Raw genomic sequence first — 72,089 nt, forward strand, 5'->3', positions numbered from 1 at the left:
GAGTGTGTGTGAGTGTGTGTATGTGTATGTGTGTGTATGTGTGAGTGTGTATGTGTGTGTATGTGTGTGTATGTGTGTATGTGCGAGTGTGTGTGGATGTGTGAGTGCGTGTGGATGTGTGAGTGCGTGTGTATGTGTGAGTGTGGATGTGTGAGTGTGTGTATGTGTGAGTGTGTGTATCTGTGTGTGGATGTGTGAGTGTGTGTGTATGTGTGTATGTGTGAGTGTGTGTGGATGTGTGAGTGTCTGTGTATGTGTGAGTGTGTGTATGTGTGAGTGTGTGTGTACGTGTGTGTATGTGTGAGTGCGTGTGTATGTGTGAGTGTCTGTGTATGTGTGAGTGTGTGTAAGTGTGAGTGTGTGAGTGTGTGTGTATGTGTAAGTGTGTATGTGTGAGTATGTGTGTGAGTGTGTGTATGTGTGAGTGTGTATGTGTGTGTATGTGTGTGTATGTGTGAGTGTGTGTATGTGTGAGTGTGTGTATTGTTGAGTGTGTGTGTATGTGTGTGTAGGTGATAGTGTGTGTGTATGTGTGAGTGTGTGTATGTGTGAGTGTGTGTGTATGTATGAGTGTGTGTGGATGTGTGAATGTGTGTGTGCATGTGTGAGTGTGTGTGTATGTGTGAGTGTGTGTATGTGTGAGTGTGTGTGTATGTGTGTGGATGTGTGAGTGTGTGTGTATGTGTGTATGTGTGAGTGTGTGTGTATGTGTGAGTGTGTGTATGTGTGAGTGTGTGTGAGTGTGTATGTGTGAGTGTGTGTGAGTGTGTGTGGATGTGTGAGTGTGTGTATGTGTGAGTGTGTGTATGTGTGAGTGTGTGTGAGTGTGTGTGAGTGTGTGTGGATGTGTGAGTGTGTGTATGTGTGAGTGTGTATATGTGTGAGTGTGTTTGTGAGTGTGTGTGAGTGTGTGTATGTGTAAGTGTGTGTATGTGTATGTGTGTGTATGTGTGAGTGTGTGTATGTGTGAGTGTATGTGAGTGTGTATGTGTGAGTGTGTGTGAGTGTGTGTGAGTGTGTGAGTGTGTGTGGATGTGTGAGTGTGTGTATGTGTGAGTGTGTATATGTGTGAGTGTGTTTGTGAGTGTATGTGAGTGTGTGTATGTGTAAGTGTGTGTATGTGTATGTGTGTGTATGTGTGAGTGTGTGTATGTGTGAGTGTATGTGAGTGTGTATGTGTGAGTGTGTGTGAGTGTGTGTGAGTGTGTGAGTGTGTGTGGATGTGTGAGTGTGTGTATGTGTGAGTGTGTGTGTGAGTGTGTGTGAGTGTGTGTATGTGTCAGTGTGTGTATGTGTATGTGTGTGTATGTGTGAGTGTGTATGTGTGTGTATGTGTGTATGTGTGAGTATGTGTGTATGTGTGAGTGTGTGTGGATGTGTGAGTGCGTGTGGATGTGTGAGTGTGGATGTGTGAGTGTGTGTATGTGTGAGTGTGTGTATCTGTGTGTGGATGTGTGAGTGTGTGTGTATGTGTGTATGTGTGAGTGTGTGTGGATGTGTGAGTGTCTGTGTATGTGTGAGTGTGTGTGTATGTGTGAGTGGGTGTATGTGTGAGTGTGTGTGTATGTGTGTGTATGTGTGAGTGTGTGTGTATGTGTGAGTGTGTGTAAGTGTGAGTGTGTGAGTGTGTGTGTATGTGTAAGTGTGTATGTGTGAGTATGTGTGTGAGTGTGTGTATGTGTGAGTGTGTATGTGTGTGTATGTGTGTGTATGTGTGAGTGTGTGTATTGTTGAGTGTGTGTGTATGTGTGTGTAGGTGATAGTGTGTGTATGTGTGAGTGTGTGTATGTGTGAGTGTGTGTGTATGTATGAGTGTGTGTGGATGTGTGAATGTGTGTGTGCATGTGTGAGTGTGTGTGTATGTGTGAGTGTGTGTATGTGTGAGTGTGTGTATGTGTGAGTGTGTATGTGTGAGTGTGTGTATGTGTGAGTGTGTATGTGTGAGTGTGTGTATGTGTGTGTGAGTGTGTGTGGATGTGCGAGTGTGTGTATGTATGAGTGTGTGTATGTGTGAGTGTGTGTATGTGTGAGTGTATGTGTATGTGTGTGTATGTGTGAGTGTGTGTATGCGTGAGTGTGTTTGAGTGTAAGTGTGTATGTGTGTGTGAGTGTGTGTGTATGTGTGAGTGTGTGTATGTGTGTGTATGTGTGAGTGTATGTTTATGTGTGTGTATGTGTGAGTGTATGTTTATGTGTGTGTATGTGTGAGTGTGTGTATGCGTGAGTGTGTGTATGTGTGAGTGTGTGTATTGTCAGTGTGTGTGTATGTGTGAGTGTGTTTATGGATGTCTGAGCGTGTGTGTTTGTGTGTGTATGTGTGATTGTGTGTGTATGTGTGAGTGTGTGTGAGTGTGCGTATGTGTGAGTGTGTGTGGATGTGTGTGTGAGTTTGTGTGGATGTGTGAGTGTGTGTATGTGTGAGTGTGTGTGTATGTGTGTGGATGTGTGCATGTGTGAGTGTGTGTGTATGTGTGAGTGTGTGTGTATGTGTGAGTGTGTGTATGTGTGAGTGTGTATGTGTGAGTGTGTGTATGGATGTCTGAGCGTGAGTGTGTGTGGATGTGTGTGTGAGTGTGTGTGGATGTGTGAGTGCGTGTGGATGTGTGAGTGTGGATGTGTGAGTGTGTGTATGTGTGAGTGTGTGTGTATGTGTGTGGATGTGTGAGTGTGTGTGGATGTGTGTATGTGTGAGTGTGTGTGTATGTGTGAGTGTGTGTATGTGTGAGTGTGTGTGAGTGTGTATGTGTGAGTGTGTGTGAGTGTGTGTGGGTGTGTGTGAGTGTGTGTGGATGTGTGAGTGTGTGTATGTGTGAGTGTGTATATGTGTGAGTGTGTGTGAGTGTGTGTGAGTGTGTGTGAGTGTGTGTGGATGTGTGAGTGTGTGTATGTGTGAGTGTGTATATGTGTGAGTGTGTGTGAGTGTGTGTGAGTGTGTGTGGATGTGTGAGTGTGTGTATGTGTGAGTGTGTATATGTGTGAGTGTGTGTGAGTGTGTGTGAGTGTATGTGGATGTGTGAGTGTGTGTATGTGTGAGTGTGTATATGTGTGAGTGTGTATGTGTGAGTGTGTGTGAGTGTGTGTGAGTGTGTGAGTGTGTGTGGATGTGTGAGTGTGTGTATGTGTGAGTGTGTGTGTGAGTGTGTGTGAGTGTGTGTATGTGTAAGTGTGTGTATGTGTATGTGTGTGTATGTGTGAGTGTGTATGTGTGTGTATGTGTGTATGTGTGAGTATGTGTGTATGTGTGAGTGTGTGTGGATGTGTGAGTGCGTGTGGATGTGTGAGTGTGGATGTGTGAGTGTGTGTATGTGTGAGTGTGTGTATCTGTGTGTGGATGTGTGAGTGTGTGTGTATGTGTGTATGTGTGAGTGTGTGTGGATGTGTGAGTGTCTGTGTATGTGTGAGTGTGTGTGTATGTGTGAGTGTGTGTATGTGTGAGTGTGTGTGTATGTGTGTGTATGTGTGAGTGTGTGTGTATGTGTGAGTGTGTGTAAGTGTGAGTGTGTGAGTGTGTGTGTATGTGTAAGTGTGTATGTGTGAGTATGTGTGTGAGTGTGTGTATGTGTGAGTGTGTATTTGTGTGTATGTGTGTGTATGTGTGAGTGTGTGTATTGTTGAGTGTGTGTGTATGTGTGTGTAGGTGATAGTGTGTGTGTATGTGTGAGTGTGTGTATGTGTGAGTGTGTGTGTATGTATGAGTGTGTGTGGATGTGTGAATGTGTGTGTGCATGTGTGAGTGTGTGTGTATGTGTGAGTGTGTGTGTATGTGTGAGTGTGTGTATGTGTGAGTGTGTATGTGTGAGTGTGTGTGTATGTATGAGTGTGTGTGGATGTGTGAATGTGTGTGTGCATGTGTGAGTGTGTGTATGTGTGAGTGTGTGTGTATGTGTGAGTGTGTGTATGTGTGAGTGTGTATGTGTGAGTGTGTGTATGTGTGTGTGAGTGTGTGTGGATGTGCGAGTGTGTGTATGTGTGAGTGTGTGTAAGTGTGCGTGTGTGTGAGTGTGTGTGGATGTGTGTGAGTGTGTGTGGATGTGTGAGTGTGTGTGAGTGTGTATGTGTGTGTGAGTGTGTGTGTATGTGTGTGGATGTGTGTGTGTATGTGTGTGTGAGTGTGTGTGGATATGCGAGTGTGTGGATGTGTGAGTGTGTGTGAGTGTGTGTGAGTGTGTATGTGTATGTGAGTGTGTGTGGATGTGTGTGTGAGTGTGTGTGGATGTGTGTGTGAGTGTGTGTGAGTGTGTATGTGTATGTGAGTGTGTGTGGATGTGTGTGTGTGTGGATGTGTGAGTGTGTGTGGGAGTGTGTGTGTATGTGTGTGTGAGTGTGTGTGGATATGTGAGTGTGTGGATGTGTGTGTGTGCGAGTGTGTGTGGATGTGTGTGAGTGTGTGTGGATGTGCGAGTGTGTGTATGTGTGTGTGAGTGTGTGTGGATATGCAAGTGTGTGGATGTGTGAGTGTGTGTGCGAGTGTGTGTGTATATGTGTGTGTGTATGTGTGTGTGAGTGTGTGTGGATATGCGAGTGTGTGTGGATGTGTGTGTGTGTGAGTGTGTGTGGATATGTGAGTGTGTGGATGTGTGAGTGTGTGTGTGCGAGTGTGTGTGTATGTGCGAGTGTGTGTGGATGTGTGTGTGTGTGTGTGTTGAAAGGCACACAAGACAAGGGGCTCCTAACTCTGTACTCTGATCCCTTCATACATACTGACCCTCTCTCTGTTCTCTTGGCTTCAGGAGCTGGAGACTCACAATTTAATGTGTCAGTGACTGAGAATGCAACCCTGAGCTCGAGTTTAGAGCCATCCACAGGCCTGGGTGTGTTGCAGGGCCGGGTAGACTTCTCGCAGACAGCATGCGGGGAGGGTTGTTTTGTTTGCTGTGTGTAAAAAGATGTCTTCTTGGGGTTTTCCTTGACTGTTCTTCGTTTCCCCGGAGTAGCCCCCCCTCAGCGGTTCCCCCCCCCCCCCCCCGCTGCTCCGAAAGTCCCACTCTCCTATCTAATTGTCTTTCTTCTCTGTCATTTTCCAAATTAGACAAGGAGTAAGCACATTTTAAAGTCTAATGTGTTTTCATGTCTAGTTAGTTGAAAGAGCGTACACTGGGGGAGGGACAGTCCTGGGCAAAGATAGTCTTTGCCATGGGCCAGGGACACTGGGGGGGGGTGGCTGAGTTCAGGGGCCATAGGGGTCACGGAGACCATCCTGAGCTGGAGGCAGGAGACTTAAATATTCATCAGCAAATCCTCGGTGTGTGAAAAGTCAGGTCTAATCTTGTAAAATCTCCCCTACAGGTCCTAATGGAAACTGACACCAATGGTTCCTCTCAAGCTCATATCTCCTCATTCTCAAACCAGCTGAAGTGCGAAAAAACACCCACAGAACGTTTAATATCTCTAATATGTGGCTGCCTTTTAGCCTCGGGAGAAGAACAGGTATTCATTTTCATAGATGACTTTTTAACCATTTTTTTCAGAGTGGGGGTGGTGGTGGCGAAAGAAAACAGAGGCAGAACAGATGCCTCCAGCCCTTTGATCAGCTTCTCTGCAGACAACCGGGCTGCCCACTAACACCTCTTTAACTACGGCCTGCCAGGGAGAGAATGAGTAGCTTTAGCTCTGCAATTACAGTGCCTGCTGAAGGCCTGTCATCGCAGCCGGGGGACCTGATCCCAGCAGCTCAGCTGCCCCAGAATTACAACTGCTGGGCACGCAGTTAAATACCCCCTGGGCTGGGCAGCTTCATAGGCTCAGAACTTCAAGCCAGTCCTCTCCCATCCTCCAGTCAGGATAAATATGAAAACTGAAAGCGTGTATGCAGGCCTGGCCAGGCAGGCAGTGGGATGGGAGCAAGAGACAGTGGCCTTATCTCCTGCCGGGGAGTCGGGGAATGCAGCTGTGGCAAAAGTCTGATTTCCGTAAAGAGAGGGGACATGTCATCTGACTATGCTCATGTGGGGCAGCTGGTTGGAAAGCATTGCGTATCTGTTGCTTTGGGTCAAATGGGGAAAGGGACAATGCTTATTTGACATTGTCTTAGGCACTTTACGTGGCCCACCTGGACCCCAGTCCCCACAGCGGACACATCATCCGCGCATCCATCCCTTCCAGGCCTCCATCCTTGGCTCTGCCCCATCTTCCTTTGTTTGAGTGGTAGACACTTGGATTAGCCACATGCAAACCCTGTCTCGGGGTGTTTGAAAAGGCTGTTTCCTCAGCGTAGAACCCTCCCTCGGCTGTTTCTCAGGTTGTTCTCTCCTTTTAGGGATCCCCTCAGAAGCCCTAGGGGACTCTGCTGTGGCCTTAGAATGCCATGGGGCCTATCCAGGTCCCTCCCACACAGGGGTCTCATCCATTCACCACAAGATCCTTATTGCTTTGAGGTTTTGTCCATGCCACCCACCCAGGGCTGGACACGGAGGCTGATACAGGCAGACGTCAGAAGGAAAGTTTTGGTTGGATAAATGAGGCAAAAAGAATGGAAACTCACAGACTTCCAGTGGGTGAGGGTGTCAGAGGTAAGGCTGGGGCCTGGGTCCACCTGACTGCAAAGGCAATCTTTCTGGAAGAGAACGCAAAATGTGTGAGACATGGTAGTGCCTTTCTCAACTAGAGACTGTATCTGAGACTGTGCCTGGACCAGGGCAGGAGAAAGAATAGCATTAGATGCAGAATTCTCCAGGGGCAGCCATAAAACTTGGCCATCGAGCTTCCAGAATCAGAGTGAATGCTGGACTCACCGTGAACATACTATCAGGTTCAAAAGCAAACACGGCATCAGCTCTGCTAACCCCTTGCTTCTGGGTCAAATATGATGCCCATTGGCTTTAAACCATGGGGACTTTAAGCATCCATACTCTCCCCCTCTCTCTGGGCCTGTTTCTCAACTGCAACCTGGGCCTGAATTAGAGGCTTGTCAGACTCCTCTTGGGTCTGTTGTTGGAGCAGAGACTCAGGTCCTGACTGGTCTGTGAGTGGCTTCTGGTACATGGTAGTGTGGGCCGCAGGGTGGTGCCTGCCTCTGCATGCATGCTGCCGGGGCAGGTGTGTGGATGAGCTCTCTGCTCTGCTCAAAGGCCGTCTTCCTGTGTCCTGGCAGCATCTGGCTTGAGTTCCACAGGCGACTCCCGAAGAATGTGCAGAGAGGAGTTGGTGACAGAGATCAACTGCAGACACGACACGACATTGGTATTCTTTGGCTCCATGAGGCCTGGATGGCTGAGGGGACCTCTCATGACTTTCCATGGCTTCAGTGATGACAGCTCCTAGTAAAATCACAGATGGCTCCAGCGGTCCCCTTGGGGTATGGGCTTTCCATTCATGTGGCTTTTGCATTTATTTCCCCTCTGCTCATCAGCAGAGATCCTTTTATTTTAAGAACAATGAGAGGGGACAGCTGGAGAACTGCTGCACTTATTTGCTGAAATTCTTTTGACATTTGCTCATTGCTTCGTAATTACCTCTCTGTCTCTGTCCTCTCCCACAAATTAGGGCGAGTCCCAGCCCTTCACGGGCTCATTCCTTTGGTGATTCACTTCAATAAGCGGTTCCTTGTGCCCGAGGAGATGAGGAGGGACTAACATTAGATCAGTGAATCCTGTCAGGTACTCATCCACTGATGCGAGCAGGCTCCGTGTGCACCTCACACCTCCTGTGCACCACGCATGAGCCCGAGTGCGCACCACACACCCGGTGGGCATCAGGCATTGGCCCAGGCTCTGGATGAACCTCGGAGCAACCTAGTCCTGAGTGCCGATGCCAGGCTGGGGAGCAACAAGCTTAAACAAGAAGCAAGCGGCAGTCTACAAGATCCCCACTGGCCAGGGAGGAAGGCGCACAGAGGAGGTTTCTCCCAAGGAAGCCTGGCTGGGCCTGGGAGGGCGATGAGTGGAAACAGGTAGCGAGCATCTGGTACTAAATCAGCATTGTGGGTCTGAGAGACGGCCAGGTACAGAGGCTGGAGCAGAGTCTCAGCACTCTGAGATGAAGCGGGAAAGCTGTTGGGGTCAGATCGTGCAGGGTTTCATGGTTAGGGGTCAGACCTTGACATTATCATTCTGACTGCGGTCCTTATTTCTGTTGTTAGTACTGTTTTTCAAGTGAAGGGAATAAGACTCCGGGAGGTTTATCCATCCGGCATAATGGAACGCACACCATGTGTTCAAGCTGAGTCTGTATCTATGGCGGGGTGGGGGGTGGAGGGGGACTGAGCTCCTTTTTTGTAGAACTCATGTAAACCGCAAAGGCAGGGCCAAACTCCTTGGGTCCAGTCTTTAATCTTTGTTGCTACCGTGCATCCGGGACTCAGCCCAGGGTAAGGGAGGCCAGGGGTCCTCCTCACATGCTCAGAACCCAGTTGGAATCGCCTTTGGGGTTTGCTCCTGGGACCCTCACAAGGGTCCTGCCACCGCTGCATCTCATTCCCACCCTTAAATCCCCGAAGAAGGGAGCTGAACAATGAGGACTGGGACTGCAGCCCTGCCTGGGAATGTGGCAGAAAGTTCTTTGGTCACTGCTGGGGCAACTTCAGACCCATACTCTTGTCTCATTCATACCTTTGTGAATTAAAAAAGATGGTCAAAGAGATGACAGGAAGCCACCTCAACCCTTCATTCCTGCTCTGCTGCAGGCTGCGGCCAACCTAAGGGGAGACAGGGAAAGACGTTCCACTTAGTTCACAGTCTGCAGACAAGGAGCCTGTTGTACTCTTTGTTGTTACATTTGGCTCTGTTTAGTGTTTATTTGTTTGTTTTGGAGGCAGGAGGCTGAGTGAGACAAGATCTTACTTTGTAGTTCAGGCTACACTTGAACTATGTATATATATATATGCATATATATTGTTCATCAATAGCTGAAACTCCACGGAGTGTACCCCAAGAAGAATGTAAAGAGAGACCTGCATAGACAGTTCTTCAAAGAGGACACCTGAACAGCAAACAGGCATAGAAGGAAATGCTCAAAATGCTCACAAAAGTGCCAGCCATCACAAAATGCCGCCAAATTCACGGTGAGGTGCCACCTCGTTCCTCTCAGCTGGCTAGTGTATGTCCTCGGCACTTGTGTGTCACTGTGGCAGACTACCGCAGGGAACACTTTAGGGAGGAGAGGCTGATCCGGGCTGACACTCCAGACAGGCTTCCATCCATCACATCAGAGGAGCATGGGGAGTCCTGGTGGCAGGAGTGTGCAGCAGATGAGGAATCGGAGAGGACATGCAGAGACAGGAGCAGGTGTGACCTCTAAAAGCCCACGGTGGGTGAGCAACCTGACTTACACCAGCCAGGCTCCATCCCCATCGAGTGCCACAGCCTTCAAAACACTGGCCCATGCTGGCTACTGAGTTTTCAAAACTTGAACCTGTGAGGGACGTTGCAGAATTCAAACCACAGCTGCTATTTTTAAAACAAACCACAGGGAATAGCTAAGTGCGGGCGAGGGTATAAAGAAATCAGTGGGAATAGAGATAGCTCACCACCGTGGAAAAAACGATACGAACGTTCTTCAAACACTAAAAATAGAGCTTTAAAAGGATGTAGTTGTTGTGCTTCTGGTTGCGTGCCAAAGGGACTGAGCCAAGACTCTGAGTTATCTGTGTCCCCTGATCATTACAGCACTGTTCCTAACAGGCAAGATCTGGACACAGCCTAATTGTCCAGTGATGCAGAGATGAATGAGGGAGAGACGTTGGGTACATGCCACAGAACATTAATCTGCCTTAAAGAGTAAAGCATTCTCAGCACTTGTAGCAGCATGGGTAGCCATAAAAGACAGTATGGACAGTGAAATGAGAGACAGACTAACAACTACCCCCATGGGGGAATCTCTACAATAGTCAAGCTCTTAGAACCAGACGGAGCGGCAGTTCAGCTGAGGGGAGGAAAATGGTCAGTGGTTTCCCTTTAGTTGCTTGCTTTTGCTAATAGATCCCTGGGATGCTTTGAATGAGAAATGTCCTCCCTAGGCTCAGGCCTGGAGTGATGCTGCTCGGGGAGATTCAGGAGATGCAGCCTTGCTGAGGCATGTCACTGGTGGGGGCATGTGAGCATTTTCCAGCCACACTCCATTTCCAGTTTGTTCTCTGCCTCCTTTCACAGTTGGAGATGTGAGCTCTCAGCCTGCTGCCTGCTACCATGACCTCCACCATACTGGACTCGTCCCTCTGGAGCTCTAAGTCCAAGTTAACTATTTCTTCTCTAACTTGCCATGTTCTTGGTGTTTTATCATAGTCATAGAAAAGTAACTGAAACACACCCAGTTTCTGCCCTCTCACAGCACGAAGTCAATGAGCCTGATCTTCCTCTTGCCCTATAGGTGAGAGGTTAACTCAGGACTGGCCCGAGAGAAGTGGGCACTTCTCTGGACACAGTAATTGGCTCAGAGGTGAGCTCGTAGCTCAGCCTGAGGCCACCCGAACTCATCCCTGGGGACTCACTTAAAGGGTCAGGGAAAAAGAGGCAGGCGTTCCCCACCACACCTAAGACCTGACAGGAGGCGAGCCTGCAGCTGTTGAGTGCTGTCCTATTACATACAGAAAGACTTAGAAAATGGAGCCCGTATCAAAGGAGACAGAGCCGTGACATGGAGAGACAGTGTGGAGAAGTCATCAGAAGCCTGGGTGTTGCTAACAGGAAAATGTGAAAATCCAGAGCTTATAGTTGGGAAGTCCACTGGTCTCTCCCTGTGATGGCCATGGAAGCCAAGTGCTCAGCTCCACCTGGCCTGGAGCAGGCAATTGACAGACTGACTGTCACATTCTTCACCCCGCAGAGCCCACCCATCTGACCCCCCCGCCTTTGCTGGTGTCCTTGCTCTAGTCTCCCCGATGGCTTGGCCCTGGTGCTTCTCAGAATGCATTGAATCCCAGGTGCGCTCATACCCTCTTTCACTTTCTGCTTTGAAAGCTGATCTCTGAACATTCTGGAAGCCTGCCGTTATAGCTCCTTCTCTGCCGTCTCTTCACAAGCTTGAAACAGTCCCGAAATTCATAAGTTTATGGGGCTTGGGGAGGCCACTGGGAAATAGTCAGGATAGATGAGGTGTCTAGGGTGGTCTCCCATGATGGCCTTAGTGGCACAAGGCCCCACCAGCCAGGGCCACGCTTCCACCACTGTCAGCTGAACACACCTCTACTCTATTCTTTGTTAGGCACTCAGTCTCGGGAATTCTGCTAGGAAAACAGAAAGATGGACTAAGATACTTGTTTATCAGCAGAAAGGAACAAAAATAAAGCCCACTTCTTTTCATATCTTTCACTGCACTATGACAGTTCTCTCTGTATTGTGCAAACTGTGCTATAAGACCACTAACCACCTTTTATTTTTTATTTATTTAATTTTTTTTGTTTTATGAGACAGGGTTTCTCTGTACTGTTTTGGAGGCTGTTGGTCCAGGCTGGCCTGGAACTCACAGAGATCTGCCTGCCTCTGCCTCCCGAGTGCTGGGATTAAAGGCGTGCGCCACCACCACCCGGCTACCTTTCAAAACGAACATTAATTTCTTTCTCCCTTGTACTCAAGACCTGATTAGATAGCACTGTATAGCCGAAGATCTGACATTTGTAAATAGACCCCTACTCATTTTTTCCTTCATTTTTGGGAAGGTAAGGTATTTTACAGGGGGTGGAGTTTATTATTTTTCTCACAGGACTGTGTCTTCACACCTTTTGCAGTACTTGGACCCTACCTGCTCTTGTCTTCCCAAGCAGGTTTTCTACGGATCATCTTGATTCGCCGTGGTGTGTCCGTTCTTCCTGCTGCCTCTCACCGACAAACACGGATGTGTTCAGTGGTAGATTCTGACTTCTCCTACGTTCAGATCTTCCGCTGGCTTCCGTGGGAGCTGGGGTCGTGAAAGCGGCAGATTTGAAATAGCACACGGCTGTATAGGGTGGTTAGAGTACGGAGCGGGAACGATCCGGTTTCCCGGGGAACTGATGAAAATCAGATGTGTCCGGGGTATCCCCCGGCCTGGCCTGCTTCTACAAAAGAGTGGTCAGCTGCATGGAGCTGTGTCTACCACCGACACGGGCATTTTCCAAATGCACATTTGCATCTAATGATCACAACGATTGGCCTGAGTTGGCTTGGGCATTAGCAGAGTGAAAAAGAAAACAGGTCAGGTGTTTCAGGTTATTTAAATGTGAATAAAGGAAAAAAGCATAGAAAAATAAAGAGGAAAGGAGGGGAAAGAAAATGGGAGGGAGAGGGAGAGGAGAGAAGAAGAAGGGAGGGGGGGGAGACATCTGCAATGGTGGGACTCTGCATCACACCACATTCAGTTGTCCAAAGATCAGAGAGTGATGCTTCTTTACCTCTAGTCTGCAGGTTAACCTAGATCCTCTGTGTGACGCCACATCTCACATTCTGCAGTTTACCATCCACACGGGGATGGAACCAGGACTCCCCAAGAACATGTAACATTGACTACAGACACAGACAGAAAACAACTGTTCACTTCTGCGCTGACTCCAGGAAATGAAATGCATACCGCTGTAGCATCAGTTAGGCTGGATCGGGAGTGGGGGGCAAGCCCCACAGTGAGTGAAGGCTGATGCGTCCTCAGAGCTGTGTTATGGTGGGCTATGATATGACCACTCTCACAGCAAGGACACAGACTGTCCTGAACCAGCGGAGATCCCAGCATGGCCCACCGACAAGACACTAGCTGTCCTCTTCTCTCACGCATCTGGTTCCATGATACATTTAGAAAAATGCATAAGAAAAGTTGAGCCAGCCCTATTCCATGGGAAGTCATAGTCTGTTTCTAGAATTTTCTTTGCTTTAACACATGAATAACTTTCCCCTCCACTCAGGTTTGTCCGAAGATATTCTCCCAAATACCTAGGCTGCAACTCTTGAGAAACTCACCCTCACCTCTTGAGTGTATACTTTTGCCCTGCAGTATGACTCCCGCCCAATCGCCTACCGTGTCTGGTCTCTGTATTCTTTCTCATGGTGAAGTTATCCATAGACATGGGCAGAAGTCTCGGCCGTTCTCAAGCCTCACTCACTAGCAACAATGGTTTCAACAACTCACATCAAAGTGTAGTTGTCTTCTAACAGTATCAAGAAATGGGACGTCAGGGCTGGAGGGATGGTTCAGTGGTTAAGAGCACTTACTCGCCGCTCTTGCTGAGGACCCTGGTTCTGTTCCTAGCACCTACATGGCGGCTCACAACCATATGTAACTTCAGTTCCAGGGGATCTGATTCTCTCTTCTGACCTCTGTGGGCACCAGGTGTGTATAAGGCACACATCCATACATGTGGGAAAACCCTCACATAATAGACAGACAGACAGACAGATGAGTGGGGGCTTTAAGAAGCAACCAGGCTGTGAGTTCTGCTTCTCTGCACAGACTAAGGACATCTTGAGAATGTAGTAGTAATGATGGGAACTGGTTCTTCTTCCTCTGAGGACCAGTCCTCCATCCAGCTTTCACTGTTCTCTCCAACGGGACGACACAGCAAGAGGCCTTCTAGATGCCACCCACCCTCATCTTGGCCTTCTCTGCCTCTAGAATCATGAACTAACTAGTTTGTTTCCATTATAGATTATCAAGTTGATGGCATTCTGTTATTGGCACAGCATAGACTAAGGTGAGAGCCCACAGCTATAACTGTTTCAAGGTCACGCCCAGGTCCCGCCAGGTTAGAACCGTGGAGCATCTCCATGCCGGTAACCGTGGCACAGCTGCTGAGCTTCTACCCTGGGGCCCTGGGGATCCTTCTTCTGGGGTCTCATGCACTTGTGGTATCTTGGAGGAGTCTCACAGGAGCAATCACAGGAGTCTCCGCCACTAAGTCATTTTGTGTTCTAATTCCACACACAGCCTATGGGCACTGGTGGCTTAGGGACACCCCCATCAAGCCATCCCTTCACCTTCAACCCCTCCAGCTCCACAGCTCCAGAAGTCTCCAGAAAGAGTCTTTTATTGAGTCCCAAGGACAGATCCAGTGGGACCTGTCCCTACAGTCGCCAGCCTTGTGTGCAGAACCACATCCTCATTCTTTTTTAGTAAAAAAAAAACTGACTCCACTGTCTCCAAATTGAGTTCTAGGTGGCCTGTTCTTACTTGTCCCAAACAGGGTCAGGCTTGTCTGGCTTCCTGAGAGGGCCCATCTTAGTTGTGCACCATCAACTATGTTTAATAATTTTTATTTGTGGCGCCCATGCCACGAGCAGGTCCAAGGTATCGGGAAATGAAAGACAAGGCATCCAACCGTTTGCTAAGAGACTCATCTGCCACCTTTATTGCCAGAGAATGCGTGTGTATATGTCTTTATTGCAGGTGCTAAGAGATTGTTCTCTCTCTCTGTAAAGAGGGAGCAGGCTTATATACAGGCTTACAGCACAGTGGAAAAACCCCAGGTGTAAGAGCTGGTGTTCTCCTCATGCTAGATGTTGATTTCAGGCAGGCAAGGCCGGGGCTGTAAGCCAGGACTAGAGATCAGGATGCACCTGTGGCTATCAGCTGACAAGCAATGCACAGAAATCCGTGGGGCCTGGGACCCAACCCTTATTACTTTCTCAAAAAAGAATAAGGCTGTAAAGTGGGCAGGGAAAGCATTTATTTCTTTTGCAAACGGAGAGGCCAGAGTCGGAAGGCGCACACAAGGGACCAGATGGGGTTTCAGCTTCTTAGAAGCTTCTTCCTCCTGCTCCTCAGGGCTGGTTCCCCTGTCCTCTCTTAGCACCCTGTTCTCCAGCCCTGGCTTCTTCAGCTTCCACGACTCTCCTCATCTTCAGAACAGAAGCGGGACTGGCCCACCTTCCTGAGACAGCTCAGGGGCCAGATGGGAGAAGTCTACAAACAGCCACAAAACTCAGTTCCCAGCACACAGAGCCCACCTTCAGACTCTCAGCTACCAGGGGAGGGGCCAGTGGCCATGACCTCTGAATGGAAGTTGGCACTGTGAGCTGCCCTTCATTCTTCATTTGAGGAAATGTCCTTGAACCCCAACTCGGCTCTGATAATGAACAAGAATCGTAATATGTATCTAATCACATTGGATTCTTGTCAGAATTAAACAGCGAGTATGCCAGCCTGGACACTATGGCAAATGTAGTCAATTATTACTGTCACCACAAGCCTGTCACTAGGTGGCTTTACAGATCCCATAGCCATAGCATGGATTCCTCTAAGTTACACCCAGCATCCCCTGGATTCAGCAAGCATATTTGATCACCCTGGGCTTCGCCAGGGCTCGGGTGAACTCTCCCCTTTTTGCCGATGAGGGGATAGAAGGTCAGAGAGGTGACCCGGTAGACCCAGCATCACCGGGAAGGGAATGGACAGCAGTGTCCACGGTGTCCTATGGGTATCAGGAGGTAAAAGAAACCCCACTCCCCCAGGTTAGACCCACGCTCATCAGACCAGATTGCACTGTCAAAGAGACTCGATAAGTTGAGCTGTGACCCAAGGCTCAGGGATGTGCCACCAGCCTCCCAGGGTTTTCAGGTCTGGTGGGGGAAATCTGATCCTACTTGTATGTCTACAGCAGGGCCAAAGGGCTGGAAAAGAGGCCTCTGGACCACTTTGTAGACAGTGGTGCCCTCTACTGGTAGTTTAAAGATATGCAGCGTCAAGGTGCAGGTTAAACAAGGTAGCCTTCACCCTGTAACGCCTGGCACCAGAAGTATTTTGTATCTCCGTTTTAAAATTTTGCATTAGGGTAATATACATAATGAGATATCTTAGGCATGAAACCCAAGCCTACACTAAAAATTCATTGATATTTTGTATACCTTGCATGCAAGGACCAATGGATAATTTATTCAGTACTTTCAATGGCATCACACACAAAATAGTTTCCCGGTGTGCAGTTTTCTACTTCTGGTATCAGAATTTAGAACAATTTATTCTTCCAGTATTTCCAGAAGTGGAAATCAGCTGCGATTATTTTTACGTGCTGTTAGCTGGCCTTGGGCATACGATACAGCTCCCCAGCTTCAAGAGTTCACCAGTGGCCAGGAACCAGGCACACTCAGGAAACTCAGCACGATTGTGGCAGGTCCAACAAGTATCAGTAGTCCTCTCAGGGTCCTGGCCATCAGATGTTAGTCTATACTCCCAGCACCATTTCTAGTTCACCCAAAACTGTGTTCAGAGGTGAAAAAGGAGCCTCTCTCCGAGGATGCCTCGTTGTCTAGACACAGGTCAGGAAAGGATAAGGAAAGTGGATATCAGGCATTTTCATCTTCAAGAATGGTAGACCGACCATCAGGAAAAAATTAAGAAAAGGAGTTATTGATGAAGATCCAACAAACCACACCCATCCCATCCTGGACTCCGCTAAAGGCTCCCGACATCCGTGCTAATGGTTTTGATGCTCAGAATCACCTCACAGGTAAGTACCATTATCCCATTTTAGACATCCTGCACAAGTGCACAGAAAACCGTGTGACGGAACACGGAAATGAACCGAGGAAGCCGGCTCCCACATCTATGAACAGCAACCAAGCCCTTCGCTTCCCTGGGTGGAGCCTGCAGGTGGCTCCGCCCTGCCACTTCTGTGTCTTCCCAGTGCTGGCACAGACCTGGGACAGAGCGAGCCCTTCACTGGCAACCTGATAAACTCGTGAGGACAGACTTCTGTTTAAAGGCAGGCATCTTGCTGACACCAGCTCTTACACTGGCTCCGCCTACCCTGTGTGCCCGCTGAGTCTCTTTTACCCTTGAAAACGCCTTTCCCGGTGGGGCATATCATGGGCCTGGCAGCGCTCTGCAGAGTTCTCTCTTGGAGACCTGGATATTGCCCCCGCATGGTTAATTCTTGTCCCTTTCTGCAGTGAGAGGAGCTGACGCTACTGTTGGTATGGTTAAAGAGCAGACAGGCAGCCTGGAAAATTCCCGGTGTTATTCCATGAGTTCTCCCTAACCTTAGTCTTTACTGGCTTACTCATTGCTTTAACATTTGCATTTACTGCGTGTGTTAGGTAGTTTTCTGTGGCTGTGATAAAACACCATGACCAAGGCAACTTACAGAGGCAAGAGTTTTTTGGGACTTACAGTTCCCGAGGGATGGGAGTCCATTGTGACAGGAAGCAGGGCAGCAAGCAGAAGGCATGGTGACAGGGACGGGAGGCTGGGAGCTCACACCTTCACACATGAATCGGAGATACTGAACTGGAAGTGAGTGAGGCTATGAACCCTGAAAATATACCCCAGTGATGCGTCCTCCAGCAAAGCTGGAGCACTGCCCAGGTAATGCCGCCACTGGGGAGCAAGTCTTCAAAAGCCTAAGCCTATGGGGGCATTTCTCATTCCAATTGCCGAACTATACATTAGTGTTTTCCATTTACTTTTTAATTTTTACTATTGTTTTGTGAATTAAATTTATCCATATTTACCTAGTAATTAGACTAATAATTCAAGATATCTATATATATTTGGATATTAAAATTGATGAAATCATAAGTAGTTAAAGGGAATTTCAAGTCTGTTTTCTATTTTGTGAGAAAGCAGCTTTAGTTTTCAAATCCAAAAAGTTGATGGGAAAGTGGAATTTTAAAATATTTATTCAAATATCATTAATGCTTGGGTTAATATGAGACAGGATTTTTCTCATATCTACTTTTATTTAATCTGTAGTGCTGTAGCGGAGGAAGTATTGGAGGAAAGCTAGTTTTACACACTTAGGGAGGAAAAGGATCATACTTTTTTTTCCTTTTTGAGACAATGTTTCATGTAGCTCAGGCTGAGCTTGAACTTGCTCCGTAGCCAGTCAAGACCCTGACATCCTGACCCCTGCCACACACAGTGCTTACCTCTTGTGCTTTGGTGCTGCTATGTGCAAGCGCGTGGCCGAGAATGAATGCTGTAACAGTCCTTTGCAGGTGATCTTGCATATTCTTTGTTTTACAACATAAAAACTGACAGTTTCACATTATACGTTACAATTTTACTGTCGAATCGTTCTCGGCTGTTATATAAAACCCAGCAACCTCTCTTGCAAGGATTTTCCCCTCTGCATGACTTTGTAATGTCATCTGCTGGTCAAACATTGCTCCAGAGAGTCATGCAGAGCTTCAAAAATGTGAGCTCATTTCATTTGCTGAGACCTAACATTCCTGTCCGTTAACCCTTGCATGCATCTTCTCCGAGAAACATTTAGTTGTTGGGAAACTGTCAAGTTCATGGTAGTGGCTACAGAGTCTCCCAAAGTCTAACGTTCTCTTGTAAGATCAAATATTTTGTCACTGACCATCACTATCACCATCTTTCCCGGGAGGAGCAAACTCCCTTCAGTGACTCTGAAGAAAATGTCTGCTGAACCCTCAAGGCTGAATAGTGTTAGTTGTATTTCCAGTGAGATAATTGGCCAGAAAAGAAGTAGCAAAGTAACCGCTTTAACTTAAAAACTACAAGGCACTTTTCTTCAATGTAACCATCTTGGCTACACAACAAAAATATCTTATCCATACGTCCCATTTTGTTATATGGGGTGTTAAAAAGTGCTGAAGATTTGAGATTGAATAAGATTAGTAACTTGCAGAGTCTCATTAATGACATTTTAATGAAGCTAGCATACCATGCATGTGTTGTAATATATGTATTCATATTATATACACTAGGCTTATAATGGGGTCACGCTGATAAACTCACTCTAAGTTGGCCATATCATAGACCAAACCATTCACCAAGTCCACCAACGTTTCATCCTGCCACCTCCCAGATCTATTACCACAGCAGCAGGTCATGCGGTCAGTGACTTGCCACTCCTGAGGACACAGCTGTGGCCCGTAGCTGTCTATGACCAAGAGGCAAAGTACCATTATGCATAAACATGAGGGTGACTACGGAAGGTGGACACGTGGGTTACTGTGGAGCTGTAAGTGAATTTCGAGCATTGTGACTTGTGAGTGTGACAGAGACTGTGTGTGTGCAGTGAATGTGACTCACTGAGGCCTGCATGTGAGTGGAGAGAGAGAGAGAGAGAGAGAGAGAGAGAGAGTGTGTGAATAACTGAGAGCATATGACTGAGAATTGAGGGGAAGTATGTGTGAATGACTGAGATTGTGTGTGCATGAAAGAATGAAGGGACATGAGAAAACATGGGATGTATACTGGCCTGCGTCACCGAGAATACATGAATGAGTAGACTGAATGCATTAATTCATTTGTAAGTGGCTGAGAGTGGGAAAGACGGAGTATGTAAGTTGGTGAGAGGGAGAGGGTGAGTATGGAGCATGAATGTGTGTGGTTGACAGAAGCTGTATTGATTAATATAAAGTGTGTATGTGTGTGGGTGACAAGATGATTGAGTACAGACTGCATGTGGCTGAATGATGGAAAGCATGTGAACGGTAATAGAATATATATGTATATACACATATACATATATATATATGGGAGTTAATAAGAATGTATGAGTGAATTTGAAGAGTATACAAGACTGTCTACAACTGATTATGTATGAGTGAGTGTGTACTCCACTCACACATCTAAAGTCACACACACACACACGCGCGTGCGCGTGCACACACACACCTCTGTTCTTCCTCACTCATTCTCTATTTAGTACTACATTGGTCTCTGCAACAGATACCCAGGTTTTTATAGAGGGAGATTTTTCATAGAGTTCCCTGCGAGTTCCAAAGTGGAACTTGCTGAGGCCTAAGGGTTAGGTTTAGAAGGGACACAGCATGGTCCCTGCTATTTGTCAAAGTCAGGAAAGCTGGACAGAGAGGGTTACATGGAAGCGTGAATTCAGGCTTGTGAGTATATGGGGGACACTGATGTCACTCATCGCAGGCGCTGACACGGGGGCTCCAGTTACAGCAACTGCCTATTCTAACAAGGTGACAAGCGAATGGTTCGGTGTTTCCCAGCTTTCTCTGCCTCTTACGCCCTTCTCTCTCTCTTACTCTTACTCCAAACAACTTTTGCAATTCCAACATACCATTTAAAATATTACTTACTTTTCCCTTCTTAGCTTTCTACTCAATCTTATTTTAACCGTTACACAACAATTGTATGTACTTATGGGTATAGTTTGGTCATGTGACAGACATATGCAATGTGTAATAATCAAGTCAAGATGTTTCTTTGAATATAAACACATTTGTTGCAGAAGTCCTATTACTGAAAATGAGGGTTGAGAACCCAACTATATTTTTTCTTACATCCTCATTAAAGTAAGTGGCTAACTATCTATCTACACAATGCACTCACATAGCCTCTAGAGTCATTTCATAATTACTGGGTACAAACACAGCCCCTGGCTATGAGGCTGCAGAGATACTCAATAATTTGGTGTGAACCAAATTTTATGGACTTCAGGTCTGCTCCTCTATAATTTATGCCCACTAGACTCCACTGAACACAATCTGATTCTGTGTCTGTCTGCCCTATGGTATCTGATGAGTTCTCAGGAGAATGCTCCCCGCCCGCCCATCACTGACTCCCCGCCCGCCCATCACTGACTCCCTGACCATCACTAACTCCCTGCCCATCACCGACTCCCCGCCTGCCCATCACTTCTGGAACTCGCCCTGTTTTCTTGAAGCATCACGGCAGAGAGAGAAGAGACTCTGTGACCTGGCCAAAGCAGCACAGACACTGGGAACTCCCTTCACCTCCTCCCCACACCTGGCTGTGAGTGGGCTCGTGTCCAGGAGGAAGGCAGTGGATGGGAAACAATCCTCTTCTCATGGCAATGGCACCGTGCATCTCCGATCAGACATTCTCATGGCAATGGGGCAATGGCACTGTGCGTCTCCGATCAGACATTCTCATGGCAATGGGGCAATGGCACTGTGCGTCTCCGATCAGACATGCTCATGGCAATGGCACTGTGCATCTCCGATCAGACATTCTCCATGACGCCTGCTGTTGTGACCTTGTCTACAGTAGGGCTTCTTAAACATTTCCACATACAGCCCCAGGCACACAGGTTTATAAAATAGGTGGACAAAACAAACACCTACTGATGACAAATCATGCAGAAATGTGTTGTAAGATTATTCTTTGCAGATAACAGCAAGTTTGCATGCTGGTAAGATGGACCAGGTTATTTAAAAAAAAAAAAGAATCAAGCACTGACTGAATATTTGATGCTGTAGGATACAGAACATCTTCATCTTCAACTGTTCAGAGATGATGGCTGGATTTTATGCTGAAACTATTATTGACACGAATATGTGCTAAAATGGTGGGAATGTGTTTAGGGCCATTTCAGAAATGACTAGAAACCCTCTATTATATTAATGTCAATATGCACTCAACAAATCTTTCTGAAATTCCATTCAGCAATTCAAATAGTAAATTTCATTTCATTTAAGTTTTTGAGACAGGGCTCCCACATCTCGGGCTGATGGCAAAGTTGCTGTGTGACAGAGACTGGCTTTGACTTTCTGATCCTCCTGCTTCCAGCCTGGAGTGCTCAGGGCAGGTGCTGCCACAGCTGGTTTTTCTGCAACGAGGGCACTGAGCTTGGGGCTTTGTGCCTGTTTAGATAAGCACTCGACTAGCTGATCTTCAAGCCCCCAAAACTCCACCAGCACTGTTTAAAGCAAAGCATCCTAATGGTGCAGTTCACAGCTCCGCATGCTGAGGGCAGACAACAGGAGCATGTTAGGAGCCTTTGGGCTCTCTGACGAAATCAGCGCTTTTGTAAGAGGAGAAGATTTTCATATGTACAGCTAAGATACTAATTCGTAACATACCAGAGTCTCGGATCTGAGCCAAGGCACATGCGCACTTGCTGGTGTAGCCATGGACACTCGCTGGTGTAGCCTCTCCTGTACAAAGTGTGCACGTCGCGTGCTCAGAACCAAGGCTTTGGTGAGGTTGCCTGAGGCAGCACCTCAGGTTCACGGAGCTCTTGCTTTTGCCTTTCTCTTTAGCTGTGGCATGTTAAGAATTGCCACTCCCCCATTCCTCCCCACCCCTTTTAGCTCCCCACTGCATTCTGTTATGTTACCCCTATAGTGTCCTGAACTACACTCTAAGAAGTGGTAGTCTTGTGTCCATGTAAGTCCAGAGAGACATCAAGGGAGGGAGGGCAGCTCCTGAATTCACAGCAGCATCCTTCCAGGGATCAAATTCCAAATGATTACCACTTTTGAATTTCTCAGAAAAATCTCCTTCATACTTTGCTTATGAATCCAGATCTCTTTTCTCCTACTCTTTCTGGCTCCTCCTCTCATTGTCTTTTATTACAGAAGACCCATCTTTCCTTTGCGCCTGATTACTGAGCATAAATACACAACTCAGAACACACCCGCTGTTTGCTGGCAGACAAAGGATTCTATGCCTCTACCCTCTTATTTCTACAGGGGATAGATGTAATACAGTTGGAAGGTTCTGGAAAGGAGCCCCTCGACACTAGGGTGGCAGTCACTGAGCAGTTAAAATATTTCATAAGCAGCTTAGTGTTTGTTTAAGTTTATTCCCCATTGATGAAATAGGATGCAAGTGAGGTTGGATAATTTATAAAGAATACAGGTGATTTTGGAGGGGAAGGGCCTTGTAGCCGAGGAGCTATTGCCCATTGATGGCTTCTGGGAAGGGGAGTCTGGGTTTTAGCCAATCATGCTTCAAGGGATGGACCCACAGCCCTGAGTATATGGACATTGTAAGTTGCACTTGGTAGGTTTAAAAAATGAAAGAGGACATGAAGTTGGGAGAGGAGGGGCTGGGGTGAAACTATGAAGAGCTAAGAGGAAGAGGGGAGAATGAATATGACCAAAGTGCTTTGCATGCATGTATGCATGTATGCATGTATGCACATATGAATTCTCAGGGAACCAACAAACACGTTTTTAAAATACAGATGTATTTGCCTTATATTTTGGTAGGCCGGTAAGAGGAAGGACATAATGCTTGGTCAACCTAGTAGGGCAGAGGGCACCACATGCTGAGATGGAGCAAGGGTGTGAGTTCAGGGTTCTCTCTTCTTACAAAGCCACTAACGCCCTCATTGGAGTCCTACCCTCCTGATCTCATTGGTACTGTGTTGTGGAGTTTTCTTTGTCCGGGCTGGTCCCGCCACCCTTCAGCCCCAAGTAAACATATGGACGTTATATTAATTATGAAACTGTTGGCCAGTTGCTTGGGCTTCTAATTGACTATCTGTCTCTAAATTATTAACCCATATCTGTTAATCTATGTATTGCCACGTGGCTGTGGCTTACCCATAATCCGGCATGCTACTCTTTTGACAGCATGGCGTCTCCGGTGGGCTCCTGCCTACCTTGCCCAGAATTCTCCTTGTTTCCTAGTCCTGCCTATCTTCCTGCCTCATTGGCCAAACAGTTTTTTATTTGTCAACCAATAAGAGAAACGTATATACAGAAGGACATCCCCCATCAGTCCTGATTACCACCACCAGATACCACCAACATGTGACTTTGGGTATTATGTTTTCAACACATCAACTTCTGGGTATGCATTCAGACTACATCAGCCACTGAACAGCGACAGATTCATCTCCATCTATAATCTTAAAGGAAGTATAGTTTTATTTCTAAAGCTGTGTAAGGACATTGGATATCTAATGGGGTCTTGAGGTCACGGCTGAGTGAGAATATTGATGACAGAATGCAAGGGCTTCATTCTTTAAGAGGTGCTGCCTATTGTACGCTCCAGACACCTTGAGTGAGGCTCAGCTGGTTTCAGGGCCCAGACACCTTTGGGGTCAAATCTGGGTTCACTCCTCCTCATGCACTTTGTCTAACCTGACCAGAGGAGATTGATCTGTGGGCAGAGTTGTTTAGCTGGAGTTTCTTGTCCCGCCAGGCAGGTCCAGCCACTCTTTAGCCCCAAATAAACACGCTATATTAATTATTAAACTGTTGGCCATTGGATAGGGCTTCTTATTGACTAGCTCTGTCTTAATTATTAACCCATTTCTATTAATCTACGTATTTTCACATGGGCTTGGCTTACTGGAGAATGTCCAGACCTGTTACTCCCCTAGTGGCTATATGGCATCTCTTCGTAGTCTGTCTCTGCCTACCTTTCCAAGAATTTTCCTCGTCTCCTAGTTCTGCCTGTCTTCCTGCCTCTATTGATCAGTGTTTTCCTCAAACAGTATGAGAAACATACACAGAAGGACGTCCCCCATCAGAGATGCAACAACAGATCTTTGCGTTTATCTGGCTTCAGAATCTTCTACACTTGTTCTCGATGTGGTTGCTGGACTCCAGCTGAGTAACTATTCCATAGGCTGGGGTGGGGCCTGGGTAGATTGGAAACATGCCTGAGGCACTGGCGCCCTCTAGTGAAGCTACTGCACATCCCTGTGGGAACCTCCAACACTGCTGGGTCACTTGAAATGGCATTAGTGGCTACTAGGGTCTCTTTCTTTCGGTGAGAAAAAGATGCTCTCTGTCCCACCTCTTGATGTAGGTGGTAGAGGAGATGGAACTCTCAGGAGCCCTGAAGCAAAGAGAACTGGGGTGTTTCGCCACCATTCACTGTCCTTATACAAGTCATTTAACTACTCTGAGTCTCGACCTTCCGGTCTGCACAATGGGCATGAGGACTTGGCTGTGGTACCTCTGGGAAGTGTTGCTTGCATCGGGCATTCTTTGTCTTTGGTCACATTCTGCATTCTCTGTCCTGTGCCTCCCCATCGTCTCTAAGGCCTGCTCTGGTGGGATGAAAGAATGACCCTACACACACACGGCTGGGAAAACTTGTGTCTTTGTTAAAAACAATGGGCAGCCCGCCCTGGGCTCTGTAGGGCTCTCTGCCCCTGTAGGAGTGCGGACAGAATCACAGTATGAGGAGCTTTAGTCTGCTCCTGTCTTCACAGACAGCCATCTTCTCCCACGCTACAAACTCTCTTCCACGGTCTGGGCAGCTGGGGAGTTTGATCTCTGAGAGCGGAGCGTCTCTGCTCTGCCTTCCACCAGTCACTGGCTCTGAGCTTAGGAAACATGTATGTAAGACTTCAGGCTTTCTGATCCCACTCTGGCTCTAGAACCCAAGGCAAAGGTTGACGCAGGTCCGCCAGCTTGATGGCAGGCAGCACAGCCTTGAGGGCACAAGCAAATCCTTTTGCTGAGTGCAGAGACGTGTGAAAAAACATTAGTGTGTAGCTTGAAATATCGTTTCTGACATGCTGGCAAGAGGGTAGGAAGGGGCAGCCTCACCAAGCAGGCAATATATGTGCCATGGACTGTGGAAAGCCAAGAGTTCAGCATCTTGGGGCTTCCAAGAGCATCCCAGGCCCTGACTACACGGTCTTCACTGTCCCCTAGGCCAGCACAATGGCTTGGTCACCAGTGACTGGGTCGGTATAGCTCACCTGGCCATGGTGTCATCCTCTAAGGCCTGGCCGCCACTGAGTGGGATCCACTGCCTGGTCCTGGAACAGTCAGTGCGATTCCAGGCAGCATCATGATGGCTTATCAAGACGTTCTTGTCATCCTGCCCCTTGAAATGTGCGAACGGCTCAGGCCAACATCCACGCAGCAGCAGCATTGGTGGCAGCGGCAGCAGTGCAGCTGCCTAGTGCCCCGAGGTGGAGTGAGCTGCCTCACGGGGTTTCACAGTGGCCTCTGAACACCCGCTGCTCCGTCCCACCCAGGGGATTGGACGCTTTATGCTCTTCTGCCTGGTGTCCCTTGTGTCTGAACTCACACACAGCGTCCTTCAGCTCTTAGTCCCAACTTTCCAGGTGTAATGTAGTCAGCTCCTTCTGGACTGGAGTACACTTCATAGGAGACTTGCTGGAGCGGGGCTGCCTGAGTGGGGTCTGGACAAATGATCAGAGTATCAGATAAACAGGAGATGAAGGGCTTCTGTGTAAACATGCGAAGGCTCAGAGAACACACGAGGGTCCACAAGCCACACCAGTTTCCCTCAGTTAGATCATGGCCTGCAAGGAGCAGCCCTTGGGAGATGACTTTGGAGAAAGAGGGAAGGTCAGTTCACGGAGTCTCAGTGTTGTAGGGCTTAGCTATCGCTCTACGGGGCAGGGCAGACCACGGAAGGGATTAAAACGGGAAAGCAATAGTTTAGGCTTAAATTCTAATGCCGTGGAGGCGAGGACAAGGTAACTTGCGCAACAGGCAGACAATGAAGGACTAGAGTGAGGGGGTCACAGGAGGATGAAGCTTTGGGGGTTCAGCAGGGCCCTGGATTCCCTAATCCTCAACGCTTTGACAAAACACCTCACAAGACGCAGCTGAAGGCAAGAAAGGCTCCCTGACAGAGTGAAGGCGTGGCTGCACTATCTGGAGAGAACTGGTCACATCTGTCCACAGTCGGGAAGCAGAATGATGAATGCTTGTGTTCGACTTCCACCCTTTCTCTCAGTTGGGGACCCAGCCGATTTAGGGTGTCTCTTCCTCCTCAATCTAATCTAGAAGGTTCCTCACGGGCCTGCCCAGGCACTTGTTTGGGCAGCAGCTGTAAATCCCTTCAAGCTGATGATAGAGAGTAACCATTACAGATCTCATGGCTTAAACTGGCAGGCTCTAGGTGGACTGCCAAGGATCCGACTTGGGGTCACCAGTGCCCTTTATCAGCAGGGACACCCAGAGGAGGAGCGTTTTTAAGGAAGGATTATTGGATCAAACAGGAACTGCCCAAAGGACATCCTAAGTTGGGACCAGAGCTCAGAAGGGGGCTCGGTCTGTGGATGAAGACACTGGAGAGAAGGTAGCACACAGGCAACGCCGGGGTAGTGTACAGAGGGCGGGGGCTCGGCGGGTGTGAGCATCTGGAACATCCCTGCTCTAGCATATCTGCCAGTTTGTGCTGTGCTCGTCTCCCTGCCTGGAAGTCACTGAAGCTCCAGTGTGAAGTCACTGAACACAACGTTGGGAAGTGCTGCGTGCCCACAGCTGTTCTTGTGATCTCACCGAGTCTGCTGTGTACAGAGCAACAGATACACCTCCACATGTGGCGAAATCTTTCAGATTCCCATTTCTGTGGCCCTGCAGTGAATTTCGCCTGTAGTAGGAGCATTAAGTACGCCATACTACCATAATGCAACATTGACAGACAGACGAAGGCCTCAATCTTTCAGGACAAAGACTTTTTAGATACCATTTACTTCCTATTCAGTCAATGTCAGGACCTACTGCTTTATCTGAGGCAAGAACGCCAGCCACAACTCCCACAGGGGATTTCTCCGAGAGCCCTGCTCCCTGTCATCTCAAGCCACAGCTTTCCGGGTGACATGGACCTGATTTCCAGTTCTCCCACATATTCCCCAGCACAGGGGAGATCACTTCTTGTTTTCTTGTTGCCAGAGAAAAAGCTGGGACAACTGTTACAATTTTAAAATCATAGCAACGTGGTGTTTCTATCTTTGATCTCTTTTGAGCAGATCTTGTCAACTCCAGGAGTGCTCTTGCTGGGCTTGTCACTGTCACACTGTCACCCATCTTGTCTTCTTTGCTATTCTCTTCTCTCCAGAATTATGCTTCCATCGCCTCCTCCGCTTCCTGGTGTCACTACTAAGGAAGGCAGATGACTGGTGGCACAGGGGACAAGTTGAGTGAGGAAGTAAATAGATGGACAGTGACACAGGACAGAGGCCACTCTGGAGGAAGTAACAGGACCAGGAATGGAGAAGGCAGGGGATATGGTAGGCCAGGTCCTTCAACTCATAATGGCTTAAATTGGGATGACGGTCTTAAGGATTACAAAGATATGAGATTGGAAACACTGCCCACGATGGCCTTAAGCATGTTGCTTCACTGTTTTGAGGCATGGTTTTCCATTTGTAAAACTGAACGAAGACAGTCATGAGTCACATAAAGTTATTTCTTTTTGGTCATCAATGAATCGTATATAGAGTGGCAGGGTCTATGGTGATGCAAGTGTAGACAAATCTATTGTGTGGCCAGTTGTAAACACACCAAGCCCAATTACAGTGTGTAATGCCTAAGATAAAACTGAGGGACAGTGTTACTAGTTCATGTATTAATTATGTTTTCTATTGCTCTTTTAGAATTTTATTTTCTTTCTACTTATTAAAAAACAAAATTTAGAATCAAACCAAGTAAGAGCAGTGGCCTTGCACCTGTGTTGTTTTCAGTGTCTTTGGATCACACCATTTTCTCTTCTGCTTGGCGTGATCTCCCGGGGGTTAGTTTACCACAGTCCTAGGAGCAACACGACCTGCCATATAACATACTGCACAGCCTTGGTGTGTAACAGGCTAGGCTTAAGCATGCTTCGATGGTTCCATGGTACAACCCCTGATGATAGATCCCAGAGAACGGATCTCCATTGCCATGTGGCACATGGTTGTGTTGTATCATGGTGTTCTGGGGAAGAAAGAAATAAGCCTGTCCTGTTGTAAGTTACCCTTTGGAACATTCTCTTCCCAAGGTAAACCGAGCATTTGTAACAGGATCTGTACAGCAGATGGCGCCAGAGGCCTCTGTAGGGCTCCTTACACTGGGCAATAATCCAAGGAGACAAACAAGGGGCCTCATTCTGGCTCCCAGGGGCCTCCAGTAACACTAGTATCTGTAAGATTACAGCGCAGAAGTGGAAAGATGTGGAATTCAGCCCCGCAAACACAAACACGTTCAGCATTACGTGGAAACTGCTATGACTTTTATAAAATGTATTTTATGATTGTTTCCTTTGATAATTATACACATCATGTACCCTCAGCCATCAGAATCATGCCAAATGCCCTTGAGACTCTAAGGTCACCATCTGAGGACCTTTGCATGCTCAAGATGCAGTCCTCTCCTCTATTCCCTTGAGACTCTAAGGTCACCATCTGAGGTGAGGAGCTCCAAGTCCCTCCACACCCCACAGACAGACAATTCTTGCTCCCCCAGCTGAGACCCTGGCCTTGTTGTCTAGTGTTGTGATAAACACCGTGGCCAAGGGGAAAGAGAAGAATGAGTTTATTTCAGTGTACAGCTTGTAGTCAATCCATCAGGAAGGGACGTCGGGGCAGGAAATAAGCAGGACCCTGGAGGCAGGAACTGACGCGCCGGCCACGGGGGGAGCACTGCTTACTGAGTTGCTTCCCTTGGTTTGCTCAGCCTGCTTTCTTGGACCTCTCAGGACCTACGGCCCAGGGGAGGCACCACCCACAGTGAGCTGGGCCCTTGCTCACCAATCTCTAATTGAGAAAATGGCCTACAGCCTCGTTCACAGGCCAACCCGATGGAGAATTTTCCTGAGGCACCCTCTTCTCCAGCTTGTGTCAAGTTGACAAACTAAACAACAATGAGAAACAAACAAAAAACAATCAACCAGCAAGAGCCCAATAGTTCATCTGAGGGCTGCACTGAGCCCTTCATAGATCCACAGGTAACCCCACTCTCTCCAGCCCTCATACTCAACTCAGCTGAGGGCCTGGCAGATGGGTTAGAGGATAAACCTTTGTCACACAAGAGTGAGAACCGGAGCCCAGGTCTGAGGAACCAATGAAAGCTAGGCAGGCATGGTGGCTTCCTGTAGTCCTAGCACTCAGGAGGCAGAGACATTGGACTCCTGAGGCCAGCTGGCTACCTAGAATAGCGAGAATTGGCGTGCTTCCGGTTCAGAAGAGACCCTGACTCAGTGAATAAAGGGAGACTGATAGAGAAAGACACCCAGCATCAACTCCAGGCCTATACGCACACTCACACACACACACACACTCACACACTCACACACACACTCACACACTTACACACATACACACAGTACATGTGCACACAGACACTAAATACATGTGGATATTCATATTACATATACATGCATCTCACATGTACACATGGACATGAAACACAGCCAGACATTCTAGTCTGTGCTCTTTAGCCCTGTTCCTGCTCCTCGACTCACCCTAGATTTATAGAGAATACTTCGTGGTGAATCATGCTGTCTATGGCTTTGTCCCTAATGGACATGGTTTCCTTAGGCTGTGTGATCAGCCCCCTACATACACTGGTCCAGAGTCTTCCGACTCAACCATTCTCCTTTAGAATGTCTAGAAAAACAGCCTTGAATGTGGCCTTTGTATCTGCTATGACATGAAAATGAGCTATCCCCCGGAGGAGGCTCTTGTGTTTGAACACGTGTTCCCAGCTGTCTGGGAAGCCGTGAAGCTTTAGAGGGTGGATTTTTTTTTTTTTTTTTTGGTTTTTACGAGACAGGGTTTCTGTGTATTATTTTGGAAGCTGTTGGTCCAGCCTAGCCTCGAACTCACAGAGATCCGCCTGCCTCTGCCTCCCGAGTGCTGGGATTAAAGGCGTGCACCACCAACGCCCGGCTACAGGGTGGGTTTTAGCCACGGGAAGTGGTTATTGCTGGTAAAGGAACTTGAAGGTGATAGCCAGGCCCGCTTCCGACGGAGCTTTCTGCTCCCTGGTGCATAAGGGTGCGAGGAAGCCCAGTCCCGACCTCCCAAAACAAAATCAACCATCGCTTTCTTATTCGCTTCTTGTCAGATGTTTGGAAACAGCCACAGCAAAAGTCACTAAAACAACATTGTATTGGATCTTGTAAGTAAGCCAGAAATGGTTTCAACTAGTATACAGGAGGGTGTTGTACAAGTTATATGCAAATGCTATGCCATTTAAGAGCTATTCTCAAGGTTTGGAATTGAGTCCTGAAGCCGTGTTCTGGAGGATACCAAAGGATGGCTGCTAGGCGTGGAGAGTGTGTGCGGTGATCCCCACTAGAGCTGAGGTCTGTGACAACAGATGCTATGATGAAGTTACGTATCTGGAGCTGTACTTTCTATAACCTTCCATACCCATTACTCACGCAGCACCAGATACATAGCCAATTTAAATGCCACTAATCAGTCTGTACCCTACAGATGAGCAAATTCTGTTTGGAGTGTGTCACACAACCTGCTCATATACCCTTGCTGGAGGAAGGTGAAGCCCAGACGGAACCCACCAGTGCCCGGGGATGGACTCCTCGCATCCAGTTTCCTCTTTGGGTCTTATTCATCTGGAGAGCTCCAGAGTACCCCATAAACAAGCGCGCGGTCGGACATCACAAACGCCTGCTGGATGGCTGAAGGAAAGAATGGAAGAACGGACATGCAAGTGAACACACGTAGAAACCGCTGGGCACAGAAAATGTGTGCCAGACAAACATGCTTAGCATTTGTGGGTAGGAACAGCCAGCGCAACCTCCCACGTCTCACTGTTGGTTAAAGTGACATAAAATGCACTTTAAAGGACTTCAGAGAAGCAAGTGGAGAAATCCTAGAAAATGCAACACGGAAATAGAGATAAGACAAATAGGATGTGAAATATCTGGGCCTTTTGATGAGAAATCAAAGAGCAGACTGCTTGCTCTTTAGCAAATTAAAAAGGCAAAGGATCCCAAAGTCAATGTGAATTTTTTAACCAGGTGGATATAGAACCTTTCAAAAAGATTTTGAAATAGCTAACAGGTTTTTTTTTTCGTTTTGCCTAATTGCCACGAAGATTCTTTCACGTCTCATTACATGGTGTTTAACAAAGTAAAACAAACAAATAAACAACAACAACAGCAAAAACAGTCTTGAGCCTCTGTCTCTGCCCTGGTGGGGCATGGGTGCAGATGCTTGGTGGGAGCCGAAGGGCAGCAGGAGTCAGTGATGACGGCTGCGAGTGACCTTTAAACAGACAGGAAGACACCTGGTATTTTGAAAACAATGCTCACAGCATCTTCTTGTACTCCGCATGCAATTTTCCAGTGTAGCTGGTGAGTGCCCAGGACCTGACCTTAGGCATTTGAGAGGGTAGGCTGTGAGAACTGACTCCTGTACTTCATAGCTACACCACTCCAGGCAGGGACAGGCTGATGGCTCCCTTAGTATCGCTGACTTGTGAGTAAAATGAAGATAACAACACCTTTTCTGGTGTCATTGACTTTCATTTTTATGTCTGAGAAGAATGCAACTCTGGGAAGTTATGTCACCCAACTGAGATGGTAGAGATAAGACGTGATGGACCCCGGTCCAGCTTCCCCAGCCCCTCCTCCTCGCTCGACACTTCTCTGTGCTCTCACAGGCATGCACTCGGCTGCCACACACGAGATGCTATGTAGATTTATCACTGGGGGGGGCTGTGTGGTCTGTGGGCCACAGAAAGTCGGAGTAGTGTAATTGCGTATTTTAAAAATCGCTGAATGTGCCCATTTAAGCAATAATTTGGTTTCCACGAATGTATATCCAGGATTTACGCTTAGACTTAGCATGTGGTGTGAATAGATGGTGTGAGCATCAGCCTTTAAAACTGATACCTAACTCCTGGCACCGAGTTAATTAGTAATTCAGCAAGTGGTAATTTCCTAAATCCCGGTTCCCTTTCTGAAGATATGGATTCCCGGTTAATCAGCACTTTGCAGCACTATGTGGTGGTGTGAGTGTTAAACCCCATGACTGCTCACTAAGGGATGCTGGAGCAGGGGAAAGGACCCTCTCAAAGCGAGGTGCCTTGCTCTACCCCGGCTTCCTTGTGATGCCCTTGCTCTACCCCGGTTTCCTTGTGATGCCCTTGCTCTACCCCGGCTTCCTTGTGATGCCCTTGCTCTACCCCGGCTTCCTTGTGATGCCCTTGCTCTACTTCAGCTTCCTTGTGATGCCCTTGCTCTACTCCAGCTTCCTTGTGATGCCCTTGCTCTACCCCGGCTTCCTTGTGAAACACGCTGTGACCAGAGCACTTAGGTGGGGGAGTTGGAAAGCCAAGGACTCAGCGGCAGCCAGGTTCTAAGAAGCAGAACTTCCATGTGTAGAAAAGATGACAGACTAGACTTAAGTCTTTAGTGCCTAGAAGCAAGCGAGACCTTTGAAAACGGTTTACTTATTTATCACTTCCTGTGTGTGAGTACCCTGCCTGCATGCTTGTATGTGCATAACATGTGCGCACCTGATGCTTGCAGAAGTCAGAAGAGGGTGCCGGATCCCATGGAACTGAAGTTTCAGATGACTGTGAGCTACCACGTGGGTGCTGGGAACTAGGTCCTTGGCAAGATCAACAAATTGCTCTTAACTGCTGAACCATCTCTCAAGCCTTGCAAAAGAGACTTTCAATGCTTCCAGACCACCCCTCTTATTGCAGCTAGAGGCTTATCCTTCAATAGAACTGTGGCATTTTTATTCCATGATTAAAAAAATAAAAAGATCAAAGGGCCTCTCCATGCATGCATCCATCTGCCCACCCATTTTCTTATCCTTCCTTCTACCCATCTGCCAAATATTTAAGGACATTTGCCATGCTTTAGGTGCTGTATGGGACATTTGGGATGTATCAGTGAATCATCAAATATAGACTTTATTGCCATGGAAACCTTACAACCTGATGGAGGAGATTAGCACTAAATAGCAATTAGGTAGATGGCAATTGCAACCCAGAATACAGATTTTGAGAGAGAAGGCTTCGAATATCTTTGCAGAATATCATCCCCAGGGGCCTGGTCTTCCTAATACAGCATTGATTTGGTGAAGTGGCTCTATTGTAAGTGAAGATGATATATAAAGGTCTTGCAGATGAACGGAGCATGGCAAGTTCGAGGGAGGTCTAAAAGTGACAGCAGAATTGTGGGAAAAGAATATGGGGACATAGTCAGGGCTTGGGTTACTGTATGGAGTTTATGTGCAGTGGAAATCTGGGTGTCTCCATGATCTGAAATTGCTTCTGCTTGTGTAAGTCGGACACTGAGAAGTTTTATCTCGACTTAGCAGCTCACATGATCATCTCATTTGTATGGTCTCTCCACTTTATAAATGAAGGCACAGAAAAATAAAGTGGTCCAGTCACCCAGCCAAAGTCACAAAACTAGCCCAAAATGCTGGATTCAAACTAATGTTCATTTAGTGACTTAACCCCTGTGCCTCAAAGGATTTCCAGTTCAATTGTCTTATGAACACTATATGGACAGATATCGTACCTATACACAATTGAATATTATCAAAACATGAAAAGAACAAAATCCTGTCATTTTTGAAACATGCATGGAACTGTAAGATATTACACTAAGTGAAGTAAGCCAGCTCGAAAAATGCATGTTCCCACTCATGTGCAGATTCCACAAAACAAACAACAGAATAGAGGCATTTAGGTCTGAGGAGGACAGGGGAAAAGGGCTACTAGATAAATTTGAATGTTTTTTTTTAATGCAAAACATTGTATTGTTAGATTGGAGGGCTAGTTTCTAGTGTTTTGTAACAGAAGAAGGTGACAAGAGTTAACAATGTTTTAAAATATCTGCAGGACTGGCTCAATTACTAGGTGTGTCTCTAGGAAAGTTCTCCTCTGTGGCGTTGTTGACATTCTCACCCAGGAGAAGTTGTGGGCAGAGAAAGAGCAGAAATGAACTCCATTGTGAAGTTGGCAGCAGATGCGGCTGCCAACTTCACAATGGAAAAGGGGGCTTCTCTGGGTCCTTCTCAGAGGAAACTCTACAGCGATGCAATGCAGGAGACTGTCTGAAACCACACTGCCATAAGGAAAATAAAAAAGAACAGAACGTTGAAAATGACTGTCAGAATTCCAGTAGAAAGCTGCCCATTGCAGTTCCGACAGGCCACAAACTCATGAGTGTGTGGGATGCTCAGAGACAATGTACACATGTGGGAGTGTGCCAGAGTCCTCAGCCCCCACCCCACCCCCTGGTTCCTGAAGCATGTAAGGACTCACACGCTAGAGAAAAAAAGTCTATCAATGTGGAAAAACCTTCAGTGTCCACAGCTGTGGTTCATACTGAAGAGAAACCCCGCATGTCTAAGAGTCTGGGAAAGCCTACGTCTTTCATAGGCATTTAAAGACACATAATAGCACACAGTGGAGATGAACCTTACACGAGGCAGGTTAGTGTTAAAGTCTTTTTGCTGTTCTTTTCAGGGTTCACACATGACATAACTCACCCTGGATAGGAGCTCTATGTATAGCCCAGAGTACCTGGCATTTGTTGGAAAGCATGGTATTTTGATGTTTACACATAACAAAATGAATTAAGCAGCTTAACAGATGCATCGTCACACACAATTATCATCTGGAGGGCTGTGTGAGAGATGAGGACATCCCCATCCATTTTCTTTGCCATCTTCAAGTGTGTAACACATTGTTACTAACAATGGTTTCTGTAGGTGCATAACTCCCTGGTGACTGAGTTGTCTTTATTTATCTTTTCACAAATAGCTCCCTGCTCCCCTGTTCATCTGAGTGGAGGAAGGGATGAAATTAGAGTAACTAACAGTCCCTATAAGAGGAGGAAGAGGCAACAGGACACAGTTGCCCAAAGTAAGGACTGTGGGAGGACACTGTGTGGAAACAGCCACCATCAGGCCAGGGAGAGGCTTCAGGAGAAACTGAGCCTGCCTACACCATGGTCTCAGCTCTCCAGTCCCAGACCCGTGTGAAAATCAATTTCTTCTATTTACACTCCAGTGGGAGACAGTCATATGATGCACAATTTCAGCCGGAGACAGACACAACATATGTACTAGTCCTTGCAATTATAATGGGCTTTAAAAGAAATCTGCTTTGCCTCGGGTAATCTTGGCTCCCATGGCATGGTGAGATGCGTTCCTTACCCTCTTGTGGTGATATAAGTCCCTGCAGCCACTCCTGCAGAGTGTAACACACGGAGTCACACACGGTGTGCGCATGGCAATGAGAACAAAGGCTGAGTATACTCCACTTTGGTTATTACTTCAAAACACATGCCCTTTGCCTATTAAAATGTTATTTCATTGATTCAACAGAATGATGGGTTATGTGTCCTTGTATGTCTTCTGTTCACTGTCTCTTTCGATGGCATTAACAGCTGCCATGAATGGCTGACCTGTGTAATCTAGGTTTGCACAAGAATGTGCAATCTACATTGTTCAGTTATGTTCATAATAATGGCTTCACTTATCAACACATTTCTCTGGGTGTGTCCCCACCACTAAGGGCTGTGCAATGATTCCCATACGTGAATCAAGAGAACTGGCACACAGCATGTATGAAGAGCCCAACACTAGAACAAGGGTAGCCAGTGGCGGGGCCTTTGAAAAGTGGCATGGACTAAAAAGTGGAGGCTACAGTGGGCTCAGAAAATCCGCTTGGTGGACAGACTGGTAAAGGAGAGAGGAACAGAAAGATGGGGCCAGGAGTCAAGACAAGACAAGTTGTTGGAAAATCCATGCCTGGGACCCTTGGAGACTGCCATTTTCCCCATTTCCCTCTTAGGAAAAACCTTTGTGTTTCCCATCTCTTCTAGACTCTGTCACAACTTTCTAGCTTTCATCACATCAAACAATGAGATCTCTGGAAATACATGTGTGATGTGCAATTTGCTAAAGAAATAAAACAAAACAAAAACCAAAAAACCTCCACAAAAGTATGGCCCATATGGAAACAATAAGACTAGGTTATGTTGGAACGTGTCCATTTGGGGTAACTGAAATGCATATCTGACATACATGTTCCCGTCTTCCTGCTCATAAATTTCCAAGTAGTTGTTCTGCTATCTTTGTTTTACTCTCTTCTAAAAATGAACCATGTTTCTGGAAAAGGTTGTAATATTCATCTTTGGCAATTTTGAAAATTTCCCAGACTAAGAGTCTGTTTAAAAAAGTCTATATTTGGCAAAGAAAACGTCAAGAGGTCGGTCACATGTGGCCTGAACCTCCATGATGAATAATGTCATCACAGGAACTTCTGAAAGAGTTCCCAGGGCTGTGATGGAGACACAATTATATTTTGCTGTGATCACAGACATCAAGGTCTGTATTTGTCTTAGAGACATGTAATATATGTGAACAACCTTGGGTATTTGACTGACTGTGGAATACAAAGGTATGGAGTTTCTCAAACAGTGGCTATTAAAATGTTTTCATTCCTTGACTTCAGAGCCAATTGCATAATGCTTCTTTTTTCACATAATTTTAGAATTTTAGAGCTGAAAATAATCTTGATGTTTATTTCATCTTTCTTTGGATTGATTGGTTCTTCTTTAGAGTTAATGCAACATGTTGGTAAAAGTGCTTGCTGAAAATTGAGGCATATGTGGGTATTAATCATCACCCCACTATTGGGCAAACTATGAAGACTCTGAATCTTCTAACATAAAATAAAATAGGAATGATGAAAACATTTATTTAAGTGTTTCTATGGTGCCTGGAGAGGTGGCTCAGTGGTTAAGATTACTTGTTGCTCTTGCAAAGGACTCAGATTCTATTCCTAGCATCCACATGGTGGTTCATAGGCATTGTAACTCCAGCTCCAGAGGGTGTAACTCCCTCTTCTGACCTCCACAGGCACCAGGCATACACATAGTGCATAGACACACATGCAGGTAAAACACATATATACATAAAGTAGAATAAAATCTTTCTTTAAAGCTATTATATAGAGGAAGGATGATAATATGTGCATACAGGACCCAGAATCTTGAGTAATTTAGACCTAACTCTTAAAAGGGAGATAAATGGTCACATGCAGAGAGTTCATTCCCACAAGAATTTTTTTCAACATTTTTTAAATTTTAATTAGCTTGCTTTACATGTCAATCCCAGCATTCCCACAAGAATTTAAAGATGAGCCTGCCGTTCCTTCCTTAGCTCCTCTGGCTTCCTGCCTCCCTGTGTGATCTTTTTCTATTAAACATATATTTACCATTGCTAAATTATATTTTTGTTCTAATATTTTATAGGACATGCACAAACATAGGAATTAATTTAAAATCATGCTAGTAAAAATAAATAGAAATTAAGTCTTCCCACCATCTCTAATGTGTTTATTCCCCAAACATGAGGTAGCAAGATACCATAACACTGTCAAGCATGATGCTGAGTAGCAGAGAAAGGGAATGGCTAATTCTTCCCTGGGTGACAGGAATAAATGACAATCAGAAGGTCATCTTTGAGTTAGGTCTTAAAGAATCATCAGTTTTCCAGATTGTCAATAAGGAGAACAGTAGTTCTAGGCAGAAAAGTCCAGAAAACATGTGAAAACATGCAGGGTGACAAAAATTGTGTTTATGAGGAGTCATCTGGCAGAGGAAAAGTGGCACGACCGCCTCGCCATCACTGGGCGCCAGAGATCAGAATGCAGATCTAGACAGGAAATTTGGGATTGTTCCAGAAAGAGCCTTGGATTTCAAGCTGGGCAGAGGAACCATCACGCCATGGGACAGAGAGCAGAGGTGGGCTGCTCTTTGGGCAGTGCAGAGGCAGGCTTGCGGGGAAGATGTGGTAAGGACACTATTGCGAGCCTATGGGGAGGATGGTGGGATTAGAAACTATGGACAGTGGAGGAGAGAGTTGCTTTCAAAGACGGATGAGTGGGGAACGTGCTGTGATTGTGTGGGTTTGGGGGAGAGGTGTAGCTCGTAATGATAGACAGTGTGGGACCTATCACAAAGCAGTATTCAGGCTTCACAAAATTAATTTTGGTGTTGTAAAGGATTTTACTGAGTGAAAATGTCAATGGGCTGTTTAAAACTTTACACCAACATGCCATTGGTGATCTATTCCGCCAGTAGCTCCAGGTAAACCTGCGGGATGCCTGCACCTAGAAGTTGAGTTTGATCACGTAATTATTTGCTTTGCTTAGAAGAATAAAACAGAAGCTACAGTGGCCTGGCGCCCTGCCTGTCCATCCACACTTCTGCCATAATCATAAGGTGCTCTTTATCCGGGTAGCACACCAGCCTTCGGTTAATGAGACCTGCAGTCAGAGTGCTCCAGCAGTCTGTTCTAGAGAGATTTCCAGCTGGCCTTCAGGCATATGTGGCAAAATGAACCAAGAGCAGCACAGATCAAGTGTGCACAGCTTAGTCACTCATCACGTGATTCATGAATTAATGAGCTAAACTTGATGTAGCTACCAAGACTTACGACGATGATTACACAGCGATAGACAGCCAACATCCCATTGCTCTTAAGATGGGGTACTTAACTTACTGTAACACTCGGAGGACTTGCCTCTTCTTGAAGGTCTCTATGTTTCCAAGCTCCAGCTTCACTAGTTCACTTCTGGTTTCCCAGCACACCATACCCACCACCCTGAGACTCCATCTGTGTTTGCAATGCCCATATCTCCCACAATACACGTCAGCTCCACAAAATCATCTTCTGGTCATTTCCTGTCAAGGAGGAAAGAAGACAGATAGGTGCATGCACACACATGCTCATGCATGCACACCACACATACCACACCACACACACCACACACACATGTACAAACACATCACACATGCACCACACCATATAAACCATACACACATACCATACACAAACCACACCGCCCACACTCACCACAGCACACACATACATACACACCATACTGCACACACATCGCACAATATCACATACCACACACACATACCACATACCACACATACACACCACACACTACACACAGTCCACATACCACACACACACACTATACTGTAACACCTCACACACATATGCACACATCATACCACACATACACACCACACACGACACACACAGCACAGTTGTCTTAATTTTCAGCCATCAAAGCAGAGGCTAAGGATTCCACCCAGGCCCATGAAGTGTCTGGGAGAAATTCTGGATCAAATTTGATGAACGGTTCTTACATGCTTCCCCATCTGTGCCTTCAGTTGCATGTAGGCACAAGATATTTTGTTCAAATAATTCCGCCCACGATTAACCAAATGAGTGCTTTGGAGTGTGTTCTGTATTTAATGAAACGTCTTTCAAAGCCCACGTTCTCTGTGACTTCCCATCCTCGGAGAATTATGCCCGTCAGAATACCAGTGTGAAGAGAGAAACTTGCCGGTCCAGTCCACCCGGGGACTCAGAGTGAGCTGGGTGACCCTGGGGGCTCCAGAGAGGAGCTGGGCTTGTGTTCAGTTTGTTCTTCCTTTTACTAATATTTTCTTCCGTTTTCTCCCTTGACAAATCCTGACAGAGACCCTGATCTGGGTTTGTAGCTACACAAGTGGAGCCTCAGTGTACAGAGGATTCCTGGAAATTAGACTCCAGGAGATTCCTGGTATACTCCTCTCTGTGGTTCCAAAATCCTAAAGTTGCTCTCTCTCTCTCTCTCTCTCTCTCTCTCTCTCTCTCTCTCTCTCTCTCTCTCTCTCTCTCTCTCCGCTCGCTCGCTCGCTCTCTCTCTCTCGCTCGCTCTCTCTCGCTCTCTCTCTCTCTCTCTCTCCCTCCTTCCCTCCCTCCCTCCCTCTCTCTCTCTTGCTCTCTCTCTCGCTCGCTCGCTCTCTCTCCCTCCCTCTCTCTCTCTCTCTCTCTCTCTCTCTCTCTCTCTCTCTCTCTCTCTCTCCCTCTCCCTCTCTGCTCACCATTATTCTCTCTGTAACACCTGTTCTGTGTGTAGGACACCCTGAACTCTCTTCTGAAGCTCAAGTGTGCCAAGTTTATGTGATTTTTTATTCTTTCCTCCATAGCCCCTGCCCTCCTCAGATCCAACAGTCCTTGATGCTTAAGGTTCAGCTCAGTGTGGCCCCTGAGAAAGTCAGAAAGTGTCATCCTCTGCCCTCTCCCTCACCCCTGTTCTCAACTATGCTGTCTTTTTCTCCCCCCCCCATTCCATTTACTGACTACTTCTTACTGTACTTAATTTCTGACTTTTTTCCTGCCTCCCTCAGGGGAGCACAAGTTATCCAGAATAAAAATCTTGGTTGTTAGCCGGGCATTGGTGGTTTGCCTTTAATCCCAGCACTCGGGAGGCAGAGGCAGGCGGATCTCTGTGAGTTCGAGGACAGCCTGGTCTACAGAGCGAGTTCCAGGACAGGCTCCAAAACAATACAGAGAAACCCTGCCTCGAAAAACCAAAAAAAAAAATCTTGGTTGTTTGTTTACTGATGAAGCCCTGATGCTTCAAAATAGGGTCTAGGACACAAAAAAGCCAACAACAACAACAACAACAAAAATCTAGTAAATCAATCGACATCCTGAAAGAATGGGAATTAAGCTGTAAAGGGAGCTGTAAGTAAGCACACACAAGTGAGCCTGCTCTGGGTGGAGTTAGGTTTGGTATTAGTAATATACTGTTTCCTAAAGGGTTGTAAAGACCAAGCTGGTATGATCATAACAGTCCAATGTTTGGCTGCATACTCTAAGCCAAGAACATATTTTGAAAAATTCAAAGTCTCAATCAAAATACACAGCTTTTCATGATAAGCGCAATCTGATACATTTCAATTCTGCAACAATATCCCAGCAAGTGAGTTGATTCAGAATTTCCGAATGTATATCAAGAGGCTTAGTAGTGTCTGTTGGTGATCTAAGGACACTAAAGTAGATTGATGCAAAATCGAACTTAAAAGAAGTTTCTCAGCAAAATGAAGCAAACAAGAAACCAAACAAAACCCAGAAAAAATTTAAAGTTCAGTCCCCGCCAGTAGCTATCCCAGTCGAGAAGCTCCTGAAATAAATTGTGGTAGATTCATGTCGATAAGAGGCAGGGCTTTCGCTAAGTTCATACAGAGAAGAATGAATATTGACATTTGAAAATATTCATTTTAACCCCGCTAAGCTTTTTCAGAAGAAGCAGTGTACAAAACAAAGCTATGTGAGACATATATTGTAGATGAAAATGGTAACTAGTTATAGAAAGGAAAAAATCCCAGGAGGATCCATATTAGAAAATTAATGGAGCTGGATCAGCGGGTGAAGGTTCCCAGAATCAAGCCTGACCGGATTCCAAACCCCGGGACCCACATGGTGGACGGAGAGGACTGACTTCCATTAGTTGTCCTCTGACACACAATAAGCAAGTAATGGTTGCCACTGTCTGGTAACCATATGGGCAATTTCATTTGCTACTTTTTTCTGTGTTTGGTGGGTTTTTGTTGTTGTTGTTTTGTTTCTGTCTTACTTTATGTCTAGATTATACATATAATTAAAATATGAGATGTTATAAGATATGTCAAGCACCAAAAGTGGCTCCACAGTTTTGAATCACCGATAAAAAAAAACTGGCCAGGAATTCTAGACTTTAGAGGTTGGAAGACTAGAGACCATTTGGCCGGACAGTTTGCAGGCCCTGATGGCTGTAGTGAGTGGGACTGAAGGAAATCACTGAACACTGATGACATCGTGGTCACGTCACTGAGTTTGTGTGTAAGACGTTTCCATGGCCCTGGTTGTTCCAGGCTATGTGTTGAGCATGGGGAACACTGGTGTAGGAGGTGAGGGCTGGCTTCATGAGCTACTGTGAGATACGTAGCTGATTATATGTAAAGAGACTATCTGAGTCTCCTGTGCTGGAGGGGAGCACTGTGGGGGTGCAGTGGAGGAGGGGAGCACTGTGGGAGTGCAGTGGAGGAGGGGAGCACTGCAGGGATGCAGGAGATGAGGGGAGCACTGCGGGGTGCAGTGGAGGAGGGGAGCACTGTGGGGTGCAGTGGAGGAGGGGAGCACTGTGGGGGATGCAGGAGAGGAGGGGAGCGCTGTGGGGATGCAGGAGAGGAGGGGAGCACTGCGGGGTGAAGTGGAGGAGGGGAGCACTGTGGGGTGCAGGAGAGGAGGGGAGCATTGTGGGGATGCAGGAGAGGAGGGGAGCACTGTGGGGATGCAGGAGAGGAGGGGAGCACTGCGGGGTGAAGTGGAGGAGGGGAGCACTGTGGGGTGCAGGAGAGGAGGGGAGCATTGTGGGGATGCAGGAGAGGAGGGGAGCGCTGTGGGGATGCAGGAGAGGAGGGGAGCACTGCGGGGTGAAGTGGAGGAGGGGAGCACTGTGGGGTGCAGGAGAGGAGGGGAGCATTGTGGGGATGCAGGAGAGGAGGGGAGCACTGTGGGGATGCAGGAGATGAGGGGAGCACTGTGGGGTGCAGTGGAGGAGGGGAATACTGTGGGGATGCGGTGGAGGAGGGGAGAACTGTGGGGGTGCAGTGGAGGAGGGGAGCACTTTGGGGTGCAGTGGAGGAGGGGAGCACTGTGGGGGATGCAGGAGAGGAGGGGAGCGCTGTGGGGATGCAGGAGAGGAGGGGAGCACTGTGGGGTGCAGGGGAGGAGGGGAGCACTGCGGGGTGAAGTGGAGGAGGGGAGCACTGTGGGGTGCAGGAGAGGAGGGGAGCACTGTGGGGATGCAGTGGAGGGGAGCACTGTGGGTTGCAGGGGAGGAGGGGAGCACTGTGAGAGTATAATGGAGTTGGGGAACTCTATGAAGTTACAGTGGAGGACTTCTGAGCTACCGAGGCATTCAGAGATGGCTTCTTGTGGAGAGAGAGGATACTGAAGATGTGCTTCAGGAAGAAAGAGTTTGGAAAGCCCCAGAAATAAGACACTTAGCTTGGTAAAGATCTAAGTACTCCTCCCTGGTTAGACTCTGGGATACAAAGTAGGGGAGGCATTGGCCAAAACAAGGCAGATCTCCTGTGGCCAGACAAATGAGACTTCAAAAGCCACAGTAAGTATCTGGCTTTTCTCCCAGAGCCACAAGAAACTAGGAAAAATTTTTGCATGGAGAGTTGTCTTAGGGTTTTATTGCTGTGAAGAGATGCCAAGAACATGGAAACTCTTATGAAGGAAAATATTTAATAGGAGCTGTCTTACATTTCAGAGATTTAGTCTGCTATCATCACGGTATACAGAATGGTGGCATGCAGGCAGACATGGTGCTGGAGAAGGAGCTGAGAGTTCTACATGTAGATCCACAGGCAGCAGGAAGAGATGAGACACACTTCCTCCAACAAGGCCATATCTAATCCAGCAAGGTCACTCTTAATAGTGCCCAATAGTGTCACCCGCTGTGGACCTATTTGGGCCATTTTTATTCAAACTACCACATTCCACTCCCTGGCCCCCATAGCCTTATAGCTATATCATAAAGCAAAATGCATTCAGTCCAACTTCGAAAGTTCCCATAGTCTATAACAGTCTCAAATTTCTTTCAAAGTCCAAAGTTCAAAGTCTCTTCTGAGACTCATGCTATCTCTTAACTCTAACCCCAACTTTAAATCAAAATGGAAAAGCAGATCACATAATCCCAACACACAGGATACACATTACCTTTTCAGTAGGGAGGGAAGGGAGCACAGAGAGGAAATACTAGACCAAAGCAAGAGCAAAATCCAGCTGAGCAAACTCCAAACTCTGCATCTCCACATCTGTTGTCAAAGCACTCTTTAGCTCTCCAGTTCCTTTCTCTTGAGCTGGTTCCACCCCCTGATGGCAGCTCTCCTTACCAGGTGTCCCATGGTTGTAGCATCTCCAATATCCTGGTGTCTCCAAGGCAATACAGGCTCTCCTTCACAGCTTTGCAAATGGCCTCTCTAGGCCTCTATGCAGGGACACCCCTGACACATGCTTGGTCTTGGTGACTTTCCTTAGTTGTAAAGGGGGATTCCCTAACCTTCTATCCTTGATTCTAAAGCCAGAACCATGTGGCCAAAGCTGCCAACTTCTGTTGCTTGCTGGGGCTGGAACATGACTCCCTCATTCAAATACACTTCACCAGCTTTCTGTTTTTGATTATTTCTTTCATGGCCTAAACTTGGCTGTTCTGCAACTTTCTCTGTAGACCAGGCTGACTTTGAACTCTGAAATCTGCCTGTTTCTGCCACTTTCTCGGTGCTGGAATCAAAGGTATTCACTGTCACAACTGGCCCTAAGCTTTTCTTTAATTCCTTTTCACAAGTTGGAAGCTTAGCTGGGTAGGACCTTTCTCTGAAGTGACTACTCCCTTTATTCCATCAAGCATCAGGCTTTTCTTTGATCTGTTCATCTCCTTGAACACAGGAGTTAGCTCCATTCTCCTGGTGCTCATTTTCCCACTTGAACTCTACAGTTTGTATTTTTCCTTGCTCAGCACACTCTTTGTCATTACAGATCTTCATACGAGTGAACACTAATAAGCACAGGACAGAGTCAATGCTGTTTTGAAATTTCCTCTAGCAATGCCATTGATCCCAAACTCTTCAATTTAGCCTCAGGCACATTTTTTAGACAAGGACAAAACACAAACAAACAACAACAAAACCCTCCAAATCCAACCACCTTCTAATAGTCTCCAGGCCACATACAAATATTTTTCTCCTCTGAAACCTCTCCAGCCAGGCTCCCACAGTTCCTATCACTCTCAGCACCACTGTCTTCCATGTTCCTACTAGCATGGCCCACTAAGCATCACTTAAAGCATTGAACCTACTTTTCTAACCCCAAATCCCAAAGTTCACATTCCTCCACACAAAAACATGGCCAGGTCTTTCACTGCAACACCCTAGTCCCTGGCACCAACTTCTGTAAAAAGACACTATGACCATTGCAACCCTTACAAAGGAAAACAGTTAATTGGGGCTGGCTTATAGTTCAGGGGTTTAATTCATTATTGTCATAGTGGGAAACATGTTGTCGTGCAGGCAGACATGGTGCTGCAGAAAGAGTTGAGGGTCCTACATCTGGATCCACAGGCAGCAGGAAGAGAATGAGACACATTTCCTCCAATGAAGCCACACCTAGTCTGACAAGGCCACACCTCCTAATAGTGCCACTCCCTATGGACCTATGGGAGTTTCTTTTTATTCACAAGGGCTGATAGTCATATTAATATACTTCAAAAAGATCCTTCAAGCTAGGGACGCCTCAGTGGTTAAGAGCATGTGATGCTCTTGCAGAGGACCCGAGTTTGGTTCCTAGCACCCATGTTGGAAGGCTCACTACTGCTTGTAATTGCAGCTTCAGGGGTCTGACTCCCCTTTTCTGTCCTCTTTAGGCACTGCACTCCCTGGCACCTACCCTCCTCCAGACTATAGCACTGATTAGAGAGAGATCAAGAGTCTGTGAGACATTGATGACCCAGGGGCTAAGCAGTGAGTCAAGGATAAGTGAATGGGCTCATGACATGATGATATGCAAGCCATTCAGGAGGAAGAGATCCAAGATGCCCTGCTTGGGCACCGTGGGGTGGCTGGGAAAAGGTCCCCCCCAGACTTGCTTGTTTGGAATGTGTTGCTGCACCTGCGGGACATTTAGATACAGATGTGGCTTCTTAAAAGACAGAAGCTCAGGAAAGTTCTGGAGTGACTTGAGAGCCATCAGTACACAGTTACTACAGAAGATAATCATTCTGAAAGCACCAAGACCCCAGGCGGGGCTGAAGACCTTAGCGTGCTGGGGGCACCAATGTACATGGTAGGGAGACGGCCTTCCCTATGACCTGGCAGTCAGGGCTTGGACATAGAGGAGCCTGACAACAGGGCTGAAGGGAGCAGACTGACAGAGGCATGGCGGGTTCCATGAGCTGAGCCTATTGGCCACAAGGATATGGACATCAAGAACGTGAATGTCTCAGCTGATGGAGACAACCACTGAGCCAGGAGAAAGGGCAAAGGCAGTTCATAAGGTGGGAGAAAGCCTGAAGTATTGAAAAGACAAGAGATTAGATTTGGAGAGTTGCAGTCTTGGATTTAATATTTCTTCTGTAGAAGAACTCCATGGAGACTCCAGAGTTACCATGGCAACAAGTGAGTGAAGCAAATGTCAGGGTCAGAGTTCGCATTAGAGATGAAACTGAGACATCGGGTAGGTGGGTATCCATGCAGACTCTGGAGTTAACTTGGATACAGCAGGTGAAAACCAGCCACCCGAGCCTGTAGCTAGGGAGGGGGTAAGGGGGGTGGCCATTAGGAGGGATAAGCAATGTGGAATACAGCTGCGTGTCATTGGAGATGCAGGAGTTTTGTGAAGGCTGAAGAGAGCAAAGAGGCCCTTGTGAGATACCGTCCAGTCTAGTCCCGTGCCTGCGGCCTGAATACAAGGAATGAGGAAGCATCACTCACAGAGCTACCGACCAAGTGTTGCTTTCAGGACAGAGCACGTGACTTGGGAAAAGATGCGACAGATGCTCAGCAATGAGACCAAGGATGTGAGGAGATAGTCAGCCAAGATTCAAGAAACAGGATAACAGGAGGAGACTGAGTGTGAGGAAGGCATTCTACAGCAAGCCCTGCATCCAGGGCCACTCAGCTCTAAGTCTAGGCTGGGAATACTCCTCACAGCTCCATGTGTTGCAGGCTGGGCTCCCGGGTCAGGTGATGGGAAAGAAGTTGAGTTCCAGACTGCATGTCCTGGAGGGACTAGACACTTCTTTTGCTCCCTGGTCAAATGAGTAGTTTGCTCCATTGCATGCTGCCTACCGCATTTGAGGGGTGCCCTCACCACAGGTCTAATTACAGTAGTAAAGATATCAATGGACTGGAGTCTCCCCAAATGAGCCAACAGTGAGCAAAGGTGTCTGCTACTGAGCCTGATGACTTGAGTTCCGTGCCCAGGTCCCACATGGGGGAAAGAGAACTGGCTTCTAAATGTTCCCTGTGACATGTGTATCCTGTCTGTCTCTCTTTGATACACACAAAATAAATGTAATACATTTTATTTTTTAAAAAATATGAAATCACAGTGTGCTGGGGTTTTGCTTTTGTTTTTTGTCAACTTGACAAAAACTTGACAGGGTATTTTGGAAGAGGGAACCTCAACTGAGAAGATGCCTTCATCAGATTGGCCTGTGGCATATCTCCTTAATCAGTGATTGACGTGGAAGGGCCCAGCCCACCGTGGGCAGTGTCACCACTGGGCAGGTGGTCCTGGGTTATATAACAAAGCAGGCTGAGTAAGCCAGGACGAGCAAACGAATAAGCAGCATCCCTCCATGGCCCCTGCATCCCTCCATGGCCCCTGCATCCCTCCATGGCCCCTGCTTCAGTGTCTGCCTCCAGGTTTCCACCTCCAGGTTCCTGCCTTGGCTTTCTTCGGTGATGAAATGTGATCCTCAGTGATGGACTGTGATCCTCAGTGATGGACTGTGATCCTCAGGGATGAACTGTGATCCTCAGTGATGAAGTGTGATCCTCAGTGATGAAGTGTGATCCTCAGTGATGAAGTGTGATCCTCAGTGATGAAGTGTGATCCTCAGTGATGGACTGTGATCCTCAGTGATGAAGTGTGATCCTCAGTGATGAAGTGTGATCCTCAGTGATGAATGTGATCCTCAGTGATGGACTGTGATCCTCAGTGATGAAGTGTGATCCTCAGTGATGAAGTGTGATCCTCAGTGATGGACTGTAATCCCCAGTGATGGACTGTGATCCTCAGTGATGGACTGTGATCCTCAGTGATGGACTGTGATCCTCAGTGATGGACTGTGATCCTCAGTGATGGACTGTGATCCTCAGTGATGGACTGTGATCCTCAGTGATGAAGTGTGATCCTCAGTGATGGACTGTGATCCCCAGTGATGAAGTGTGATCCTCAGTGATGGACTGTGATCCTCAGTGATGGACTGTGATCCTCAGTGATGAAGTGTGATCCTCAGTGATGAAGTGTGATACTCAGTGATGAAGTGTGATCCTCAGTGATGGACTGTAATCCCCAGTGATGGACTGTGATCCTCAGTGATGGAGTGTGATCCCCAGTGATGAAGTGTGATCCTCAGTGATGAAGTGTGATCCTCAGTGATGAAGTGTGATCCTCAGTGATGAACTGTGATCCTCAGTGATGAAGTGTGATCCTCAGTGATGGACTGTGATCCTCAGTGATGAAGTGTGATCCTCAGTGATGGACTGTGATCCTCAGTGATGAAGTGTGATCCTCAGTGATGAAGTGTGATCCTCAGTGATGAAGTGTGATCCTCAGTGATGGACTGTGATCCTCAGTGATGAAGTGTGATCCTCAGTGATGGACTGTAATCCCCAGTGATGGACTGTGATCCTCAGTGATGGACTGTAATCCCCAGTGATGGACTGTGATCCTCAGTGATGAAGTGTGATCCTCAGTGATGGACTGTAATCCCCAGTGATGGACTGTGATCCTCAGGGATGAAGTGTGATCCTCAGGGATGAAGTGTGATCCTCAGTGATGAAGTGTGATCCTCAGTGATGGACTGTAATCCCCAGTGATGGACTGTGATCCTCAGTGATGAAGTGTGATCTCCAGTGATGAAGTGTGATCCTCAGTGATGGACTGTGATCCTCAGTGATGAAGTGTGATCCTCAGTGATGAAGTGTGATCCCCAGTGATGAAGTGTGATCCTCAGTGATGGACTGTGATCCTCAGTGATGAAGTGTGATCCTCAGTGATGGACTGTGATCCTCAGTGATGAAGTGTGATCCTCAGTGATGAAGTGTGATCCTCAGTGATGAAGTGTGATCCTCAGTGATGAATGTGACCCTCAGTGATGAATGTGATCCTCAGTGATGAAGTGTGATCCTCAGTGATGGACTGTGATCCTCAGTGATGAAGTGTGATCCTCAGTGATGGACTGTGATCCTCAGTGATGAAGTGTGATCTTCAGTGATGAAGTGTGATCCTCAGTGATGAAGTGTGATCCTCAGTGATGAAGTGTGATCCCCAGTGATGAAGTGTGATCCTCAGTGATGGACTGTGATCCTCAGTGATGGACTGTGATCCTCAGTGATGAAGTGTGATCCTCAGTGATGAAGTGTGATCCTCAGTGATGAAGTGTGATCCTCAGTGATGAAGTGTGATCCTCAGTGATGGACTGTAATCCTCAGTGATGGACTGTGATCCTCAGTGATGAAGTGTGATCCTCAGTGATGGACTGTGATCCTCAGTGATGAAGTGTGATCCTCAGTGATGAAGTGTGATCCTCAGTGATGAAGTGTGATCTCCAGTGATGAAGTGTGATCCTCAGTGATGGACTGTGATCAGAACATGTGAGCCAAATAACCTGCCACCCCCTAGTTGCTTTTGATCATGGCGTTTATTACAATAGAAAGAAAACTAAGACAAAGAGCTACAACAAACCATTGCTCTTTATGAATTAATTATTTCAAGTATTTTTATAGCATCAAAATTTGACTAACACCCTTCACCTCACAGAGGCTGTTAGGTGATGGGGGTTGTCCTTCTGTGTATGTTTCTCCTATTGGTTAATGAATAAAACACTGTCCAGCCAATGAGGCAGGAAGATAGGCGGGTCTAGGAGATGAGGAGAATTCTGGGAAAGGCAGGCAGAGGGAGGCCACCACAGAGTTGCCATGCTGCCGGAGGAGTAACAACGTGCCAGGGCATTAACAGGTAAGCCACAGCCTCGTGGCAATACACAGTTTGGTAGAAACGGGTTATAATTAAGACAGAGCTAGCCAATAAGAAGTCCTAGTCATCAGCCAACCGTTTCATGATTAATATATCGTCTGTGTGTTCACTTGGGGCTCAGCGTCATTGGGACCAGGCTGGCAGGACAAGAACCCCCACAACAGTTAGGGCGCTCTGTCTCTGGACCTTACTTTCCAGTAAAGGAAGACAACACACACACAAATGTGCATACATGTGTTCGAGCAAACATGCACCATGGTAATTATACAAACTGAGGACATGACCATTCCATGGTATGGTTGAAGGGGACGGTTTTTCACTGTAGGTATAAGAGAGGAAAGATCCAGAGAAATCTGGAAGAATCTAGAGCAGAGAGAGAAAGAAAGGGTCTTAACATACCTAGCAGACTGGACCTAGCCAGGGAAGAAGCAGGAGCAGAATACAGAGAGGTGTGTGTGTGGTGGGGACACAGGGAAGACAAAGAAAGGGAAAACGTGGGCATAGCCTAAACAGCAGGGTTATAAGGAGCAGGGAGATCTGGGAGGAGGGAAGCCTAGGAGCTGAGAAGTTCAGGGGAGGGGAGGGAAGTGAGAAGAGGCCAGGACTCTAAAATGTACAAAGGTACTTGGGATACTGAGGGCACCTGGGGGCCAGCAAGTGCTTTGACATGCTGATAGGCACCACAGGTAGCCATTTGTCCCTTCTGCAGTCCCGAGGGAAATGACTCCTTTTGGTAGTCATTTGGTAGTTTTGGCTTCACGCGTTTCCTGAGGAAGGCTGGTTTTTGTCTAATTGCCATAATTTGGGGAAATGAAGTCTCTGTGGACCTGACCGCAACCTCAGAAGCGCTAGGAAGGAAGACAGAGGTGGGTGAGGCGTGTGGATGCTTGAGGTGTGAGGTCTTCGGGAAGGGTGACTGAGAACTGGCCAGCTGAAGGGAGGTCGTTGAAAGTAAAGCTGGATGGTAGCGGAGAATCAGGGGCACAGCCTTGTGGGTGGGAAGCCCCTGCCATTGTCAGGAGGAGTGGGGAGGCTAGCAAGGATGGGGTGACGGTCAGTGAGGTAAGAGAAGGCAGCGAAGGCACTGGGAGCTAGCGCTGAGCACATCAGTGTCGCCACCTACAGCTGGCAAAAGCTCTGGAGCTGATGAGGCAGATGCATATCGTCCCCAAATGTGAAATCGCAGAAAGGTGATCAAAAGCAGCTACTCAGGTAGGTTCTGTGGCTTAGATACAGCTTGAGTGTGTCTCCTAGGGTCTTAAGGGTTGACATGTGTCCACATGGTGAAGTATTAAGAGTGTGAACTTAACGATACGGTACAGAGGTGGGGCCTCACTCGAATGATCACACGGACATACACACAGGTGCCCCCTGCTCCTTCTCTTAGACATATGCTGTTCCGTACCACTTTGAAACTCTGCCAGCACAAGGACCTCGGTCAGCTGCAGACCCGAGCTTTAGTTTAAATGTGGATGGAGGACACTTTGAGTTTCTGTGACACTCCAGAGGGGCAAAGGCACTCTCAGATGTGCTAGTGGCCCAGAAAGCGTCCCTGTATCCCTATGTCCCCTGTGTCCCAGGGTCCACAAAACCACACAACCCACCCACTTGCCTCTCCCTCTCCTTCCTAAAGATGCAAGCACTCTAGGGCGCTGCTGGAGGAATATAGCTGGTGGTTATTTTAGGGGACAAGGGGACCAATACGAAAGTGGTGAAGTGAGAGGGACAAACAGAGTGATATAACACAATAAAAGGATGTATGTGGTTAGGAGCATGAAAAGTGGGACAGAAAATACTGCACGTTAAGCTGGCAGAAAGGAACGACAGACACACAAGCCTCTCCAGCAAGATATAAGCTGCAATGTAGCAACTGTGCAATCAACACAGTGTGCAAAAGTGTAAGTACAAAGTAAACAAAAGAAAAAGAATATAAGATGAATATAAATATAAAATTAAAGATTAAGAAGTAAAAACGAGCAGTATAACGAGGTAGAAAGCATTAATTCTCAATCAATGTTTCTTCATGACTGAAGGGTATCAGTCGGTCTCTCAGCTTGGAGCCAGGATCTCACTGTGTTCCCTGACTGGCCTAGAACTCATGTCATAGGCTATGTGGTCTTGAACTCACAGAGGTCCACTTGTCTCTGCATCTCAAGTGCTGGGAGTAAAGGTGTGCACCACCACGCCTGGTGTGGTTCCTTTGTTGTTGCTCTCTATCGATGTGCTTAACTTTTTGTTCATGGGTGTTTTGCTGCACGTATGTGTGTGGGCCAAGTTTGTGCAGAGCCCTTGGTGGCCAGAAGAAGGTGTCAGCTCTTCGGCTTTTCATTGTGTGTCTGAATAAAACCTTTGTTGCTTTGCTAATGTGTGTGCTTCTTCAAGTCTTTGAACACGACACCAAGAATCTGGAGACATCTAGGTAGACGCCACCCGTGACTTTTGCCCATGATTCATTGGGTTGCACGTTACATCCCAGTCGCTAGTACCTTAGTGGTCAACTGTGCAGGGCTTTCTGTTCCCAAGGACCTAAGAGAGTATAGAGGTCTGCCCACATGTTGTTATCTTTTTCAGTCACTCAAAATACTACTGTAAGTTCCATAACAAACTTGACTTAATTCTGATTGCCCGTGTTCACGTAGCTTGTCCTGGATGGATGCATTGTGAAAAGAGACTCTGTCAACCTCAGACTCCCTTGGCACACTTCTGTTTCTGTTTACACCATCTGCGATGCTTGGGTCTGTGGCCATCAGAAAGCAGTTTATTCCAAGTTCAGCTAGGGTCTGCTTTGCTCCTCTGGGCAGTAGCAGCGGTGTTGATGGTAGTGTTGCAGTCTGTCAACTATAGATCCCTGTACTCGCTTTCTGCTGCTGGGTCTGAAGCTGGTTATGCTCTGCTGTCCTCCCCTTGCAGGATGAATTCAGCTTTTGGTTTGGGTTCCTAGCAATGTGAATTGTCTCTCTATCCAACCTTCATGGCAGCTAGTTCTCAGAGTCCTTAAGCACATCTCCCTAAGGCAGGCCCCCATTCAGTGCAAGTGGTGCAGTGTGCTTAAAAGCACTGGTTGGCTTCTTGGCAGAGAAAATTCTGCCAGTCTTATTTCTGTAGCTCTTTCTTCTATTTCTTTCATTACTTAGTCTTCTCTCATATATTACATGCCTACTGCAGTTTCTGCTCCCTCCTCAAACCCTAGCCCCTCCCCCTCCACTGATTCTCTCCTCTTCTGTTTCCCTTTAGAAAAAGATAGGCCTCCCAGGGATATCAACCAAACAAGGCATTTTATGTTGCAATAAGACTGGACATATCCCCTCATGTCAAGGCTGGATAAAGCAACTCAGTAGGAGGAAAAGGCTCCCAAAAGCAGGAGAAAGAGTCAGAGGCAGTCCCCATTCTCATGGTTGGGTATCCCAACAAGAAGACAAAGCTACACAATCATAACATATATGCAGAGGTCCTAGGTGAGACCCATGCAGGCTCCCTGGTTGTTGGTTCAATCTCCCTGAGCCCTGTGAACCCTGATTGGTTGATTCTGTGGGCTATTTTCCTGTAGTGTCAATGACCCCTCTGGCTCCTACAATCCTTTCTCCCCCTCTTCTGTGGGGCTCCCTAAACTCTGCCTAATGCTTGGCTGTGTGTCTCTGCATCTGCTCCTATCAGTTGTTGGATGAACGCTCTCTGATGACGATCGTGCTAGACTCCAGTCTACAAGTATAGCAGAGTATCATTAGGAATCATTTCGTTGACTTCTTTCTTTTATTTCTGTTGGTGGTTTTTAATCATGACTTTCTTCCATCTGATGTTATGTCATCACAGGTATGGTCTCTGATCTCAACAGTTGTTCTATGCTCAGTTCTATTAGGGACACTTTAATTTAAAAAACCAACAGAAATTTACAAGGCATGGATGAAGTGTTATAACTCATCTCTTGGGGGAAAATCAGCTTTATCATTGGAAAATAAAAATACTTCTTTATTGGATTCTTTTGGGATGGAATGAAATAGATGAAAAACTATTGTACTGTGCTGACTAAAAATGGTCCTGTGGTTTGTATATCTGTGGCTAAGAGTAGCCAATTGATACTTGAAAGCAAAGAAGACGGAAAAAGGTCAATTGTTTCTTCAATTGTTTCTTCAAGTTGTTCCAGTGGGCTTCTGTTTCCATGTCTCATTCTTTTGAAGTCGCCTCAGTGTCTATGATGTTTGTCTCTGTTTTCAGAGTCAATGGTAGGACAAACTTTGCATATTCTACCCACGTGAGCAGCAAGCGTGCATTGTTCAATGCAGTCTCCATCTCTCCTTGAAATGATTTTACTAATAGTTCTATAATCTCCATGTCAACACCCAGGAAGTTGTCCTTGGCTACTTCAGAGATAATGATCATCTTGGTGTCTGAAGTGAACCACTTGAAGAAACATGCCTCATCATACATGTGGATGAAATAACCCGAGACCGTGACCAGAAGGGTGGCCAAGAGCTATAGTGGCTTAGAGAACATCATTGCTGTGGGGGCAGAAGCTGAAGCCATGAAAATTCTCTCATATGTCAACCATAATTTGCCAAACAGGCTACATGCATTCATGCCAATTGTGTAATAGAAAAGACTTCCTAAATATGGATCTGATTAGTGATGGTCGTTGTCCTAGAATTTTCTGGTCATCTGTATTCTGCCCCTCTGGCTTCCTTCTGGTGTGGTGTCCATGCTCTTTCCTCTTTTGTGAGCTGAAACAAAGACAATTCACTCAATCTCTCTGTTTCACAGAACAAGCCATGCACAAAAGAAGTTGACAATGACACCTTTCCCTCTTCTGTTTGGATAATTGCATTGTCAAGAATTACTTATCATACATTTAACACTTAATACCTATTTATTATGAGTTCGTGTAACTGCTATTTAAAGAATAATCGGCACTAACTTCTTTCTCCTCCACTTGATGCCACTTTGATTCTGTAATTGCTGGTTTCTGCGATATTATGCCACAAAATCTGAAGGCATAATTGGTTGTTTCATTGTAGACAATACATTTTCAAGAGACTTAAGGATTAACTGGCAGGTTTGAAGCCCAGGCAGAGGCAGCAAGACAAGCTCTCCAAGGAAGATGGCCCTGCAGAATAATTTATGCAGGAGACACATGGGAATGGGACAAGAGAGGAAATGCTCCAGAAAAGAACGGGAGGGAGCAAAGTTCTTTTGTGTAAATTCGTTAAGTTCTCAGTTGCTGGCAGTGTTTCCTGTTGAGTGAATCAGTCCCGAAGACCCTAGTGCAAAGGAGCCAGATGAAAAAACGGCACCTTTCTCTGCAAAGGGGAGTCTGGAGCTGGAGAAAGGCCGTGACGCGCAGTACTATTCCATAGATAGTGGAGATGGTCCTATTCCATAGATGATAGTGGAGGTGGTCCTATTCCATAGATGATAGTGGAGATGGTCCTATTCCATAGATAGTGGAGATGGTCCTATTCCATAGATAGTGGAGATGGTCCTATTCCATAGATAGTGGAGATGGTCCTATTCCATAGATGATAGTGGAGATGGTCCTATTCCATAGATGATAGTGGAGATGGTCCTATTCCATAGATGATAGTGGAGATGGTCCTATTCCATAGATGATAGTGGAGATGGTCCTATTCCATAGATAGTGGAGATGGTCCTATTCCATAGATAGTGGAGATGGTCCTATTCCATAGATAGTGGAGATGGTCCTATTCCATAGATAGTGGAGATGGTCCTATTCCATAGATAGTGGAGATGGTCCTATTCCATAGATAGTGGAGATGGTCCTCTAGCTGGTGTTTGCAGGATTGTCTTTCCCAGCTTGGCTGCTAGGGCTATTGACTCACCTCTCCCGAAAGTTTCTTATGCTCCTTTGCCCCACAATTCTGTTCCTTCATTCTAAAGAAGTGATTTGACTTCTAATGAAAACCAAAGTATTAGAGCCTGGTATATATGATACTTCAGAACCCCCCCATCTGCCTACTTCCTACATTGTTTTCCTCTCCCTCTCTCTTTCCTTCAGCATGATGTCCACCTGGACTGACAGAGACAGGGAAACGGTCCCATGAAGTTAGTGCCTCAGCTCTCTGATGGACACCGGGTGTCAGCATAGAACCATGTAGCAGGGTGCAGGGGTGTTGTGCCTGGATGAGTTCTACTCTTCCACTAAATATGCTGCATAGGACCCTTCACTTAGGAGGGAGAGAACTTATTCAGGCTGCAACTGTCACCTGTGGAATGCATCTTTATCCGGAGTGATGGGCACAAGGTGAAACTGCAGGCAGTTTCTAAAAGCTGCCAACTTGCATCTGTCTGCTCTCCGTACCTATTAGATACCGCATTTTGGTGATCTGTTAGATATATTCCAGAGATTACAGGAAGGGATAGGATTAAAGGAGCTACCCTAGAGTGATTACATTGTGAGCATCTTCATCTGCAGATGCAAAACGTCATCTTCCTGATAGTCTGGAAGCTAATCCACCACCCGACTGTAGGACTTCAGTAAGCTTTAGAGAGAAACAGCACAACAAACCATTGTAGGACTTCAGCAAGATTCAGAGAAAAAATGGCCAAGTTAATATACTCTAGCACCTGACATCTCCAAGAGCTGTTTCTGGTCTTTGTTCTTACTTTACAGAACATCTGAGACTATGGGGGCCAGCTGGTCCTTAGGCACCTCACTGCTCTATGCCACTCAAATGACCCTGCCAATTGCAATAGAAAAACAATGAGTGGCTTCCACACAGCCATCTCAGCAGTCAAGGCCGAGGACACACAAGACCCAATTATTTGGATTTTCATTAAAAAAATTAATCATTTTCCCCATCTCCACACTCTGTTCCTCCCTGCAGAACTGAAGAGCATTCTATTGATGATCAGTTGGTGAACAGTAAAAAAAAAAGTGTTATAGCTGTCACAGTATTGCCAAAAATAGTTAAGCTTTCCCCTAACATTGCAGCCAAGCTTTTGTTGCTGGAAGCTTTTAATTAACACCTAATAGAGACTGTAAGGGCCCTAATATAAGGGTGACATCATAAAAAGCCATCTTAATACTCCCACTAAGATCCTAGTAACTAACATCTACTGCCTATTCCTCTACCAACTCTCAGACCTACAGTCCAGACCCCTCTCCTTCATTAATAAAAAGTAAGGGAGGAGATGTTGGGGACCAGGTCACTGGATCTACTTCTTACCCGAAGGCACTTCCCAAAACTCAGGCACCTTCCCACAGATGGCCTGGCACCATAGAGATAACTTAACAATACTTTGTTAACACCTGTACTCCCTGGTGTTAACTCCAGGTACTCCTGCTCTCTCACATATCAAACGCTCTGCACCCCTAACAGCCCCCGGCTCACTTCCCAGCATCTCTTTTCTAACAACCTCTGCCCCATGGCCAATGCCACATTCCCCTATTGAAGCCTGTACAGAATTCTCATTAAATGGCAGCTTGATCTGAAGGTCTGTCTTGCTGTCCATCTCTCTCTTGTCTCTTGTCTCATTCATTCCAGGTTCCCGTGGGCTCGAACCCATTGTGCCCTGCTGGACAGGGCAAGAGACCAATACATCTTTCCTGTGCCATAGGCATCTCTGGCTCAAAGCCAGGAAGTTGCTTTGGGTGCAGCTCCCCACCACCCGATTGCTGGGGAAACACTTGGTAGTCACTGATGAAGGGTCTTCTACATTCATCTCTAACAACTGAACTTTTGCCAGAATTCGTGCTCAGCTACTGTGGACAATGCACTGGGCTAGCCTGGATAAGGGTCACAGTGCAGGGCGAGTGTCCCTCATAGTTCCCTGTAATCCCACCGGTAATTGTTCCACATATACTCCGTTTCTAGTGCCTCCTGCCTTACATATGAGCTTATCACAGGTCTCACACATTGAGCAATAATAGGTTTTTTTTTTTAAGTGTTCACAGGTATGGCCCTTTCTATCAATCTCAATGTTTTTCTGTGTCACTAGGGGAGATGTCCTTCCTCCCTGACCTTGTACTTCCTGAGGTCTACTATTATAGGGTCCCTAGGACTATGGGTTGAGACCTCTGAAGCAGTTACAGGCAGGGTCCCATGGATGTCACCTTGACTTGGCAGAACCCAAGTGAAATTTCCCATGGCTGTTACAGGCTGCAGCAGGTGTGATGGGAGCAAGGCCTCCTGCAGGATGCTCCAACCACAGTCTAGCACTTTGTTAGAACAGATTGCTCAGTAACAGCAGAAGGCCTTTGGGGAGCCGAGCCCTTGGACCTGTCTCAAGACAGCAGCGCAGCCCCTCTCTAGGAAGCACTATGTTGTCCATGTTCTTAATGACATCAAACGTGATGCTGGGTGGGAACTGGAGATGTTTACAAGTCCCAGTTAGAGGAGGGAAAGCATCGAGAAGGTACTTTGCAAAAGCGAAGAAGTTTTAGAAGACTTTTATCATATTTACCTCATTTGTACCCTGCTTCTCTATGTAGGAATGAGAGGTAATTTAAAACTCTTGAGAGTTTCCTTCACGGTTATAAAATCAGAGTTCTAAGTGTTAAGAAAGCATCATAACCATTTTAATGCACGACAAAGCTTCTTAGGAATAAATTCTTCTTAGTGGATTTCAGATAAACCCCTTGGATGTCTTGTGCAACCCAGTACTGAGAGTTTTATTTCCCTACTTTCTGGTTTTGCTTATTTTCTTTTATGACCTTTTATTTTAAAATTCTGAACAAGTTTGGAAGCAGCACCAACAGCTATGAGCTATGATTACTGTGTATGTGTGTGTGTGGTGTGGTGGTGGTGTGTGTGTGTGTGTGTGTGTGTGTTGATGAGCGTGGTATGGTATGAGCTATGATTACTGTGCGTGTGTGTGGTGTGTGGTGTGTGTGTGTGTGTTGATAAGCGTGATATGGTATGAGCTATGATTACTGTGCGCGTGTGTGTATGTGGTGTGGTGTGGTGTGTGTGTTGGTGAGCGTGGTATGGTATGTGCCTGTATGTGCAGTGTATGTGTATGTGTGCACTGTGTACATGCACATGACACTGAAGGATGTCATGTGTCCTGCTCTATCACTCTCTGCATTATATCCTTAAGAGAGGGCCAACCACTGAACTTATCCAGCCAGCCCCAGGAGTCATCTACTTTGGACCCCCAGTGGAGCAGGGGCTGTCAGTAAGCACTGCCATACCTGGTGATTTAGGTGGGTAGTGGGGATTTGAACTCATGTCCTCATGCTTATACAGCAAATACTCTTTTTCAGTGAGTAAACTTTCCAGCCTGCAAGGTACTTTTACCTTTTACTTGACAATTTTCCTGATACATATTTGGGCTCTGAAGTAGAAATTATTCAAAACCCTTACTCTTTCCCTGGAAAATATAAAACCTTAAGATGGATTCAATTTGCCCATCTCTTGATGTAACTGTTACTGTAGTGTGATGTTCTAATTCTAATTTTAAATCGTAGTATCCTTAGATATTCTTACAAGTCCTTCATACAGTGACTCATTTCCATTTTCCCAGACATGTAACACTTTACTTAGTCTTCAGTGTCTTACTTATCACACCTACCATGGGAGTCACTTTCTTCCTCGAGGGTCAGTCCTTTCGAATCCTTCCTGCTGAGGTTCTGTGGTAACTCATCTCTGGTGTGGACCACATGGTGACCACTGCTGCTTGGCCAAGTTCCAGTATTTCGGCTTTGCAGTTCACAATTCTCTGGCAGTCTTTTATTTTCATTTCTAAATAATTCTTGCTGTGTGTGATGGTAGTTTTGTTGATCCCATCAGTCAAGAATAAGATCACTAACACAATTTAAAGCCAAATGTGAAGCAAGCTTTAATTGAATACTGCCTAGGTAGATGGGTTCTGGCCATGTCCATCTCCGGGTTTCCAAAAAATGGCTCCGAGTCAAGTTTTGTAGAGGCTTAAGAAGGTCAAACCCAGAATTCACATTTCTCATCAGGTCCAATCAGGGGCAAGCATGCATCATGATGTATTTTTTGTCTGTGAACCTCCCGTCCACATGTGATTATGCACATCTGGTGCAGATGGGTCAGACAAACTTGTTTAGGGGAGTGGAAACTTGTGGTTTGTTATTTCCCATAGACAGTAGTCTCCAGCATTTCAGGAACTATCCGTCCTTGGGCAAGTGGCTTGCAAATCAGAGGCATTTTTTTTGTGTCATTGATCTTTCAGGCATGTAAAGGGAAACCTTTTCCTTGAGAGAAGCCTTCCTGCCAGCCTGGTTCTAGAGCCACATCAGTCCCAAATAAACACACAGGAGGCTATATTAATTATGAAGCTGTTGGCCTTGCTTGTTTCTTACTAGCTAGCTCTGACTTAAGTAATTACCCCATAATTGTTAATCTAAGTATTTCTCTTACCGAAGAATAGTTCTGGGCTTCCTACCCCATGGCGTTACATCTTGACTCTCTGTGTTTCTCCTACCCAGAGTCCTCCTGGACTCCTAGTCCCACCTATCTAACTTCCCTATTGGACAACAGTGCTTTATTGACATAATCACAGGACTTCCCCCATCACAGGCATATTAATTAAAACGTAAAATGTAACTTTGGCTCTGTGTTAACCAGGGTTCTCTAGAGTCACAGAACTTACAGAATGAATCTCTCATTTACATATGGGGATTTACTGGAATAATTTACAGACTGGCTAGTTGTGAATGGAAAGTTCAAGAATCTAGTAGCTGCTCAGTCCCACAAAGCTGTGTGTCTTGGCTGGTCTTCTGTATATGCTGGAGTCCTGAAACTGTCTCCAGCGCCAGTGGAAGAACAGATGTGCCATCAGGGTGGGGCCAGCAGGTGAGGACAAACCCTTCCTCTTCCATGTCCTTATATGGACTTCCAGAAGAAGGTGCGGCCCCGATTAAAGGTCTGGATTAAAGGCACCTGTTGTCCACATTAAGGTCTGATTAAGGGCATGCTGTCTTCTTGCTTCAAGATCCACATCACAGGTGCCCTCCCTCCTTTTCTGGATTATAGTTCATCCCAGATATAGCCATCACAGGCTCTCACGTTCTCACGCCTATTCCTCTGGGAAACTTCCTGCAGGCTTTGAAGGATGAGAATGTATATGATGGCAGTCTGCTTTAAGTAAAATAATTCTTTGGGAAAAAACCTGCCACCATGGTACTATATAGCCTGATGACAATGCCCACAGAAATTCCCATTGTGCCCTCATGACTACACCAAGAACAGGAAAATTAGAGATTTACTGACTGGACACACCTGACCCTGAGAATGAAAAGCATACAGTCCAGATCCAGAGCCTGAGGCCATCGAGGGCAAGAATTCAGTTAGCATGGAGAAATCAGGAAGGTATAGCAGAGCAGAAAAAGAGTAAGACACCAGGATCTTCCCTTTGGAGCATGTATGAGGGGAATGGGCACATGTGGTAAGACTAAGACACAAAGAGAGGCAATTAGGGAACGACTCAGAGCTTGCTCTTCATCAAGCCCCTTGAGGAGTGAAAACTGCTCTTCAATTGCAGTGGAGTGTCTGGTCCCCAGAGGAAGTCCTTTTCCCAGGGTCAGGCATATGGGTTAGGGCTTCCATTCCCTCAAGGGCTTGAGGAAAGTTCCTGCTTGCTAAAAGCAGCCATTCTCCATGTCTCTGGCAGGAGGAACTTATGGCCCTTCCATTGATGTAACAGTTACAGAACCTTTGAGAACAACAGGCATTTAGATACTTGCTGAAATTACCACTTTGTCTCAGGAAAAATGCCGGAATGAAGTTAATGGCCACTTTCATCCCTGAATCATTGAGCCTGATTTCGATCATGCCTGTGGCTAAACTATCAAGTATAAAAGGTATAGCCCTTTTTAAATAAACATGCAGACAGCCATCCTTATTCCCCCTTAGACTGTGTCAGTGTCTTCTTTCCCCCTTGCCACAGCAGGCCTCTGGCAAATCTGTAATCTCTCTCTCTCTCTCTCTCTCTCTCTCTCTCTCTCTCTCTCTCTCTCTCTCTCTCTGTATGTGTGTGTGTCTGTCTGTCTCTGTTTTCTCTTCTGTTCTCTTTTCTTCTCTTCTTTCTCTATACACACACACATATATGTCTGTGTTATATTTTATAGAATGTTCCATATATTATACATAATGTCTTAATTTTTGCTGATCATGGAATTGACAATTATTTCATTTCAGCACATCTAAAATATTATTCAGGTTTTTGTTTTACTTTTGCTGCTGAGATGCCATCAGTAGCTATGTCTGTTGTTCTTTTATAAATCATTTGTCATTTTCCACCTGTTCTTTTAGGTGTTTTCTCATTGGTTCTGCTTTTAGAAAACAGCAATACAATGTTCAGGGGTAGGCCTTAAGAACATCTTCCCTGGGACTTGCTAGTCCTTTCAAATCTGTACGTAAATATGTTAACAGCTCTGAGAAATTCTTATCCATTTTTCTCCTCACGTGTGGCTTGGTCCTTGTTGTTTCCTTCGGATTTCTGAAGCTCACATGGCACAGCATTGTAATACATTGTGATGCTCAGTCTTGATTATCAGTTTGACTCAATGCAGAACTGATTAAGACATGCCTCTGCATGAATCTGTAAGGACATCTCTAGGAGGATTAACTGAGAAGAGCCCCTCCCAGTCTAGTGGGTGACACCCTTCTGCAGCCAGGATGTTAAGAGGTCCAAGGAAAAGTCAATTCTGCCTTCCTTCAAGCCTTTGCTCCTTGTTGGCGACTGCGTCTGTCTCCACCCAGCTGCCCCATCTTTACTCCTGCCATCCTTTGGCGCCATCGTAATCTGACGTCAGTGCCTTTCAACATGGAATGAAGGCCAATGCTCTTCAGGAATCTTCTAGGTCTTCAATACCAGATTCAAACTCCAGCCGGTGGGATAATGCCACCCACATTCAGGAAGAGGGTAGTCTTTTCATTGAACTTCTCCAGAAAACCTGCCCTAGGGTGTGTCTCCCAAATGATTCTAAATCTATCCATGTTAACAATGAAGATTAACCACAATAAGTCCATTCCTTGTTAACTTGATGCCCAAATAGATCACTTTAAGTCTTAACATCTCATAAAATCTCTTGTTAAAGTCATAATTCAAAATGAATCTAGCTTATCCCCATCTTATCAATTCAACATTGTTCAAAAGTTTGAAGTCTTTTTGTGATCTCCTGTAAAAACAAAAGCAAGTTTTCTATTTCTAATATATAGTGGCGCAGAATGAATAGTCATATTTCAGAATGGAAGTGTAAAGATCAAATGAGTTAGAATCTCAGTAGATCAAACACCAAGAACTGTCAAGTTTCATGTCAAGTACTGAGAGACCCCAACTCAACATTTTTAGACCCCTAGCAACTAGCCCATCACAGAGTAACTTGTCCTTCTGCCCTCTCCTGAGAAACTGGTGACCTCAAGATAAACTTAAAAGATAACACTCTCTGATCCACGAACTAGCTCACCACATTCCTGCTCAATGTTTAACTGTACCAAGCCCAAAGAATGCTTGCTTGAGATAACCTATAACCTTCCAGTTAAGACATGAGCTATCATTTAACTTCCTCATCCTTTATGATGTTTACCTAACTTCCCCATTCTTTATGTTTGCCTAACTCCCCCATTCTTTATGGTTTTTCCCCTTTAAGACCCCCTGACTGTAGCTACTGGGGGTCGAACTCCTCTGCCCCTGCGAGAGTTATGACTTCGGCCCCAGTGCACTGGTTCCCCGAATAAACCTCGTGCGCTTGCATCAAGAATGGTTTCTCTTGAATTATTGGGGCATCAGCTTATCCTGAGACTTGAGTGAGGGTCTCCCCACTCTGGGGGTCTTTCAGTACCTAGGGATCATGATGAGATCATCAAGGTTACAATGGCCTTGGAGAGCTCTAGCTCTTTGGTTCTGTAACTTGCAACACATATAATCTCTCTTTTGGATCATTTCTGTTCTGTGCCTACAGCTTTCCTTGGCAGATGTTCAAGTCCTGACATCAAAAGTGCCTTGGTGTCTCTATGGAAAAGTAAACTTTGCTTCTATAGCTTCCTACATTGGTCATTCAGGGCATCTTTTTAGGGAATATAATTGTCATAGTTAGCCTTCACTGCTACTTGACACAGCCCAGAGTCTCACTGAAGAATTGCTTAGATCAGATTGGCCTGTGACCGTGTCTACAGAGATTGTCTTGATTGACACCTGATGTGGCAGAGGCCACCCCAAGTGAGCAGTGCTCTTCCCTGGGTAGGTCATCCTGGGTTACATAAGGATAGAAAAGCATGAGCCTGACAGCAAGCCAGCATAGTAATGTCCCTCCATGGTCCCTACTTCATAAACTAGAACAATGATCTTTGCATATATTTCCTGGCTTCAATGGTAAAAGCCTCCATGACCTCCCAAAACTCTGAAACTATATACCTACAAAACTAATCCCATGTGGATGATGTGACAAATTCTGGTGTCAACTCAAGTTGTAGGATGGTTCCGTTTATGCTACAGGAATAGTGGTTTCTGTGAAGTTCGGTGAGTGAATGTGGGAAAACTTCCTTGGCTATCTGTTTTTGAATAATCAATCCTCAATCCCCACTCCCTTCAAGTGAATTTACATTTTACAAGATGAAATCTTCGATGAACACAGTTGAGGTGCAAGATGCAACTCTTTAGGAACTGCAGATGCTATGCCTGCACCTCCTTTCCTGTAGGGATGAGACTTGGCCCCCTTTTTTCATCTAACTGAGCACTTCATATCTTCCCACTCTATTTGCTGCTCTCTCTCACTGCACACCTGGATGACAGCAGTGAGTGGTAACCATGCCTCAGCCTCAACGATGTGCTTGAGATTTCCTCATCCAAACAAGTCAGTCCATCGCCTTTCAAATTAACTCCATTCAGATTCTCAGGATATGGCAAGTGAGCAGCCAGATTCTTTGCTGAAATGTAATGAGTGACCTCTAGTGCACTTCTTGATATGGATATTCTTATTACTCTCTGAAACCTCATGCATGCATGATAGTGTTCAGTTGGTTTTCTTTCATACCGTTTAACACAGGATCCGCTGCCTAGGGGATGATGCCACCCAAAGGAGGCAGTTCTTACCACCAACCAAAACAATCAAGATAATCCCCATAGAGAGGCTCAGTGGTCCATCTCACAGATGGTTGTAACTTCCATCAAGTCGACAGTACTAGCCACCACAATAGCTTATCCTTCACAAGCCCTTACAAGAGCCCACGTGTATGGGGGTGGGGGTAGGTGGCCTGATGTCTTTATATTTCATTTCCTCTTTTGCTGCAGTTATGTTTTGAGAAAAGATGACCTCATTGCTTTTCAGCCAATCTGTGCTCCAAAGCAAGCGTGTGTTTCCAGACAGTATGCTGTGTGTTTCATTACTTTCAGAGGGAGATTATCTAGATGATTCAGCTTGCCAATATTGGAAACCAGAAGACACATTTGGGATTTCTAAGATAAACATTTCAAAATTGAAAACAATGGCATACTGTCACATAAATATACCCAGCCCAGCAAACCACATCTTGCAGACATTCTGTTTTCTTCCAGAAAATATCATAGTATAATTGCAATGGAGTGTTATTTCGAGGATTATATCATATAACACAGAAAATTGCTAAGTGAGCACCACAGGTATGCAGGGAAACTTTGAATAAGTCTGCAGCTCAGGAAAAGCCTGAATGTTTAAGTGTTGCACCTAGAGCCTGTCCTGGAGATAATCACCCCAGCATTATGAAAATGACTTGCCATGTGGCTGAAGGGATCATGAGAAACACTTGCACCTTTTGGCCTTTGGGCTACTTCAATCATGAAAGATCAAGATGAGCCAAGAAGGGCAGGTCCAGAAGGAAAATTGAGCAGAAGTGATTAGGGGATTAAAGCAAATGCTTTGCTAGAGATTACTGTTCAAGTACCCATTTGACTTAATGCACATCCCAGGCATGGAGCCAGGTGTTCTCAGCTGGTTTGGAGCCAGCAGGATTACGATGAGAGGTGTTGGTGCCATTTGGGCAATTTCGATCTGTTTGGGAATGTAAAACAAGACACTGAGGGCAGGCAGAGACTTAGGTCAAATATGGTGGGCAGAATCTAGACCATAGAAAAGGTGATAGAAGCCAAAAGGGGAATTTGAGCTTGATTCTAGATAAAATATGGCAGGCAATATTGACATTCTGGGAGCAAGAAACAAATGTTCACTTGAAGACATTACATTGTATCAAACGAAGCTGGGAATTGAAAGATGGAAACAGTACAGAGGGATGGGGGGAGGGGGCTGATGCTATGCGAGCAGAACCTGGAATGAATGGAGGTTGGCAGAAGACAGAGAAGGAGGTGCAGCTGGCAAGGGGCTATGAAATGAAAGTCAGAAGGAAAATGAATTCTGGAGCTCCATAACATGATATGATTACAGTTAGCAATGTTGTGCATCTCAAAATCACTACAGAACAGGACTATGAATGCTGCTATCCCAAAGATATACTAAATGTTGGAGGTTGTTGTGGGTCTGCTAAGTTCCCTAATTTTATTATCAAATGTGCGTTCAAACAACTGGTTGAACCCCATAAACTTGTATAGCTACCAGGTATGAATTAAAAATAAAAAATTAAACACTAATGAAGCCCTATGTACAGTGAGGCAAATGGCATGGACTTGGTATTAAAATTATCACCAACGCTGCTTCTTTTATAGCAGAAGTCAAGCATCCGTCAACAGATGGTTGAGAAAGCAAACTGTGGTACAATGAATACTACACAGCAATTAAAAGAGATGCACTACTGCTACATATAGCTTCATGGGTAAGTCTCAGAAATAGCATGAGTGAAAGAACTAGACATACAGGAGCAAGCGCATGCTACATGACTCCATACAGTAGATGATAATAATCCACACGCACATAAAACACTTCAGTTTTTGTCTGGGGCTAAAATGGGAGGGAGTCTGCCTGCAGTGAGACACTGGGTAACTTTCTGAGAGAAGTGCATAATATCTGACTGATGTATTGAATATATGAATGTATATGTATGCATGCATATATAGTTTTCCTCAACGAATAAATTAAAATATTACACATATGTAAACATCCTCAGCAGGCACAACCTAAGTTATAGCAATGCAATGAAATTACGTTATTTCAAGAAAATGGTAGAATAGAAATCATATTAGATGAAATAACCCAGACACAGAAAGACAAATATCTAATTTTTTCATATATAGAACCTAGATTTCATATGTGTGTATGTGTGTGCACAAGCATACAAACATGGAAGTAGAAGGTGGGCTATTTAGGAGCGGGCAGGAGAGGGTAGTGGAAGTGAATATGGTCACAATACGCGATATAATTGGATGAAGCATCATAATGAAACTCATAATTTATAAATTAAAATTTGCTAATAAAATTATGTTAAACAACCTCAAAGAAAGTTGATTTTCAATAAATTCTTTAGCAATATGGGTATCTTCTCTCTCAGTCTATCCAGAAACCCCAAGAATTTTGTGTGTGTGTGCATGTGTGGGGTTGCGCATGCTTGTGTGTATGCATGTGAGTGCACATGTCTATGTGTACAAATGGAGGCCAGAGCTCAACATCCAGTGTCTTCCTCTACTGGTCCTCATGTTTTTGAGACAGAGTCTCTCACTCAACCTAGAGTTTACCAATTTGGCTACATCAGTTGCCAGCAAGCCTCAGAGATCCTCCTGTCTCTGCCTCCTCAGACTGGGATCGTAGGCATGCACTGCGCCTGAATTTTTTTATGTTGGTGTAAATCAAGTCTTCATCCTAATGCAGCAAAAAATTGACTGCTTGAGTCATCTGCTCTGCCTAAGAACTTCCTTCCCCATCCTCTTTCTGCATTTGCTGTAGGGTAAGTACAGGTCTATTGGCATTCTATAAGCTCTCCACAATGTGAATGGCATAGTTATAGTCACACACACACACACACACACACACACACACACTCAGCACAGATACAAGGTGCCAAAATCCACTCTGGCACTTGGATTTTTGGGACAAACACAGAGAGTCACATAACTTGTTTTGGTGTCTTCCTGCTCCTGTTTCACAGGACATTGTTAACTGTAATGTGATGGGATCACAGGAGAATTTTATTCCTAAATCATTATGTAGTCCAAATGAGTTACCAGTGAATATGGATTGGAATGAAGATGACACTTGATTCTTCTCTGTAGAGTTTGAAGCTAATTAATATTGTGTTAAGAACTAGCCTAGTCATGGGAATGTGCCATCAGCTGGGAAGAAAGTGAATGTACATATAGAAACCAGGACATCTAGGAATTATGCTTAGCAGAGTCTAAGTTGTAGGGTGGGAGAGGGAGATACCATTCATTATCCTGTGAAAATACTTCAGAGGTCCCAAGAGATGAATACAGTGCAAGGTACTTGTGGGATCTTTGTAATGTGTAGTCTTCCCTGCCAACCATCTGGGCCCTGCCACAATTGCAGTTCCCAAATAACACACAGGACACTATATTAATTATACAGCTGTTAGCCATTTGATTGGTTTCTTACTGGATAGCTCTGACATAAGTATTTAACCCATAATTGTTCATCTGAGTACTTCTCTTACTGGAGAAAAGGGTCTAGACTTCTTACTCCTCTGGTGGCCTACATTGTATCTGCCTGTGTCTCTCTTTCCCAGAATCCTCTTTGACTCCTAGTCCCACCTATTTTGCTTCCATATTGGTCAACAGTGCTTTATCAAACCAATCAGACACATATTTACAGAATGACATCTCCCAATAGATCTCAAAGGGGAAAAGGCCAGTTGGCAACTAAACATCTACCTAGAGACTTATATGAGAGGCATGGTCTGCACACCCTGGGTTAATTCTGTCCTGGGGTCCTTTCTTGCTGTGTGTGAATGTATCCTACCTTGATACAGTTATTAGCTAGAACAGTGCTCCCAACCTGAGTCTTATTGGCTTTCCAAGACAGATAAGCATTTGCTATGAGGAACTGCCTACATATTGCAAGATGTTCAGTCACCATTCAAAGTTAGCAATACTAGCCTTCACAATCATTGTGACAACTCAAATATTTTCTCCTCCAAGTGTCCAAATGCCTCTTGTCCAACTGAAGACTTCTCAACTGGAGTTTTTATGGGGTCTTCCCAAGAGAAGGACCATTACAGATATTTTTGGAAGAACCTAAGTGCTCTCTCTCTCTCTCTCTCTCTCTCTCTCTCTCTCTCTCTCTGTGTGTGTGTGTGTGTGTGTGTGTGTGTGTGTAGAGTGTGGAGGGTGCGTCTGCAAGAAATTTTTCTTTAATTTTCTGATGCCTAAAGCCCCACCCACTGGAACTGAGTTGATATGTAGATCAGATATCAGCCAATCTGACCCACCACCTGGTTTGTCAAAAACAGTTCTGCTGCCATACTGCCATGGCGATGGCCAGTTAGTTATGTGCTTATTTTCTGTCTTCCTTCATGCTTCAATGGAAGATCTGGGTGGCCATCATGGAGATCATGTCTCCTATAGAGAAGAAAGCATCTTCTATCTGACTCTTCTCAGAAAGAGATGGGCATGGGCAAGAGCTTTATGAAATCATGGTGCTGGCCAGTTCATTTTTCATGCTGTCATGCCACATCCTGCATTGCTTGGTTCTGGAAAGCTGTCTGGGGTCACACACACACACACACACACAAGAATGAAGCAATGACAGATGCTAAGGAAATGACAGGCTCACATACAGAAACACTGAGATTGGGTGCGCTGTGCTCCATCTGATGTAGGACACCTACTTTGATCCAAGAAGCTCAGCACCTTTATTATGTGCAGCACAAGGAGGAGGGTTAACTAGTCTCAATGGCAGGTCTCTGTGGGAAAGAAGCCTCAGGTTGCAAATATCTGTTAGGGAGGAAGCTGGACTTGGTACTTTCTGCACACTGACAACATTCATACTAGGACCAGTGGAAGGAATGGCTATTTCTGTGTGTCTGAGGCATTGGGGTCTTGCACATGGCCATGCTCTTATCACACAACACACATTCACTTAGATTCCATCTGCTTCTCCACACTGACAGAATGGATAAAGATGGGAAACAAGAGGACCGCTGTGTTGACATGTTCTCAGGCTGGCTCAAGCCTGCCTCCATGCCACTCATCTATGATCTGGGGGAAAGGCAGAGAGGATGGAGTTCTGAAATGTAGTGAGTAAGCAGGAAAAGGGAACTGGAAACTGACTCATTTTGTGTTCCACGGAGCCCTCAATCAGCTATGTCAACATGATTGATTAAAGAATGGATTCAGAAAGACTTACCTTGTTTCTAGGAGTATCGTGGAGAAAGATGTTTCTCCAATTTCTCCAGCCATAGAACGGCATGTGCAGGTTGGAAGCGTTTGTCAGCCTGACACAATTTGCAGACAAGAAGTGGACGATACTGGTGGTAACATACTAACATTAGAGACCCATAAGAATGTGGGCAGACCAGCAGATAGCTCCTTAATCAGGATGTAGAAAAGCTGGGGCTCCTCTTCCTAGCCTTCCAGTCTGAATCATTAGCCCCTGCTCCAGGATAGATGCAACTCCAAAGGACAGAAGTTTAGAGGAATGGGTATGCAGATTCAAATTAAATCTGGTCATTTAAAAAGGTAAGTTGATTACATTCTGTAGCCAAGTTTGAGGGCTGGGCGTTTTGTCTGCCTTATTAGTTACTCCTCTGCTGCTGTGATTAAAACACCCAGCAAAATCTACTCAAGGAAAGAAGTATTTGTTTTGGTTCATAGTTCCAGGGCACAGTCCATCCTGGCTGGAAAGTCACTGCAGCTGGGGTTTGATGCTGCTGGTTGTATTGTACCCACAGTCAGCAAGCAGAGTGATGAATGCTGGCTACCAGACTTTCTTTTTGTTTAGGATCTTAGCCTAGGGAGTGGTGGCACCCACAATGGGTACATTTTCCCACCTTAATTAGTCTGATAAAGGTAATTCCCATAGACATGTCCAGAATCCCCATCTCTCTGGTGGTTCTAAATCCCATCACAACTGAAATGAGTAGCATGTTGGCAAACAGGTATTCCCCACATTTCTTCTGCACCTCCAATGTTCCAGGGACTATAAAGTGTGTCAAGGCCTGGAAGTGAGACAGGTAAGGACTGTGACCATCAGGAGCTCTCAAGGACAGGAATGGAGGAGCTAAATTTGGGTTCTGGTGCTATACAGAGTGATAGATAACCTACAAAGGCATTGCTGTGTGTTTCTGTCCTGAAACTAAAATTAGCTTCACATTTCAGTGGGGTCCTTACTGGAAAGTTTAAATAGAGTCATACATATATGGTTTTCCATGGATTACCCTCTGGGGTATGTAGAAGCTTGGTTACAAGCTGAGAAACCAGTGGATAGATTAGTGCAATGGTTCCAGAGAAAGGAGAAACATCAGATAAACAGTGGGGAACAGAGGGGTAGCTGATATATGGGTGGCATGTACCAAGTTGGGAGGATGGGGTCTAGTCAGTTTTCACCCCAGAGAAGATCTATAGACCATGTCTGAAGGGTTCTTGTCCTCGGGTCAAAGCAAGCTCCACCTCAGAACCGTGTTGAGATGAAAAAGAAAAGCAGTAACAGGAGTCTTCCCTTTGAATAATCATGAAAGGTTTGGTCGAAACAATAGACAAAGAAGCTCATCACAATTTACAAAGAACTGCACATTGGTGGCCTGTAAGTTAGGGATTGCCATTCTCCTCACTAGAAGACGAATAAAATGATGTACTGTGAGGTCAACCCAAAGTTCAACTAGACGAACTGTTCTTTTGGTGGCATCTGCTTTTACATTGGCTTCCAAACCAGGTCTTTCCTTTTCCAAGCTTGTCAGAGCATGGTCCAGGAATAGAGTCATGTGAGAATTCTGTGCTTGTGAGAACACTCCAAGAGTCTTGTGACCTCAATTTCCTCAAAACATGGACCTATGCTTCTGTGCTTCTCTGAAGCGCGGTCGATAGGAGTGAGTTTACTTCAGATTCCTCATTGTTGGTTGCTGCTATTATTCAATTAAATGTTTAAACTACCCTTTTATACTTCTATGGGAAAACATGTGTTTGCTACACTCAGCTTATATACGACTTAAACTCACGAGAACTTTACTCATATGATCTTTTGTAACCCTAAGAGTGTGTGAATTGTCTGGGCTTCTGAGTAAAGTTGGCTATTGAATGAGGCTTTAGTCTTCTGCATTTACCGGCTCCGTTTTCACAGGTCCCACGGCCTCTTGAGTAGAGACACAAGCTGACTGTATTGTTAGTAAGAACAAGAGAA

This window comes from Mesocricetus auratus, unplaced genomic scaffold (assembly GCF_017639785.1).
Source record: "Mesocricetus auratus isolate SY011 unplaced genomic scaffold, BCM_Maur_2.0 Super-Scaffold_100013, whole genome shotgun sequence".
Taxonomy (NCBI): domain Eukaryota; kingdom Metazoa; phylum Chordata; class Mammalia; order Rodentia; family Cricetidae; genus Mesocricetus; species Mesocricetus auratus.